The sequence below is a fragment of the Metarhizium robertsii genome (assembly GCF_000187425.2).
Source record: "Metarhizium robertsii ARSEF 23 chromosome Unknown MAA_Scf_28, whole genome shotgun sequence".
NCBI classification, from domain to species: Eukaryota; Fungi; Ascomycota; class Sordariomycetes; order Hypocreales; family Clavicipitaceae; genus Metarhizium; species Metarhizium robertsii.
The window spans coordinates 1-57,655 of record NW_011942169.1 but is presented as its reverse complement, the minus strand read 5'-3'; the positions used below and the strand labels follow the sequence as shown (position 1 = coordinate 57,655).

The following is a 57,655-nucleotide window of genomic DNA, read 5'->3' as shown; positions in this document are numbered from 1 at the left end:
ATATATAATATTAAGTAAAAAAAAGGATTTTAAGTAAATATACTTAACTTATTATAATCTTAAAATTATTAAGGTAAACCTAGAAGTAATAGCTAAATATAAAAAACTAGAAGCTAAAGCAGAATAACTTAATATATTATATTCTTACTAACCTTACTTCTACTCACTAACTCCCTAGTCTCCCTTTCCTTCTAGTTACTAACACTATATATCACAAAGTGATCTTGTGAACCCTAAAACAATAACGCAGGTGTAACTTCTAAAGCATACCCATTACATCTAATCTTGTCTTTTCACCCGTAACAGCCGCCACAACTGGCGCTAAATCTAGCACACCTATAGTTCGCTCTGAACGCTTCCACCCCAACTCTTCAGGTAATCTCTCCTCTGTTAACCATACTTTTACGCGGTCCTTAGGTGCTTTCCAAGTCTGTACAGAGGGCATGCTGAGAGCAGATGGCACTTGACCCTCCTTCATCATCATTAGCAACAGGCCAGCCTCCGTCAACGCTAGTACTTCATGTTGGGTTGGTATTTTCTGTGGCGCGGATAATGCCTCCACACGGGCGCGACTTTTTGCGAGAGACGCAGCGTTAAGGTAGTCTGTTGGACTATCGTCTAGGAGGGCAGATACCCGTGCGGGGACCACGGCAATGTTCTTCTCTGTAGGCGTCACATCATTGCGTGTTAGGGAGGCAATATGCTGTATAATACCGGGTGTATTAAGGTCCTCAAGGTTAAAGGTATTTTTGCCCCAGGCAAGCATAAACGCGCTCGCAGGCCCCATGCCGTATAAGGGTTCTAAATTGAGGCCTTGGGCCATAGCGGTGCCAAACTGTTGTGCCGTGAGGTTTCGGCCGTCATGTGGTCTTTTTGGTTAGCTTTGCTAGTATATCTGTAACGTTATAGGACTTGGAACGTACAGGTAGCCATGATTAGCCAGTGTGTTTAACATTGGGCAGGGACCGCGAGAATCATCTGGGCCTGGGGCTTGCCATGGTCTTATGCCCTGTGCTGTAGCGACAGCCAAGGCAGCCAAATTAATGAGAATAGATGTGTATAACATAGTAGTAGGAAGTTGTTTTTCATAATACCAAGCAACATTGGAGATTTCTATCAACTTTACTAGAGTGGCTAAAGTTAGTTATATATAATCCCTTTCGCTATAGGTTATTCCGAGATCCCGGCAATTAGTGGATCGCAACGCATTGACAATGTAGAGGTTTGAAACATGTTAGATTAGGACGAGGCCGTGCGACAAGCATCACGATAAAACTAGCGACTATTAGCTTTGGTCATAGCTAAAGGTACAACATTAAATTTCCAGGGGATAGTGCAAGGTGCCTTGAGGAACGCAAGGCTCTTTTCCTGACCCACCCCATTAGTTGAAGTTTGTCGTCTTGTCTTGTTATTGTTCGTCTTAGGGTTAAGGTTTGGCTTACTTGAAACTTTGATATGCTCGGCTACTGGTCAAATTATAGCACCTGCAGAACGTGTTTCTCGTTGAGCGGCTGCTCTTGAGGCGTGGCCGTCGGGACGAAGGTGAGCTTCTGACAAGAAACTTTGAGGTGGTATCACGCCATGGAGCTTCTGAAGCCAAGTCTTAGTGGATGATATGCGCGGAATCAAAAAATAACACGGTCCAGCAGAATTCAACAATTGAGCGTCCTGATTGGGTTCTTGGATTGGATTGGTCCGAGTGACCCAAACGGTGAACTGACGGGCCAGAGGATGAAAGCTGGCCGCCTATGAGCTTGGATACAATGTAACTTGACTGTGATTGTGAGCTACTGTTGGACCGGGGCTTGTTATACGGAGTAAAGTACTAAGATACTACAGCTGTACTGTACCAAGTTTTGCTCCATCTGGGCACGAGAGCTTCCATAACGGCGTGAATTGCTTGGGGCACGGCTGACCCACATTTTCTCCGCCTGGGCGAGAGGTAGGGCCACCGACCCGGTGCCTCTACTTCCCACCGGCTTTCTGAAGCTGGCCAATAGCGCCGCGAGCCTCCAAATTGGGCGTGAGTAATACACCACCGTGTCGCATACGAGGGACCTACGGCCCCCCGTGCCCCCCGATATCCCTTTTGTCAACACTAGGCAAACTAATGGAAGCAGTTATCGCAGAACGGATCTCCTACGCGGTTGAGGCTTGTGGACTCTTGCCCGCAAACCACTTCAGAGCGAGAAAGAGACGGTCAGCTGAGCAAGCGCTATTGCTTCTAAGGCATAGAGGGCCGGAAAAGTGCTCAGCTTAATAAGCTTTGACATGAAAGGCGCTTATAACGGCGTGTGCAAAGAGCGCCTGCTAGAAAGGATGAAGGTAAGGGGCATACCAGACAGGCTGGGCCGTTAGGTAGGCGCCTTCTGTTTGGATAGGACGGCCTCTATGGTAGTAAATGGACACGCGTCTGAAAGTTAGGTGTTGGCCCAGGCCGGCCTGCCGTAAGGGTTACTGTTATTGCTAATATTATTCCTGTTCTTTAATGCAGACTTAATGCAAAGAAAAATCAACGTTAATAGTGGTTTAATTGCCTTTATAGACAACTATACGGCTTAGGTAACGGGATTAACCGTAGAGGAAAACTGAGCGGGCATTTAGGCAATTATTAAAGATACGCTTAAGTGGGAGGCACGTAATAGCGTAACATTTAAAGCAAACAAAATGGTAGTAATCCACTTTACGAGGACTGCTTTGCGGTCTAATAATAATGTATACTTAATTAAAGGAAAAGAGGTTAAGCTAAAAAGTAGTGTAAAGGTCCTAGGAGTAGTTATAGATATAAACCTACAGTACAAGGAACATATAACCAGAGCAGCTACTAAAGGCCTTACTGCTGCCTTATACCTAAGGAGATTAAGGATTCTTTTACCTTAAATAGCTAGATAACTCTTTATGTTAAATATTGCTCCTGTTATAAACTACGCGTTAAGTATATAAATATATACTTGTGGTGCACAGGAACTGGCGTGGCTAAAAAGAGTATAGATGGTGGGTGCACAGGCGATCACAGGGGCCTTTAGCAAGGTGGCTATAGCAGTGGCCGAAGCAGAGGCCAGTATCCAAATGGTTTAGGAACCAGACGACACACTTAAGCGGCAACAAGGCTCTGGGTCAACGTTTGCACACTCCCGCAGACACACCCACTGGCGAGATCAAAATACAAAGCGAAACGGCGATTTGTGTTGCTAATACAGAAAATCGCCATGTTAATAGCAAAGACTAACACGGAACGCTTAGAGATAATCCACGAGTATACAATACCACCCTAGAGCGATCGTATGTGTCGGTTCACAGGCGGTAATCACTAGCTACTGCAGTAGTCATATGATCATTGTTCTTCTTGTTCGTAGGAATCATGTTATCGCACGTATTTCAATGTTATCAAATGTTAGGGTTTAACACGTATTGGACAGAAGACTTACTCCGAAAGTTAATTTCCACTCAACAAGCGCACCACTCGGCAGTTTTCGCTGGCTACGTCTCTATTGACGGGTGGTTAGGTCGGCATGCCATTTATCCCTGCGCGTTGCTGCAGCCTTGATTGGCACGGGAAAATTGCCTGTTGAACTTCTCCCTGCGCTCCTCGTAATCTCACGAGATGCGGGGTTCCCAACTTGCTGACATCCCCTGGGTTCCCACGCGATGTCGTTGGGCCGCTATTTGACTTGGACCAGAAATTTGGAGGAGCACGGACAGTGTTAGTACTAGAAATGGTCCCGTCATGGTAGGCTTAGCCACGTTGCAAAGCCAAGTTTCCGTTGGCACAGATCACAGACTGGGCTTCTCCACAAGCTAACATATATTTTCTGGTACAGTTCTCGCGGAAGCTCTTTACGTCCTCGAAGAACCGGCGGCTTAGTGATGCGACACATGTTGCTAGGCCTCCAACGCCGACCCGCCATCCATCCGAAGGATCCCAGAGTGAATATGTAGAAGTTGACGCTCGCGGAGGGACGACACGCCAATATGACTCAGCCAGCACATCTCCTGCCCACAGGTCCATGTCGACTCCTGATGCTGGGTCTGATATTGCCTTGCATGCGGGAGCGGGAACGAACACGACGGACCGCAGTTCAGATCCTTTAGGGTTATCTATTGTATATACACCCGAGGAGAATCGAACTGCGGACATTATATTTATCCACGGCCTCGGAGGCTCTAGCAGGATGACATGGTGTAAGAGCCGGAGGTTGGACACATTTTGGCCACGTGAGTGGTTACCAAAGGACGAAGACTTGCATCACGCCCGGATATTCACCTTCGGATATAACTCTCAGTTTCGCTCGTCAAGCCAGAGCTCAGCACTGGGTATCAGCGATTTCTCCAAGAATCTTCTTTATGATATGATCTTTGCCAGAGATCTTCAAGGGGGACACCTGCACATGGGCGAGGTAGGCTCGATCAATTGGTTGTCTTATGTGTCTTGCTATCATGCTCATGAGAATTTCGGCGCAGGTTCCTATAATCTTCGTCGTTCATTCCATGGGAGGCCTTGTGTTTAAAAAGGTAACCGCTCTCTGCGTAGCCCAGAACGGTCTTACGCGTCTGATTCTTGCACTAATAGACGTTTCTATTTAGGCGTATCTAGACGCGCGGCTAGATGCGCGATATGCGACAGTCATGAACTCCACCAAAGCCGTCGTGTTTCTCTCCACTCCTCATCGTGGCTCCGACTTGGCCCCGTATTTAAACCGAGTCCTTTCCGCTAGTTTCGGGTCCACGCCGAAACAATACGTTGCCGAGCTGACCAAGTCTTCATCTTTTCTGCATACCGTAAATGAGCAGTTCCGCCATGTCGCCAATGAACTCCAGATATTTTCCTTTTTTGAAACTTTACGATCATCGATTGGGGTATCTTCCGCAGTATGTCATCACTCCGACTTTCTACGTCGTTGCCAACTCAAACTGATTTGAGAGCGTCTCCAGTTAATTCTAGACCCCGAATCGGCAAAGTTGGGGTACCCTGGTGAGGTCTCAAGATCGCTTAATGCAAACCACTATCATGTGTGCAAATTTGAGACTCCGCAAGATACCAACTATCGTGTCGTCGTCGGTGCCCTGAAATCCATTGTTTCATCAATTCATTCGACTGGTAGGTGTGCGGCGAGACTGTCCATATTACATCATCATTATTCTGGTTCGCGCTAATGTAATCTTGTTCCAGGAACCGAACTCGATGCGCAACATGGCGAAAGGCTCCGCTCCTTTCTATCTATTTCAGCGGCCATTGATCATGACTTTGATCTTTTTTGCGGCCGTCGAGCCGAGGGAACATGTCAGTGGCTTCTCGAGCAGGCCCCTATTCGCGAGTGGCTTTCCACTCCATCACAGTCAGAGGTTCTTATGATTCATGGACGACCCGGGCGTGGGAAGTCCGTCGTAGCGTCCTTCTTAGCACAGCATCTCAATGGGTTTGGCGCTGTGGTGCAGTATTTCTTCTTTCGGGCTGGCGATGAAACCAAAACGACCATGGCCGCGCTGATCCGGACCATCGCGTTTCAAATTGCACAACAGCTTCCTTCTTTCCGCAAGACTTTGTTGGACATGGTAGATGGCGGGTATAAGCCCAAAGACGCTGAATGGAGATCGACATGGAAGAGACTGTTTGTGAATCTGCTTTTTGAGATGGAGTTCCATCCACCTCTCTATTGGATCATAGATGGTGTTGACGAAGCCGCGTCTCCTCATCACCTCTTTGAGCTTTTATCGGACCTTAAACTTTCCAAAATTCCTATCAGGGTCTTGGTAACAAGTCGATGGAGCCAAACTCTGGTATCTGCTTTGGAGCGAGCTAGTTCCAGGGTGCCGTCTTCCATGTTCAGCATTGATAGCGACTTGACTGACATGAGGCTCTACGTGGAAGAGGAACTCAAATATAATAACTGGGAGGAAAAGATTACTGACAAGGTCGTTCGACAAGTTCTCGAAAGAGCAAACGACAACTTTCTATGGGTCCATTTGATTTTGGAGGAGCTCAAGGACTGCAACACAGAAGAGGACATTGAAGACCGCCTTATTGAACTTCCTCGCGGCATGGACGGACTGTATCAGCGCATGGAAGAGACCATATGCCGCATCCAACGGCCCTCGGACCGGAATCTCGCCCGTAGGCTCCTCATCTGGTCCATGTATACGCGCCGAACACTTGCAATGGATGAGCTTTCCGATGCCCTGGCGCCCGATTTTGGCCGGATTCTCGACATTTCTCAAACCGCGGGCAGGCTCTGTGGTCACTTTATAACAATTGAAGGTGAAGACAAGATTGGATTGATTCACCAGACAGCCCGCGAGTATCTTACAACGACTTCGTCCCTACCTTTTTCTCTGGACGGCCCCGCTGCACATGGGGAACTGTTCAGGGCCTCCATAACATCCTTCTTAGACAAAGGCCTGCGGTCCAAGCTTCAGCGTGCTTCGCCAAAATTGCTTGAGTACCGTGCGACATCATGGCCTTACCACTTATGCGCCACTGACTTGCAGAAAAATGGAGATGAGCACCTGGATCTTTTGACGCAGTTCTTCACACAGCCCTCGGTTCTAATCTGGACCCATGTGCTGGCTTTACTTGGTCAACTCAGAGTGCTCATTGAAGCGTCCCAGTCTTTGTATACCTTCGTCAGGAGAAAGAGAAAGGCCGAAGCTGTCAGTGACCCTGCTTTCAGAAGATTTGATGAGCTCGAGGTCTTGGAAAGCTGGTCTCGGGACTTGCTGAAGTTACTCGGCAAGTTTGGGAGCTGTCTAACCCAAGAGCCGACCATCATTTACACCAGCGTGGCGTCGTTTTGTCCTACAAGCTCTTCGATTTTCAAGACCTTTGGAAGGCAACAAACCAGTAATGTTGCAGTACAGGGGCTCCCGGAAGACTGGGATGATTGCCTCGCCAGGGTTTCCGTTGGCGCCGAAAGCGTGGCAACGCTCATATGCTGTTCTGGACGATATCTTGCCGTGGGGACTTCAGGAAAGACGGCAGTCGTTTGGGATTGCACAACCTTTCACCAGGTTGCTGAATTGGAGCATGGCGAAGCAGTTTCAGCGCTCTGTTTCAGCTCCAAGGGAGATCGTCTGGCGACCTATGGACTCCGTCACACCAAGATCTGGACCCCCCAAACCGGGAAGCTCTTGTTATCCATCCCAAACTACGCCAATATGCAGGCTCTTTGTCTGCGATTCGTCGATGACGACACCGCAATCACCATGGGATCTGACCATCGATGTGTCCTGCGTGTCTCTCTCTCCCCGAAAGCAGCCTGTGAATGGAGCAATATGAACCCGCAACTCCTCAACGATACCGAATCGCTCGAAGGCACCTATCTCAATTCCCCCGTTGCATTGTCTATCACACCGGATGGATCCAAGATTGCGGCGACTTACAGAAGGTTCCCACTCACAATCTGGTCCTTCGACTCAGCTACACCCTTAGTACGTCTGGCGCGACCAGACAAGGCCGGCCAACCCTCGAAGCCACTCCCGTTTGTCTCCAAGATCTCGTGGCACCCCGGAGGAGATGAGATTCTTGGAATTTTCATGGACGGGCATAGTTTTAGATGGAACATTGTGGATGGGGCCTACCAAGAACATGCACCTACACCGGGACAGATGCCGTCCGATATCATCTGCAGTCCAGACGGGCTGGTCTATGCAATCTGCGGAGTTCGCGGGACAATAAGGCTTTTCGACTACCAAAGTTCCATGTTGATATACCAACTAAACTCGGATGACTTGATCACTGCTTTTTGCTTCAGCCACGATGGAAGAAAATTTTATGATATTCGCGGCAGCTACTGCACCGTTTGGGAGCCAAATGCTCTTATGCGTCTGACAATGGTGGACGACGACGCCGCTCATAGCCAGGCTGCCGAGCAAAGCGTCCGGCAGTCTCAAGTGGCTTCCGAAACGGCGGTTGATAGCTCTGCTCCAGTACTCCTCATGTCTCCTGCGCCGCAGAACCATGCGGTGTGCTTTGGAAATGAGGAAGGGGCCGTGGAGCTGTTTGACTACGAAGCGTCGGAGAAATTGCGCCTTGGACAGACTGCGTCTCAAATGAGTATTGAGCATCTCGCCTGGAGCGAAGACGGCGATCGTGTCTGCTACGCGGAGCTAGGTGGTCGTCTCACCGTCGTGCAGCTCGATCATGGGAAGGAGGGCCGTCGAGCACGCCGAGTCGAAAGGTTCAAGCCCAAGTTTGACACTGTGGGTGTCGCACAAATACTTTTCTTGCCAGGGTCTCGCAACTCTCTACTTGTGTCGTCATCGTCTTCCGTACAACGTTGGTCTCTTGAACCAGCCCAACTTGAGACAACCTGGGACTATGGACAATCACCAACATCCCGGCAGTGGATTCCCCATCCTCGATATTCTCGGAATCTCCTGTCCATCACACCTGACGGTGTGTCTGTTCACCTGCGATGTAGTCTGGAAAAGATCTCTACAGTCCTCTGGGATGCTATCAGTACCGGAGACCGCCCGGATGACTCTTTGCCAGGGTCATCTAGCACACATCAAAACCCTAATGATGCAGTAGATGATGTACCTGTCAACGAAGAAGTTGAGAGCGTGAAAAATACATTTGTGGACGGTCACCTTTTGGTTAAAATATCCAGGACTTCATCGTCTAGCAAACTACGGCCCCGATTCTTGATTTTTGATGCGAATCACAACTTGGAAAATTCGATTTCGCTCGTGCATATCCCAGAAAAAGTTTCGCAGATGGTTGAGATGCCACTGAACGTTCTCCCCAACGGTAAACTAGTCTTCATAGATCAGTCGTTTCGAGTTTGTTCATGGCACATAGGACCTACAAGCAGGGCAGATAACGTGCAACGGTACTTCTTCATACCCCGGGACTGGTTACCACTGCAGAGTCTCGGGCTTTTGCAAATCACATCGACTGGCGCAATTTTGTGTCCCCGAAAAGGTGGAGTTTCTGTTATTCATAGCTCAATCGGCGCGGCCTTTTAGGAACATGCTTGAGCAATAATGCTTTGCCTTGCAATAGGACATTCCATACATTATCTACCTGCTTCACGCATGATGGAGTCACTAATATTGGGGGATCAACTAATTCTAGGACTGTGCAATTGACTGTGTGTGTGTGGTTGTGGCATTGGTCTAACAAGCACCAGCCCATCAGAACAATCCCGATGATCGTCATGATCTTTGATCTTATTCTATTTCTTTATATAATGCTGGATAGAACTCTGATAATAGTGACTGCGAAATATAATGCAGGTCAAGACAGAAAGAAATCGTAGAATGGCAATAATACCTACGCGCAAGTGCGCGCCCCGGCCCCGGCGCATTGGTGTAAATCGCCTACCTTGTCGCAGACCGACTTGCCGCGAGGACTCACTATTCAATCTTTTTTCGTTCTGTTTATCATATGCCCACTCTGCATGCCAGTATCAATGGGCTTGACCCGAACAGACCCGGACGCTTTCCGGCCCTCTCCGTTTCCGGCTGCTTGCTGCGAAATGTCTAGTAAGTGGTCTGGAGACTGAGATTTAGGGTTAGGGTTAGTCTCACTAAACCCCTGGTGGGGCCTTCATGATAAGATAAGAGATAGTTTGACCCGGGGAAATCAACCCCCCACTTCATCCCCCGTTTGCGACCGCCGAGCGACATTTCAACAAGGCGTCATATATATCTCTCGCGACACCATTTCTCCATTTCTGGGCGGAGCGGCAGTCTTGAGTCTAAATACTCCATTGTTTGCCGACCGAATACCATCCCCGCCAAGCCCGGCCTGATCCTAACGGCATAAGGCGCCCAGCGGCGACTGGTACGACGTCTTGTCGCATTCGGCTAGCCCCAACTTCCACATTGACGGAATACCGTTTTGCACGGCCGTCTGCTGCCACTTCATCTAAACATGGCTGTATCGGAACTTACTGCTTCAGCGGTAGCTAGGGGTGCAATGGCAGTTGATTCGTCAGACGTTGTCCAGGGAGCAGCATCTACTCGACCGACTGCATTACAGAATAGGGCGGCCTTCAGCAAGAGTCCCTTTGTTAGAGCGGCAGAAAACAGCCTGGTTAAATGGCAGATTTTGGACGCCGATTCAGTCGACCGAGCGAAGCGGGAGAACAAGCTTCTCTTTCTTCATATTGGATACAAGGCTTGTCACTGTATGTTCTCGAGTCGCGGAAACCATCCTGGACCTGAATGAGCAAGCTGACAGTTGACAGTCTGTCGTCTCATGACTCAAGAGTCATTTTCAAACCCAGAATGCGCTGCCATATTAAACGAATCATTTGTTCCCGTCATCATTGACCGAGAAGAGCGCCCCGATGTCGACACTATTTATATGAATTATGTACAGGCCGTGAGCAATGTAGGAGGCTGGCCGCTGAACGTCTTTGTTACCCCCAATTTGGAACCCGTCTTTGGCGGAACATACTGGCCAGGACCTGGCACGTCGCGACGAGTTACGACCGAGAGCGAGGACGAGTCGCCCGACTGTCTAACAATCTTCAGAAAGGTGCGCGACATTTGGCATGACCAGGAGACACGATGTCGCAAGGAGGCTTCAGAAGTTCTGGCGCAGCTTAGAGAGTTTGCCGCCGAGGGCACCTTGGGCACTCGAGGACTTACCGGTACACATCCCATCGCCACACCAAGCTGGAATATCCCCAGCAACCCGACTACCCCAATTCGCGCCAGGGACAAGGATGCCCAGGTTTCCAGCGAGCTGGATCTGGACCAGCTGGAGGAGGCATACACGCATATTGCCGGAACGTTTGATCCCGTATACGGCGGATTTGGCCTGGCGCCAAAATTCTTAACGCCCCCAAAGCTGGCCTTCTTATTACATCTAAACACATTCCCCAGCGCTGTGCAGGATGTTGTCGGCGAAGCAGAGTGCAAGCACGCGACAGAAATGGCCGTCGACACCCTTCGAAAGATCCGCGATGGCGCCCTGCACGACCATATCGGCGCAACTGGATTTGCCCGCTGTTCAGTCACGCCCGACTGGAGCATCCCCAACTTTGAGAAGCTGGTTGTCGACAATGCTTTACTGTTGGCCTTGTACGTCGATGCCTGGAGGATAGCTGGCGGCAAGGCGGACAGCGAATTTTACGACATTGTGCTCGAACTCGCCGACTATCTGAGCTCGCCCCCAATCGCCTTGCCCAGCGGCGGCCTGGCCACCAGCGAAGCCGCCGACTCTTTCATGCGACGCGGCGACAGGGAAATGAGAGAAGGCGCCTATTACCTATGGACCAGACGCGAGTTCGACTCCGTCGTAGACGCCTCTGGCCACGACAAGCAGATCAGCCAAGTCGCCGCCGCCCACTGGGACGTCCAAGAAGGCGGCAACGTAGACGAGGACCACGACCCCAACGACGACTTCATCAACCACAACATCCTGCGCGTCGTCAAGACCCAAGACGAGCTCAGCCGGCAGTTCAACATTTCTCCCGACACAGTACGCCAGCACATCCAGGCCGCCCGGAAGGAACTCAAAGCAAGACGGGAAAGGGAGCGAGTCCGGCCCGAGCTCGACGATAAGGTCATCACCGCGTGGAACGGCCTCGCCATCTCCGCCCTCGCACAAGCCTCCTCCGCCCTGAAGCCCGTAGACTCCGCCCGCAGCGACAAGTACCTCCACGCCGCGGAATCAGCCGCCGCCTTCATCAAGGCCTCTCTCTGGGACGAGTCGTCAAAGCTCCTCTACAGGATATACCGCGAGGGCAGGGAGACCAAAGGCTTCGCCGACGACTACACCTACCTCATCCACGGGCTGCTGGACCTTTTCGCCGCGACAAGCGACGAGGGCCACCTCGCATTTGCCGACGCTCTCCAAAGTAAGCCGCCTCACCTCCCCCCCCCTCCGCGCCAAACACACAAAACTAATGTGGCCTAGAAACCCAAAACTCGCTCTTCCACGACTCAGACTCTGGCGCCTTCTTCTCAACGACAGCCTCCTCGCCACAGGCTATTCTCCGCCTCAAAGACGGCATGGACACCTCGCTGCCGTCGGTCAACGCCGTCGCTGCGTCGAATCTGTTCCGTCTCGGCGCGCTGCTAGACGACGAGCGGTACTCAGCGTTGGCAAGGGGGACAGTCAATGCCTTCGAGGCAGAGATGCTGCAGCACCCGTGGCTGTTTCCAGGCCTATTGAGTGGCGTTGTGACTGCGAGACTGGGGCCGCGAGAATCCGTTAGCGACGTCAAGTACAAGGTTGGACGGGAGAAAGCTGTTTAGCGTAGCGAGGTATCCTCTGGCTGTTCAATGTTGGCACGGCGGCTGCGAACGCTCGTTCACGTGAGCTTATTACAGGCCGGTCAACCAACGTATTAATCTAGGCGCAAAGCGTATAATGCCGTGCGCCACGTATGAATGAATGCATTTATCGAGTGCATTTCGCATCTCGGACTTGGATATCAGTAGCGCAGAATGTTAGCAACCACTCTGAAGGCGCCTGTCGCGTTACTTGAGCCCAGAACCGTTCTGTCTGGGGCTCCTTCTGTGCCTCGTCAACCATGTGCCTTGCTTATTTATTTATTTTTGATTTTTTTCAGCTTCAATGTTCACATACAGTAATCAGTTGAATTTTATTTCCAGGGTATCTATTCTACAATAGTTGCCGTTGTTCACTAGTGAGCTTCGCCTTCATGACCGGGGGCTGTCGGCCGCCCCGGAAGTCCTGTTCATCAACCCGCTAAAGAAATTCTGTAGTTGCTCATTGTCAAATTCTTTTGCCATGTTGCCCACCGGCAGCTCGTCCTGTTCTTCCTCGTCGTCTGGCGCAGCATGCGCATTGCGATCCTGTTGTCATTAGCATCGCCTTCCCGCCTTGATTGCACTTGGACTCAATGAGCAATTTGAATGGTAGACTCACCTTAAGGCGCTGCAGCATGTCATCTGCATCGACTTGAATGCCCCCCATGTTGAACTGCACCGGACCAATGTGATCGTGCACGCTCTTCTCCTCCGGAAACTCGACCCTTCTCCCTGCCGGTAGGGGACTGCCCCCCTTCTCAGGAGCCTTGGCCTTGAATGCCTCCAGGATCTTGAGCTGTCGCTCCAGAAAGTCCTGCGGGTCGTCGCTCTCCACGCCGACGGCTTGGCCGTCTGACATTGCGCTTTCAACGACGGCAAGACCGCCGCTGTTAGGGTCACGACACCATTGTTCGTATTGAGCTATGGCGCTGGGTTCCTGTGTCGGCGTGGGGGATTCGTCGTCGGTGTTGCTGGCGCCGGGATCGGATCCTGGAGGGAGCTTGATATCAGCTTCCCAGCCCTGAGAGATCAATTCGGTATCAAAAGTGCCACCCAGAATGCGAATCTTGCCCCATGAGTCCCAGTTTGGTGCGACGACAATCTTGTCTCGGTCTATTACATTGTGTTTGAGCGGTTGGCGCTTGAGAAGGGATGTGATGCCGAGAGTGGAATGGATGAGGAGAGGGAGTTGAGACGGTGTGTTTTGGGACGTATATATTAGAGATGCGCCATCTAAAAGAAGCGTCAGTGGCGTTAGGTTTGTGATTGGGGATAGAGCATACGTCGGAGGAGGACGGTTCGGAGATACTGCAAGACTGTGTCAAAGTCGGGCTCTTTCCAGCTCTTGTTTTTTTCAAGAAACTCCATTTTTTGCGCCTGCAGCTCGTTAGATTAGCTATACACAAACAAGTCCTGCGCGAAGAGAAGGGGGCGGCTTACATTCTGGCATACTACGCAGAGTGGTAATCCCAATGGCTCTGACCACTCTCCTGGACCCAGCGGCAGCAGTCCGTCGCCATCGCCACTCGTTGCTGTTGCCGTCGGCGTTCCGTCCAAGTTCGTCGACGCGCCCACACGGCCGCGCTCCTTCCAAGAAGTCATAACATCCTCCATTTCGTTGCGCGCCTCGGTGTTCACCCCGCCCATGACCTCTTCCAGCACTTGGATCCAGCTCCAGATTTGTCGCAGCCATTTATGTGGTTGGGACCAGTCAAGGAGGATGACGATAGCTGTGTGGGACACTGTCTCCGCGGTTAATAGCGGCGAGACGAGTGTTGCGAATTCGCTGGAGGGCTGTGAGAGCAGATATAGTGATACTCGAGCAAGCGTATCTAGTTGTGTCAGTCAGGTCTGCACCACACCTATCAACAGCGTTTCAAATGCGAACCGTCTTGATCTGCGTCCAAAACATCGTAGTATGTGTATCCTAAAGCGAAATTGTTCGCGACAGGTGGCGTCTTTTGTCTATCAAAATTTCGTCTCGCCTCGGTACCAGATAGTGACTCGATAAACTCTCGCTGGGTCTCAGGGGTACCGCCTGTTAAATCATTAGTCGGTTGAAGAGCATAGAATAACATAGCTACGCAGGGAGCACACTGAAGACGCGCGTACCCAACACCAGGAGATTCTTTTCTGGGAGGCGCTTCCCGCTAGCGACCGATTCCAGCATGGATGTCCAGAGGTTCTTCTTTTGTTCGCCATTTCGACCATCTGTTTCGCCAGAGCCAGAGGTGTATGTTGACACTCGTTCGTTTCTGCCCGCCATGGCAGCCGTTATTTGCACAGGCGAGGTTTTTGCGTCCACAAAAGTTTCAAAACTAATATACGGCTGCGGTCGATTATTTCGTACGAGAGGCGTGTCATCAAACGTGCTTCCCGGAGCTTGGTGGTGGAAGAAACCGCGTCTCGAGGTCGTCAGGGGTGCAGGAGCTCAAACGCACTGCTCGAGCATCTTGGATCGCGTGAAGGGTACAAAGCAACCTGAAAAATCATAAACCCGCGCCCAAGGTTCAACGAGGTGTCTCTCTTCCAGACAAATGCGCACGAGACGAGACTGCTTCCAATGGCGTGGGTATACCTCCTTCATCAAAAGGCCTGGAGCTCTGTTACGTGCGGTGCGGAAATTGACCCACAGGCACAGGAGCGTGGCTTTCGATTGATCCCTGGCCAAACGCCAAGCAGTTGCGCCTGTTGGTGCCTGTGCCCCACCAAGCCCACTGGAACACCCAAGGCTCCACTGTCACGCCTCCAATGTCAGCCTTGCAGATGTTTTGCCCAGCATCAGAGCTTTCGGCAGCCTTGCCAAGCTCTCAACTCTTCGCCATCAGCAACAGCTAAGCGCAGCATCATGAATAAAATCCGGGCCATCCAGGAGCTAAACAGGAGAGAAATCGAAAATGGAATGTGAGTCTTGCCACCCATTTTCCCCCCTTCCTCGCTCAAATCAGCTAACATGCCCAGAACACCCGAGGGCTCCTGGCACGTCGACTACCGCGACACGGCATTTATTTATTTTGGCGGCTTGCCCTACGACCTGACTGAAGGCGACATTATCACCATTTTCTCGCAATTCGGCGAGCCCGTCTTCCTGAAGCTCGCGCGGGACAAGGAGACGGGCAAATCCAAAGGCTTCGGATGGCTCAAGTACGAAGACCAGCGCAGCACAGATCTGGCGGTAGATAACCTGGGCGGCGCCGACATCAGCGGACGAATGATCAGCGTCGATCATGCGCGATACAAGCCCCGGGATGACGAGGACCCTGAAGAGTTCAATGTTAGCTGGGAAGCCATGATGCGGAGGGAGGGCAAGCTCAAGGATGAGGACGAGGAGAGCGAGGAAGAAGAAGTAGCCAGGCCAATGTTGCCAGAAGAGAGGGAGTTGGCGATTTTAATGAGGGACCACGACGACGATGATCCGATGAAGGGGTTTTTGGTGGAAGAGAAGAAGCGAGAGGTTGAGGAGGCGAGGAGCAAGGCGGACAGGAAGGAGAGACATGGGGATAAACACAGACGCAGACACAGGAGGAGGGATAAGTCTCCAGAGGGGGGAGATAGGCGACACAGAGAAAGGAGTAGAGAGAGGGAGTCGAAGCGGCAAAGAGACGACTCGAGGGACAGGGAGAGGCGGCGTCGACGAGACCATGATGAAGACAGGGATAAGAGAAGGAGCAGGCGGGATCGCGATGATGATGATGAAAGAGAGTGGCGGAGGGATAGAGAACGCGATCGGCCAAAACATGATCGGAACAGATCTCAAGAACGAACCGAACGCCACAGGGACGATGAGAAGAGACGGAGACGGAGCAGGAGCCGTTCGCCACGACGTCATGAAGATTGATACCACAATAGCACTTAATTTGCGTATTGGAAACGTAAAAGACCAAAAGTAGTGATGTTATTCGAGGCCTACACCGCCTAGATCCAATTGATAACGCCCAACGTCCCATTGTATGCAACAGAATCTTGTAGCCCCAAACATTGTGGCTGCATACAGGGAATCACGTATTCCCCAAATATCGTTTCCAACCCTCTCTCATGCACAATCGTTTCCCATTCTCGCCATCTACCAAGACGAACTTCTCCCATCGAGCATCCTTGCCGGCACCCACAACCGCAAGACTATCCTCGCTAATCCAGCCAATAATGCCCTTCGCGGGGCGCATCGTTCCCAGGACCGTTCCTTCGGAGAAGGGAATGCCCCCAATCATAGTTTCGTCACCAGCTTCAAACGGCGCAGAAGCGAATGAGTACACGTCTGAAAATACGCGGGGCATGAGCGGCAACTTGCCCAAAATGCCCCATTTTCCAGGCTCGGCGTCTGATGTACCGAGCTGTTGGCTTCTCTGTATTGATTGTCTCCTTGTATTGGGTATATCGAATATGTGCAGAGTTGATTTGTCTGATGTGCAGGCAAGCATGGCTCCGGATGGCGAGAAAGCCAAAGAGAAAATGGTTGCGGGGTCAATCCCCCTTCGAAGCTCTGCGACCTTGGCGCAATTTGCTGTAGAGTAGACACGGATAAGAGTTCCAGTCTCACTTGCAGTAGCCAGTAGCTCTCCGTTGGGACTTAATTGGATGGCCTTGAGAGCTGATGAGTGAGCCGGAATGATGCTAACGTTGCCTGTAGCAAGTTCGATAAGTTGAATCTGGCCGGGAGTTCGTCCTGGGAAAGCGAGTGTCTTGCTGGATAAGGAACAGAGGCCGAGTATGTTGTCTGCTGTTTCATAGACATGCAGTAGGTTCGGAGGTTTGGAAAACGAGTAGATGCGAATGCTGTTTTGTAAAACGACCACAATGCGCTCACGGCCTAGCTGGACTCCACGAACGGAGCTGAGGGCTGAAATTTCGAGTGCTACTCTTCCCTTCATGTCATCCCATATAATAGTCTGCGGTGAAGGGGTTAGCAGGCATATTTTGAAGTGTGCTCTACCTTGACTGACCTTGTTCATTGCAAATTTAGGAGACCTTCCACCACCGACGAGAGCCAAATAGTTGGTCATGCCCATCATTTGAACAAGGCCAATTCCGGCGTTAAAATCTTATGGTACGTTAGCTCGTCGTATGGAGATTGTGTGGATTCCTTGGAAAGAGTACCTCTTGATGCTTTTAATAAACATGACTTTGTGTGAAAGACTGAGCAGGTTAGAGCAAATACCGTGACCAAAAATTCCGTGAAACATACTGCAAATGCCAGATTCAAGACCAACAGCAAAGCAGCTGCTATCATTATTAAATGCGACAGATAAAACGGCCGTCGGATTCGACGCCTCGATAGGCGGCCGCACATTCATGGTGGCGTGGCGTGGGTAGTATGTGAGACAAGATGTCGATGAGATGCGGAGTCAAAAAACAGGAATATCAGTCGCATGAACAGAAGTAAAAGCACTACTGAGAAATAGAAGGAGTCATATCGGCGCTGGCCCTTGGGTTAGAGATATCGAAGAGTTGCAGGCGCTGCACAGCGGCGGCCACGAGCAGTCGTTCTGCCAGCGTATCAATTAGGAGGCAACGCTGGCTCTTCAAAGTTATTTCCAGGATGCCACTGTTTGAGTCCGCGATGGCACCTCTCGGCAGGTGGGCAGGGGACTACGCCCGCACCGGTATGTGGATATGGATGCGAGTTGTGAACCTCGAATCTCGAGTTCGCAGCCCCCTTCGTGATGAGATGGCGATGATGAGTGCTGGGCTGATGGAGCGGGCAGCTGGGCCAAATAAAGCGAGGATGTCGACTGGTTCCTGATGTCGCACTGAAGGCGACTTAAGGTCGGCTGGAGGGTCTCCGCCTCGCATGACTTGACAGTACCCAGGTACTACCCAGTTGTCTGGGCATCTGGGCAGTCACTGGCCCTTCGCCCAGCACAAGTTCCAGAACCAGCCTAGTTTAGTTCAAGCCAAGACTTGTTTGGGGAAGGAGCGGGTAATCCATTGTTTGTAGATGGACCAGACATTCAATTACTAATGCAATTCTTATGCCGTGGTGCTTGCAGCTTTTTCAATGGGCCAAAGTTTAATAATACCAAACTTCCAGAAGTTCTCACTCTGTCGGCCGAAAAGCCACAACATTAGGGCCCTGAAATCGAGATCATGTCGAGCCAAGTGCTATATCGCAGATTGCCCCACCAACAAATCGACGAGCTAATACTCGCTCGCGCTCGCCTTCAGGGGAAAGATATCAAGGTAAGGCTCGCTTGTGAATTGTGCTGCAGGTGGTGTTTTCTCATCATGCGCGGCAGTAGATGGGGTAATAAAAAAAAAGATAGACAATCAAAGCAAAAGAAATGAAAAAACCGGGAAGGAAAATGGTTATGTTTGGAAATCACAGACTTCATCAGGGTGGGAATTCGGAAGTGTAGCGCCTAGGTTTACGCTTGAATGATACGGAGTACCTCCGAGGCGATGATGATGCCCCAGCATGATTCGACAAAAGCGCGATTCCACGATTACAATCTCCAAAGGCTACATCGTACCGCGCAAGAGCATAGCCAGGCTAAATTTATTTGTAATGAGCAAATTGTGACTGGCACGCTGAAGACCTCGGCACCTAGAGACAAGACCAGGGTATGGCAAAGGCGCGCCTCTATTCAATGATGAACCGGCGGCTTGCCTTTTCTCTTCGTACTTCCCACAACCAGCGCTGCGCACATCTCTAATCCGCGTGCTTAAACCTGTGGCCAAACTTGCGAGCAAACAAGTCTCGGCAAGAAAGGGCAAGTGGTCTGCCAAAAGAATAAAATGCAAATGTCGCAATTCAGCCCCTCAGGACGCGAAAACGCCAATCCATTGTCCAGGCACCGGGGCCTGACACATTACGAAGGCGGCTGGAATCAATAGTGATGCCGATCAGCCGGGTCAATTCAGCTCCTGAAGCTAGCACACGCACACAAACAAACAAGGCCGATACCCCAGCCGTTAAGGAGACTGAAAATGATCAGCAGTCCTCGCCTCGGGGTCGTACTCCAAGACACGATGAACTGCAGATTTTGCTCTTGCACGACGTTAACGCCCAACCATGGCGGCGACATACAGCTCACCGCCGCCTTTCTCGACCTCGACTAATCTTGGTCCAATCACCACCACGCTGTCTTTTCCTCAAGACTGCTATACAGATCATCATGATTTCCAGACCGAAGGCTTAGGCTTTCCTTGGAAATACACTACCGCGGGCATGTTGAAAATTCCCTCAGATCAGTAGACTCGGCATTTTGCTTATACATGGAGAGGTAGGGTGTGCGATAAGTTCATGCTGCCCGTCTGGGAATATATACTCCCAGCCATTCGCATGGATGACAAGTTACTACTCGCCCGGACTCCATTGCCCTTCGAACTATCATTCCTGCGCTCCGCCGCCCTCTCCGTATGCGCTATCTTCGTCAAGCGGAGAAAACATCGCCTTCTGCTGTCCGAGTAGTGAGTAACAAATGATCCCTCCTTGGAACTGGGAATTGATAGAAACTCTTGTGTAGACTATGTGTGTCCTGCGTGGCAGACCCAATCAGGAGGAGGCGGTATTGTGTACGACGGCTGCAACAGTGGTCTCGTATCGGGGACACAGGTTGTGACTGTCGATAACAACATATATGACCAAAGATCTATGACGCAATATACATATACAGCTACGGGTGCGACTACATGGTGGCAGATTGCGTGGCCAATTCAAATTCGCTGGAAGGAAAGAGACCTTCTTGCGACCGCAACGACTTCCACGACAGCTACTAGTTCCATTACTCCGACAGCCGGTTCCAACGCGACCCAAATAAGCTCGGGGCTGTCAACGGGAGCAATAGTCGGAATCGTACTGGGGTGTCTTGCTGCTCTCGCATTGGTCCTCGGGACTCTGTGTTTTCTTTGCCTTCAGCGACGGAGGCAAAGACGACTGCAACCACAGCCAACTGTTGGAATATCCGCAGGATACGGAACCGGCCCTGGAGAACTGCCATCGGACCCTTCCAAACAACATGTCTTCCAGAATAGTGTCTCGCAGCCTGTTTTCAACGAGCTTGATGCTGCGCCTAGGCAACATGTTGCTGAGATGCAAGGGGTCAACTCCTTAGAACAGACGGTTGGTAAAGTGATCCCTCACCACTCTGGCTATAGGACTAACTGGAGCTGGTCAATCAGAATCGTCCCAACGTGTCAGAACTTCCACACGCCCCATATTTGTAAAGTAGCTACTCGAAAGAGGATTGTTGGTGTTTCGTCAGATTTCGAGGGGTCGTCCGGGGGAACTGATCCTTTTTAGTGCGTTTTCATCGCTTCCTCATACAAATGTGCGGAGATTTTGTCCCAGTAGTATTACGTATCACAGACAGGGTCGCAAGCAGAACTTAGAGAGCCTGTCACAGATGTGCATTTGTTTGTTGGGGAATCCGTTGTAATCACAGCGGTGGTATGCCTTTGTAGTGTCGATATCAACAACGGTACGGAGTAAATGGATGGGCAATACTAAAAAGAGACTCTGGGCAGAGCGATTGATTGGCAGCCGTGAACTAAATCGAACATAATCACCCAATACTGCCGGGTCTCATATTCCTGAAGTCCATGATGTGACAAAGATCATCCAGCCAAACGAGTCCCTTGGTGCTCCGCAGTAAGATGGCCCTTAGCCAAGAGAAGCCCCGAACTCTTGGCTATGCCTAATGAGGGTGTCGCATGCGCACGGGCCGTGAAGCAACGAGATGGCGGTTAACTGTTGACTACAACGGCCACGATGAGGTCCAGGGGTTGAAGATGAGATGCATTTGGCTGGGTTCTGGTTTCAATGCCAGTGATCAGGTGATGAAGGCAGACGAATTGGAAGGCTCCTTTCTTCAACATCATGAAATAGGCTCCTTGTCTCTGACACCCTCTCCTCTGCTGTTGCTGGTGGCCGGAGAAAAAGGCGGTGGGCAGCTCTAGGTCAATTCTGCCGGTTCGTCGAAAGCTCTCAGGGGTCGAACGTGGTGCGTACCTCATCACCAAAACCAAGCTGAAAGGTACCTACACCGAATGCCCCTGAAAGCGCAAGTGACGAGCTGTCTTGCTCAGGGCCCAAGGGACCCCTCCCCGCTATTGCTGAGATTGACCCGCGACCGCCCTGGTGATTCTGAGGTCGAAGCAAAAGAAGAAAAGATAAATCAATCCAAATCAGCGGTCCGTACTTGATGCTCATGACAATGGCTGCGGCGGAAAAAAGTGTGTTAGCCGTGTGCCTCGGCGTGGATCAGCTGCTTCAATCTCGATATCCATCCATCTCAACATTGATTGATGAGCAGTCCGGATGAAATTAGCCTCCCAATGCCCACTGCACGCCAGCGGTCCCCATTGGCAGCCGTGTCCTAGTTCCGCCCCACTTTGACATATAGAGCCCACCAATCGACTAGACCCCTGGTTCCCCTTTCCTGAGGCCTCGAAGTACCTGGCGCTGTCCAGGTCTGCCCGATGCTCGTGCCTGCTAATTGGGTCATTGATCTGCTCGAGTCCTGAAGTGGCTCCTCACCCCCCCAAAACCACCCTGGCCAGCACTTGTGGCCTGTAGGAGACGGCGCAACCACTTGCTCGACCACCATCTCCAAAGTTGACTCCTCTAGTCTGCGGTTACCTCTCCCCGACTTCTCGTCTCCATCCTAGCGAGCTGCTCCCAACTCCATCTCCCACGCAGCGTCATCGTGTCCGTCTTGTCGTCTCTTACAACTGACGCATCTCCTCGTCGTCGGTCTTCTTTTACTCCCCAATTCTCAACTCCTCGACTCCAGCCAAGATGTCGTCCGCCGCTACTGTACGTGCTTCGCAGCTTCCCACCGCCCACACCCACCCCCTGGACGCATATAGCCCCAACTAGCAAACTTGTCGACGATAGCGTTTGGAGACTGCTTTAGATGCCGTTCAAACCACAATAATGGGATATGCTGACTTGTCTCGATGTTTATAGAAGATGATCCGGAGAAAGAAGAACGTCAAGAAGGGTATTCAGTTCTGCTTGATGGTCTGTGGTGCCTCTGGAACTGGTAAGTCACTCTCCATCTCCCCTCTCACGCAGCTCTAGCCAAGTCACCTACGTAATGCTGCGACCTATGTAATTTTCTACCAGCGATAACTGACATCGCTCCCTCCAGGCCGAACCACCTTCGTCAACACACTCTGCAACAAGGATGTGCTCACGCATAAGAATGCCGACGATCCCACCGATGCTCACGTTGAGGATGGTGTCAAGATTAAGCCCGTCACCGTTGGTACGTAGTTTTTTCAACCATCTGCAGACAATGAATGGGTCAAACATGGCTTTACTGACGGAATATGGTGATACAGAGCTCGAGCTCGACGAAGAGGGTACCCGTATTTCTCTGACGATTGTCGATACCCCTGGATTTGGTGACCAGATCGACAACGAAGCTAGGTAGGGCCCCAAACAGGCGCAACGGCGCATGGAAATACCCGTCTGCTCACTTTTCAATAGTTTCTCAGAGATTGTTGGATACCTTGAGAGGCAATATGATGACATCTTGGCCGAGGAGTCACGTATCAAGCGTAACCCCCGATTCAGGGACAACCGTGTCCACGCTATGCTCTACTTCATCACTCCCACGGGCCATGGGTAAGTCCCTCGCCCAAGGAGAAATTGCTTGTTCAATATTGGAGCCTTCCTGACCCGCTGCCAGTCTACGAGAACTCGACATTGAGCTCATGAAGCGCCTTGCTCCCCGATGCAACGTCATTCCCGTCATTGGCCGCGCTGATTCCCTGACCCCCGCCGAACTGGCCGAGTCGAAAAAATTGGTTATGGAGGATATCGAGCACTACCGTATCCCTGTCTACAACTTCCCCTACGATATCGAGGAAGACGACGAAGACACCGTCGAGGAGAACGCTGAGCTCCGAGGGCTCATGCCCTTCGCCATTGTCGGCTCTGAGGATGTTGTTGAGATTGGTGGCCGCAAGGTTCGCGCTCGCCAGTACCCATGGGGTGTAGTCGAGGTTGACAACCCTCGCCACTCTGACTTCCTCGCTATTCGATCCGCTCTCCTTCACAGTCACCTGGCAGACCTCAAGGAAATTACCCACGACTTCTTGTACGAGAATTATCGTACCGAGAAGCTGTCCAAGAGCGTGGATGGTGCTGCCGGAAAGTAAGTGTTTCGCCACATGTTGCACCTGGCGCCGAGGTCTATTCTGCTAACACTCGAAACAGCATTGATAGTTCCATGAACCCTGAGGATCTTGCCTCACAGTCTGTCCGTCTCAAGGAAGAGCAGCTTCGAAGGGAAGAGGAGAAACTGCGTGAAATCGAGCTCAAGGTCCAGCGCGAAATTAACGAGAAGCGACAGGAGCTTTTGGCTCGTGAGTCGCAGCTCCGAGAAATCGAGGCCCGTATGGCAAGGGAAGCCTCGGCTACTTCTGTGAGCGCGCCTACCGAGGCCAACGGCGACAACGAAGCCTAAGTCTTGTCCAGCGATACGCTAGGCCTTTCTGCGATACCCTGAGAATAAAAAAGGAAGACATGCGACGTTGGTTTATATATCTATGTCGGCGTTGGTTTTTTTTTCATCTCTATCATGACTAAAAAGCAGAAGAAGCAGAGGACTCCCCCGGGATTCGCAATGCAACATAAATTCGATTTATCCCTTTTTCTACACCACGCCACTGAGCTTGTTCGCATTTCAATATAAAAGGCTGGCTATGATTGAGATGACAGGAGGAACCAATATAAGAATGGAGTGGGGCAGTAGTGGCAGTAGTGACAGTGTAGTGAGTACACGGTTTTACACAAATAACCCCCTTGTACTTGCGACTTGGCAATGGTTTCTCGATGATCGGAGTCGTGAGCGGGAACGGCAATGGCAAGCAACCAATGCAATTAATATTGTGGCGGGGGTGGATGAGCAAGAAGGACATGATGTGCGGTCGACATTCTCAGGTATATGGCCCGCATTTGCGGGTATGATATCCCCTTTTAGCTGTATTGGTAACCCATTTGTTTGTAGCCTAGCCTTGCCGCGTCGCCCGGCCGATTTTTCTATTTGTTCTGTTCTTTAGTTCTCTTAGTGAGCTTCTAATGCAAATATCGAATCCTTTAACAATTTATATTACATACTTACACACATTCACATAAATTTGGGGGGTACGTAGAATCAATAATGCGTGCGACGAGTGGTGAATTCTAAGGACTGTATCATATCCATGGCACTACCTGGGCGGCATAAACTAGTATTCGTGGAAAGGAATTTTGTGAAGGAAAGCAAACCTAGGAAAACAAATGACAAACAAGCGCCAAACCCAATCTGAATTCAGTTTCTCATTCCGAACCAATTAATAACCCTCCGCTCGGCCATGGGGCTTGTCCCACCAGCTCAAAGAGCCAACAACTTCTCAATCTGGTTCTCCTCATAGCTCCGTCATGCCCGCTCATTTGGCAACTTGGGACCCATCTAGTTGTTGGACTGGCTGTTCAAAATGCGCAAAATGGCAAGGAACAAGTTGATAATGTCCAAATACAAGCTGATTGCGGCGGCAATCTCCTCCTCGACATGGTGATGGCGCATGACAAGCTGCGTATCGACAAGGATGTACCCGCTGAAAATGAGGGCGGCGACGCCTCCATAGATGAGCTCGGCGGTAGAGTTGTACGGGAAGAACATGGCCATGAAGCCGAAGAGGACCAGGGCCCAGAGAGCGCCGAATAGGTAGGGCATCCATGAGGTGAAGTCGTATTTGGTCTGGCATGCAAAGAGCGTGAGGAAGACGAAGATGCCGGCCGTTAGGATGACGGCGTTGAGAACAATGGACGTCTTGTAGAAGGAGACGATGACGGAGATGGAGTACGCCTCGGCCAGGGTGAAGAGCGAGAGGAAGAGCAGGTTCGTGGGGTAGGACTTGCGCTTCCAGTAGGTCAGGCCCATGAAGACCAGGGCACCGATGAGCTGTGGTTTGGTATGTTAGTAGGGGTGCGAGGACGCGCGGGGGCGAGGGGGGCTTTGTGCGTACAGATACCCAGACGACGCCGGGGTGGGACTGGATCCATGTCCGGTAGGCGTCGCTGAAGAAGGTGAGGCCGCTGACGGCGGCGGTGACGGCCAGCTGCACCGTCAGGATGGTGTATACCTTGCGGACGAACTGGTTGCGGATGTCGACGGTCGCTTCGGCCACGGAGCCTCCGAACTAGACGGCGTTAGTGTGTGTAGCGGAGGGAGAAGTTTGGGGGGACGGACTTTGAAGTCATCGGGCAGGTTGTCTTCGCTGCTGCGAGGTGGTCCGAAGAGACCTTGGCTTTCGTCGCGCGATGAGGAGCCCTCTGCGTAGGCGGGTGGCGCTTGCGTGTAGTCGTCCGGGTCTTGCTGCGGCGCAGGCTGGTACTTGGTGTTGGTGGCCATGGCGGCGGTTTCAATCGTCTTTGGTGGTTGACGATGCGGTGATGAGCGTGTGGGAGGTGGCAGCGACGAATATACGATGGTTTGGAGATGTCGTGGTTCTAGGTGGTAGACGGGAGGGAGTGAAGCTCAGAGGTCGAATGGAGGACTATCGGGTGTGGGTTGGTTGACGTCGGTGACACGATGTCATGTGGCGGCAGCCTATTGTGGCGGTGCAGGGGATTGTGTATAGGGTAGGCAGTTTGGAGCCGATGACAGGCGTCGTATTGCCACAGACTCCTCAGCCACACCACAAGACTTCATGTAGCCGTTAACCTGCAGCCTGGGCAAGTTATATTTATTTTTACCGAACGCTAGCAAATTACAGCATATGTTAGTATAGGAAGATGCGAGAATGGTTCAGAAGATGCATACTTGAGGCATCCGGGTGCCAAGGCAAGGGGCGCGATGGATGAATGCATCCAATGCAGCGCAGGTCATGCACTGGCCATATGAGCATTGTTCGGGCGGGGAGCTATTCAGCAGTACAAGCATCACATCGCCTCATCTTCTGTCCAGAATAAGGCTACGCCCACGGTGTGGCTCCGTTTCTGAAAGCAATCATGTCGGGGTCACCGTGGAAGCGCGTTGCCTGGCAGAAAAACATGGCCACGCTCGCCAAGATTCCACTGGTTGGTATGTGGCCAAGGTGACTCTGCTCTTGATATTGGCCTTTTTTACTTGACAGAACAATTGCCTGCACGAGATATTCTTTCAAGACGCAATAGAGCAAGCGGAGAACCTTGATAGACAATTGAAGGAGACTGGAGAATTCGCGGGTCCCATGCACGGTGTTCCCGTGAGTTTGAAAGATCAATTCCATGTCAAGTATGCCGAAACCACCATTGGGTACGTAAGTTGGGTAGGCACCTTTGAAGGAGCTCAAGGGACAGGAAGGGAGTTTCACGACCAGAGCCAGCTAGTGGAAGAGTTGCACAGCCTCGGTGCCGTTCTGTATTGCAAGGTACGCTCTCTCGTTCTCTTCCCTCTATATATACCTACTGACTTGGCCAAAGACTAGCTACCTATAAACTCTCCTCTTGGGAGAGACAGTCAATAATCTCATCGGCCGTACCATGAATCCCGTAAATCAGCTGCTGTCGTGCGGTGGCTCAAGCGGCGGCGAGGGTGCATTGCTCGCACTTGGAGCAAGCAATGTCGGAGTCGGCACTGATATTGGCAAGCATATTCCAGCCAAGATCCCCCCCTCTTAGGCTTGCAAGAATGCCTCTGACTATTGTTGGCGTGGAATAGGCGGATCTGTTCGCATTCCGGCCGCATTTTTGTGGAACGTGCTCTATCAAGCCATCCTGCGGGCGATTCTCCTATCGAACCGTCGCAAATTCTGTGAGTCCATGAGAACTCGCACTCCTGGAAGGGACTGTTGTTCACAGTAAATAGTTGTTGATGCTGTGAAACGTTCCGGCCACACAGTACGTATTCTTGTTCCGTGCAGTACCAAAGTTTCTAATATCAATCAGGTTATCGAGTGGGAGCCACCGTCGCATGAAGAAGCTTTGGCCTTGCATGTGAGAACAACTTCAATTCTTGGCCGATGACGCTGGTTAATTGTTGGAAAAAAGGACATCATTCTGGACATTGACGGCGGCGACGATGTCTGGCGCCAGCTGAACATTTTGCATGAACCTGTGATTCCCCAGGTTTCGGAGCGCTTTGGAAACGGGCCAAAAGACCCTGTTCCAACTCTTGAGCTTCTCGACATTGTTTTGAAGCACAAGGCGTATGTAGCCAGATATCTAGAGTACTGGGCTTCGACCGTCAAGCACACGGGAACCGGACGAGCCGTCGATGCTGTAATTTTGCCCGTCGCTCCACATGCGGCCGTCATTCCTGGCGAGTAATTTCATTACGGTCAGTACTCTTATAGATGCACTGCGCGTTTTCGAATCTCGCTACTTGCACAGGCTACACAGAGTTTGTGAACATACTCGACTTTACCAGTGCGGTGCTGCCAGTCACCAAAGCAGACAAGAATGTCGACGTAGCTCACGGTGACTTCAAGCCTTTGACCCCTAAGGATGAGGTCAATTGGAGAGCGTGTAAGTAGTTGGGTTTCACTGTTGTGGGTGTCACGTTTCTTGCTAACATCAGCATGGCAAAGACAACGCAGACACATATGACGGTGCCCCGGTTTGCGTTCAATTGATGGGTCGAAAGTTCGAAGAGGAGCGAATCTTGGGTATTGCAATGAGGGTGGAGGAGCTCTTCAGGAAGTTGACCAAGTGGGTTGTATCCGCATTGATTGTAGATAATTGAGATAAAGCGAGGACAAGCTGAAACTTGAAGAGAAGATGAACTATGGCATCTTGAGATTTTTTTTAGTTTCTCACTTTTGCTTATTTATTTGGAAGGATTCACAGAGGGAGTCATGACTGGACACACTCACAACATTCATAATGGGAGACATTCATTGAAGAGAGAGGTGACATTGCTGCTTCACAACCACACTGCCCTATGACGATTGCTGAAGTCTTTGCTATTCCTGATGTGCCAAAGCAACATGACCAGCCGACTTCCGCCCATGAAAGACCTGGTGTTACACGGAAATCGCCTGTTAGACGAGGGCTATGGTCACGAGACCTAGGGCAAAGTCCCTCGCCAACTTCTTGTACTTGTAGACGCCTTTGGCCCCTCAAAGCCTTGAGGAAAACCAAGGACCTTTGTGACCAAAGACTGTTATTAGCTGAATTGAGCCAAATTGCTCCAAGCCCTCTATCGAGCCCTTGTCACACCTGGTCCTTGTTTTTCCACTAATGTGTTGGTATTAAACCCTGAGTAACCACGCAGAAAAACGTTGCAAGAAAGCCCCGAGCCCCCGTCATCCCGAGACATCCTCGTCGACTCATCGTGCCTGTTCGTATTTAGCTGTTAAATAAAACTAGAGTCATTGCTGTATATTATAGAGCCCTGCAAGTGGGAGTCAATCACATGGCTTTTGTCAGGCGACCGACTTCTGTCAAGTAAACGCCTTGAAACAGGCAGCCAAACGACTTCGGTCAACCAAATCGCACCTACAATCAATTATCAGAGAACCCCCCATCACAAAGCTAGATAAAATCAACCAAGGGCCAGCCCACTGCTCAGTTCGATCCATAGCTGCCAATCATGACACATCCAACCTTTAACATAGGTGTAATCCTCTCCTTTGGCAACATGAAATTCATTCGCCGAGACACGGCGGGGCATGGCATGCTATATCAAGATGTCTATTAGAGGAGAGTCGCATGCATGACCCCTTGGTTGCTGAGTCGGAAACACACTGTCTCATCGAGCAGTTCTGTTGGTGTTGGTGCGTATGAGGTTTTTCACCCTTCTGCGGTTATTAATATATTTATGAATTTGTCGAAATCAGAAGATGATGATATGCGGAGAGAAATTCCAAGAAGAAAGAAAAGAAGCCCCGGTGTCGGATACTGGGCGAGCCAACAGACTAAGCAAATCCCGAGGGCGCGTAGAGAAGTATATTTTGGACTACGGGATTTGTATAAATGTGCTAGCCTTTCTCTCCAGGTAAAAGAGATCCCAATCATCAGAACACAACTCGGAAATGAAATGGCTGAATTAATCAAAGAGCGAGTTGCCCTTTTGCACTTGGAAATCTGTCCGAGAAATGTGCTACCGACCCGTCAAACCTTGTATAAGATGTCTGATTAAGTCAAATAATACGACACAAGTTCCTTCGCCTGTTTCAACATCTTTTAGCACGACGGAACCCGTCACTCATGCCTTCATGGAGGCCCGAATTAGCGACACACTACATTATACGGCTATTCGTGCCAATCCAATAGTGAACACAAGTTAACAATTCAAGTGCATTCCATCACGGTCGTCGCCTGAAACGTCAAGCACCTGATTCAGGAATCTCCCGTCCTCTCCGCTAGATAGCCTCGTTTGCCCTTGAACCGGCCAAAGATGCTCATAGAATCCCCACCAATCTCAGTATAACAAAACGCTACGGCAAACAACCGAGGCAGGGGTTTTTTTTAGAGCTCGCCAGCCGTTCCGGTGCGACGCGTAGCCTACCATGAGGCGTCGGGCTCGACTCTCAGCCCGACAGGGCTTCGAGCGGTCGCATATCGACAGCACAGGCCTTCCTTCACCTGAATCTATTTCTCCAATCGGACAAAGACGGCATGTAGAATCATGTCCGAGGGGTGTGCGTGCCCATGTTAAGGCTGCAGGAAGGTATCTCGGTATCCTTTAGGGATGGGTGCGAGTACCAGTTTGTATTGGTTGGTACAACTTATCGCCACCAGAACCCTCGTCGGTAGAAGCACCAATAGTTTCGACAGGGTACCTCTCCTGGAAAGGGGTTCATAGCCCTGTGGGGAGAATAGAAACCTGCAGCCTCGTACAACCGTGACGATGCAAACGCAGATCGGTAGGGGAGAGCATTTCCCAAGGACAACTCGGGGAATTTTGGCTATTCACAAGCAAGGAGAGTGAGTTTTCTGGTTTTCTACGGCCGAGCACCTGTGTATTATGCAATAGATGGCATGATACTCATGTTTACAGGATTTTGCGTGCCCAATGACGATTCCAAGTCAAGGCTAACAATCACTTATACAGGGAAGGCCATAGTAAACCGACTTTGGAATGTTGACTTGTATTGATGATAAGTGATAATCACAGTTATTCCGCCTCGCCCCCAGGGTTTCCCACTTGCCATTGATCCCAACTCAATGGCTGTACAGGCCCTTGTCCCTCGCCCTCATATTCCTCCGTCCTGTGACCAGACCCAGATTGCCTAGTGAAAGGCTGCATGCCCACTTGAGGGGCTCCTGTAGACGAACTTGCAGCAAAAGGCGTCATACTTGTTTCTGCAGGGTATCGCAACTCTTGTCTTCTTGTACCTGGACCACTTTCCTCGCCGTACTGGCGGTACTGAGCAGTGGGCCTAGACAAATTTGGTGGGCTCCTTGGAAAATCGATTCTTGGGTATTGATTAGGCATTGTATAGTTGACAAGATTTTGATTCGTCCCAGAAGCTTCACCAAAGTTATCCGTCACCGAGGACGAGGAAAGGGTCATCAAAGATGCCATTGGATTTCCATCATCAACAGGCGGTATGCCTTCAGACAAATATGTTGACGGTGCCTCGGTATTTAGAGGCTCTCCTGGGTTTGGGGCATTTACTCTGCCGGCGACAGGGATCCCACAATGGCTGGGATTAGTAGAAAGGGGAGAAACACTCGTTGAGCGAAGCCGTATTAGCTCTATCTCTAATTCTTGGTTACGTCTAATCAGCTCTTGAATGACAGCGCTTTCATCCTCGCCATCCTCAGGACGTATATGTCTGAGGCTCTCCAGTTCTCTTTCTAGATGCTGAATGTGCTGTCTGGTCCTTGCGCGACTGGCTCTCTGGCTCCTGCGATCGTTTGCCCTCTTGCGTTCACGCTGGGCCACTGTCATGCCAGAAACAGATCGATTGCCTACATGACGGATATCGTGGGTTAGGAAATGTGGACCTTAATTTGTGTAAAAGGGAGGGCTTCTTAGTGCACCAACGGGTTCTCCTGGAGCTTTCTCCAATTTCTGATTGCAGTTCATCATCTAGCGGCAGTGGTTCTGACATATTTGATTCCCGGTTCTCAATAAATGTTCGGTCTTGGGAACAAAAGTAACTAAAAGGATCCAATAAAAGGATACTCAAGGTTCCCCGGCTTCGTGAGGCTTGTCGGATGCCAAACTGTCCCAAATGCATTATTGCGCATACGCTTACTTACAATGGGAATAGAAAAAAGCTGACGATGAGTAATGTATATAGACGATGACTTCGTGTATTCTGTTTTTTTTTCGTACTCAGATATCTGCCCGACACCGAACCGTCGCTAGGTGAGCCTCCGGTTCGGGCACATCGGCGATACCAGAAATACACATGGGGTGGACAGAGTACGCATGATGGAAAACCATGGATGGGTAACACGACCTGCCAAACCCTTGGCCCTGTTGCAGGCTCAGGCCCGCTTCAGCAATCGCCTGCTCCTCGTCGAGCTGAACAAAAGTTATTATCGAATGGCGGAACCCGATTCAAGAACAGGTGTGTGTTCGCTCGTTTGTACCCTGGGCCTTTGTACTACCCAACAACAGAGAGCCGAGGCATGGGTAGGTGATCGGCGTGGCCGTAGGCTGTCTAGGAGTCTGGCATATCTCTTTCAGATCCATCTTGTAAGTCCGGGAATTGGCCAATAGGATGGTGCTATCGTTGGAAGGGCTAAAGAAGGGTGCCTGGGTGCGTCGAGAGCACAGCAGTAGTGCATCTAGCTAGATATCGCCATGGAGTTTATCTCTTGGCGCGTAGCGAGTACATCCGAACACGACAACCAACAACTTTGGAAGGCAGTTGCATCTAACGATCTCCTATGCGTGTCAGAAAGTGGAGATGGTGGCTGAGGAGCTGGGTGCTGAAAAGCTTACTTTTGACGCAACCGCGCATGAGGCAGGGTCGCTGCAAAAGATGCAACGCCCGACAAAACGTCGACGGTGCTATTGGTCATCCCATCCTTCCTGGACCCTATATGTAGTTGTCTACCTAGGTCGTCGGCGCGGAAATAGCGCCACGGCCACCTCGTGGGTGGCGGCAGCATTGCAGCCTGGATCTCCATCTTCGGTGCATCTCGATTGAACGATGAACGACGTCAGAAGCATCGTGTTCATCAGGTGGGCCCTGGGGAGAAAATGGACATTGAAAAAACTCTGAAGCAGAGCCCCAGTCCGTGGTTTATGCCCGAGGTTTAACTCTGTGGTACGCGGACGTTGCCGATATTAAGCAACGTCAACGTGCAGTTGGCATGTCTGTGGTGGTGGTGCAAGACGAGATGAGATGCGCTTTGCTTCAACTCCGTACTTGATACAGAGTAAATGTGCTCTGGCGCCGCCCCACGTGCAATAGATTGCTCCTGCCTCGACCTGCCAAGGCCAGTCCTTCCCTGTCTGGCGGCTCCGAATTACCGGCGCGTGCAAGGTGTGAGATGGTAAAAAACTTGACCGTTGCGAAATGGGCAGGTACGATCAAGCCGTTTTTGGAAGATATCCACCCCAAATCAACACAACATCAGGCGTGCAGAAAACCGACCCCGACTTTTTCACCGCGACAAACCCTGATGATCCGACGTTGAACACCTGCGATGCACAGGCAATCTGACACTCGACGCCTATTCCTTGGCGTAAATATTCTCCGACACAACCAGACCAATGCCTGCTTCGGCCCTCTTCGCCGTTCCTTGCGAGAGAAGCAAGGTGGGACGACGGTTCAACCCGCTCCGCTGCCAGGCGATGTCCGGGTCGGCAACACCGACTCGTCGGATGTGATGACTGCCAGAGTACATACAGCACTCGTCGGCAAATGCTGGCCATCAAGGGTCAAGGTCCAACGCCGTTCACCTGCGATTTAGCGGCCGTTTGCGTCCACTTGGCTATCACGTTGCGCACGAATTAAGATCATGCAAATCATCTTTGCATGGCGAAATGAAGAGGGAGGAGAGGACGTCCCGCCATGAGCTCATGCTGCTTCCCTCAGATGGACTCAGCGGGTGATGTTCTGGTTGTGGTGGACGCTATGCACTGAGTAGACCAGACCATTCTGCTACGCATTTGCTCGGCAATCTCAAGCTGGGTCCCCGACAAAAGGCTCAAGATGATTCTTGGTTCATGAGCGCGAGATTTGATGCGGTTCTTTGCCAGTGGTCTAGTTGGTAGGAGATGGATTCAATTCCGCTGCCTACATACCAGACGAAGGATGTCTGCGTGTTTGAGGCAGCCAATCCGCCAACCGCATGCATCTATGAATCTACGATAGCATCGTCCGAAGCAAAGTCTTTCACCAGGAGACGCCAACGTGCTAACGCCTATCCCCGCCAACCCATGTTGTCTGCACCGTGCTGAGTGGCGTGTACCCATGACGGCAGGCAAGTCCCGGGCTGCAGCCACGGGGAAAGTTGACCTAGTGGATGCCGCCATGTGCTCTTCCTGGATCCTGAAGTACGTATGGTTGATGCATCTCAAGTTCACGACAATAGGCCTCGGCGCCCGCCGAAACTGGCGGAACGGGCACAGTTTAGTATGCTGAATGCACGCGAAATGCTCTCCACAACAAAGAACGATGCCCTCGGCCGCTGACCCGTTTCTTTTCTCCAAAACACACCGTATCCAATCATCTCTTGGATAATTGTGCCATAGATGCCAATGCATGCGGTGAGAAGGGAGTCGGCCTGCTAGCTTCCTGTCGTGTACCATGACCATGACAACTGTGGCATGTATGAGACTCTGGGAGGTGGCTCTTTTCAGTGACTGGTCACCTGGTCAACCTTGATCAATCAAAGCCGCACCCGCTACTCCGTAGTCTTGAAAGAAAGGGTGAAGGATCTAACTGGTCATTTTGATGAGCGAAAGAACGAGGCGGAGATGGAGCGCCTCGAACCTGACAATGAGGGGTTGTCGCAACCGCCACACAATATGGGCATTCAGCTGAAGTTGAAAGGCTTGGAGTCAAACAAAACAAGAAGCTAGGCCGTCTCTCACCGCGAGTCAAAACAGCAAGGAGACAACCGAAAACCCTGCCAAAGAGCAATGCACGGATTGCAAGCACAGAAAGGTTGGGCAGAGTGACGGAGTGACGGACACTTCAACGTTCCATGTGGAACCCCACCGTTTTCCCCACGAGAAACCTTCAACGGGCTTCATCCATGTCGCTGCTGCAGACATGGAGGAGCAGAGGGTGGTTGGGTGGCCCCTTGACTCGGACACGGAGTACGGTAGTGGTAGGGGTAAAATTCCCGCCCCTGCCCGACCAGGACATGCTGGAGCTGAGGCCGCAACAAAGTCACAGTAGACGCGATTAAGCGCGGACAGGTCTCTGGGCTCTGGAGTTCTGGTACTTCTTGTCTGCGATGGCAGGGCTCAGGAGCGACCCCAACGCCTTGGAGTGGAGGAGGAGGGTCTGGCCCACCATGACGAGATCTATTTCTTCACTCGGACCTTGAGATTGGATAGCCATTCTCAATTGGGCGTTATGACAGCACGTTAGCTGCATCCCGCCCTGGATTTGCACAGGGGTATGGCGACCGTCGTGGTCAAGTTGCTACTTGTACGGAGTATGCTCTCCTAATTGTCTTGAGCTCAATGTCGACTTCGACTTGATGAATGGGATTTGTTCGGGTGTCTCGGATATAACAAATTCCTTGCGCTTTCGCTCAAACCCGGCAGCATGTGTGCTGGAAATTGACCATATCGACATCTGGACACTTTTACCACTTTGCCCTCCCCCACGGGAGCTTACCGCTGCCCTTGCAGCCTTACTGGTAACAGGTGGCCAAGGTTGTGTGTATCCACTCTCAGTGTTGGGCCGGGGTGCCTTTGGCACTTCACCTTCACCATGTTCGGGCTTCTAATTCAGGGCAGGCAGGAGATGGAAGCCTGCCAGACGGGACACTCGCGACACCCACATAGTCAGTGCGTTATCACCAGAAGTACCTTATCCTTGCCTTTGCTTCGCCTTTGTTTCTTACGAGCTCTTTGGTTCTTCGCGGATCTATCCAGATTTGAGTACAATCGGCCGAGGTGAGGTTGAAGAGCAAGCCCAGATGTAACCCTCCACCAGTTGGGCAAGAGGTGAATCTACCCGACAAAGTACTCACTCCCTTGTGGGAAAGCGCAGGCCATGTCGTGTAACCAGTAATGGCGTGCGCCAGGAGTGATGAGTTGCTGTTGGGGGCGCCCAGTCTTTCCCTATTCAGAGCCAGAAGTACCGGAACGGTAGGGCTCGCAACAATCATCTCGACGTATTGGGAGTGGCACGACAAGGAATAACTTTTTGTGATGCTGTGGATGCCTCCCCATCTGCATACCACGGAGGCGGTGTTTTGGTCAGAAATGACGGCGACCATCCAAGGATCAGTGGCGGAAAGACGCCGAACCACGTCGCCTTGCCGTCTCCGCCTCCCTAATAAACCCTCCCAATTCATTACGTGAACGAGGCATACATAAGCCCAGACATTGACTTCTTGGATAAAAGAGGCGCCCGTGGATACTAATGCTATTATACCCCAACCTCACTTACTCTGCTATCTAGCATCGTCTTGGATACTCAACACCCACTTTCTCATATTATTATGTCCTCTGCTTTGAGGCAGAACACGCCTGAGCAGGTGAACATTAACATGACCAGATCAAGGAGTAAGTCCACTAGCAGAACTTTGTTTGTTCGTCCTAGCTGAGCACAACTGACTTATACTGCTCTTTTTGGGTTAAAACAGAAACCCTATCCCCGTCGCAGCTCGAGCACAAGCGGGCCCACGATCGTGAGGCTCAAAGAGCCAACCGCAGGAGAGTCAAGGACAGAATTGCTCGACTGGAGCAAGAACTAGAGGAGAAGCGGGGTCAGTTAGGCTCTAACAGGGTCTATCAAGAGCTCCTCCGGCGAAACCGACTTCTCGAGGAGGAGGTAGCGAGGCTCAAGAGCACTCTTACTACCTCCTCAACAGCGGGTTTGTCACCTGCGGGTTCATCTTCGGGCTCTGTTCCGGAAGGAGGTGGATTTGTCGACTACGGTAGCTCAACAGACTATTCCCCCAACGACATGTATCGCCATCTCATTCCACACTCCGACTTCCCTAGCATGGCATCCCAGGTTCAGCATTGCGACGCCCTAATGGCCAAAGGTAGTCATTCACTGCCTGTCGCCCTGGATGGCATCGATATCGGCAGTCCGACAGCCCTCTACAAGCCCTCTTCTATTACCTATAATACACCAGAAACTCCGGCCACCAACATATTCCATCACGTCGACAACTACGCGATCCCCGCCTATGGTGTGGATACCCCGACGGCCAAACTCGGCGGTTTACAGAACGGGATGCATGTCAGAAGTGGACTATGGAATAATACGAGGCGACATCGTGATGAGGGTCGCAGCGACAGTCGTTGCGGACTGCAAGCGCAAGTTGTTGCTGGCGGTTGGGATAACAATCCAACCCACAAAATAAATATGCGGTACTACCAAGGTGACGCCTGCTTTTTGGCGAGTTCACCTACATTGCAGCATTTTCCGACGTGCTATCCTGGATACGGCATGAACAGCCACTAGATGGCATGTCTCCATGGTTCTAATTCGGCATTACAACTAATGATATTACAAGGCAGCATCGATGTCATTTCCTCCTCATGTTTCTTGTGTCTTCGCAACTGGAATAGTCTTGCCTATGTGCAAGCACCTGTGATCCAACAAGCCAATGCCAGCACGAACGTACGACACTCGGCCCTGGCATCATGCGTGAGTTCCTCTGGGAAAAGAGCATGCCTAGCCGCCCTTATACGCAAATTCGCCTCAGTAAGCGACATGGTAGCGGTGTTTCCCATCGCCAAGCAACTCTAGCGCATGGTCAAGATACAATCCTTGCAGGGAAATAACTAGTCAATACGAAGCATTGCGCGAGGCCGGGACCACGGCTCTCACCAAGGCAAACGCGATGGAGTTATAATAATAAGGAGCATTCCACGTCATGAAATCCCTCAGGAAATGTGAGGCAGTCCGCCCAACGTCTCATGGACCCAACCTACACCTGTTCTGCCCACGCTGCCACTTACACCAGGATTAGACGACAAGACGGCCCTCAACAGCCGCTTCGGCTGGCTATTTGATGGTATAGACTACGACGCTGGAACTCTTGATGTGTCTCATATATATGGAGTGTTTTGAGTGATGCAGAGCAATGGCATGTCTTCAGGCATGGAACCGGCTAGGTGTTCTATGTGGCTTGCTCACTCATGAACCTACAACTCCATCTAGCTAGTAAGCTCTCAACTGTGGAAGGTGTAGCGCCTCAGGGAGATTCACGCAGTGCGCGAGTTTGGCCGAAAAGCAAGCCAGCCGATTGTCGGTTCTCGTATTGTGGATATCAACGATTGGTGGCTATTTTACGGAGTTGCTTCTCATTGATGTGTATCGGAGTAGCATTGGTGTTTGCTCTGCAGCTCTGGTTTATTGATTGAGGCTGACAGGGGTAAATGTGGTGACGCCTGGTCGGCAGACCGTACGCTAGTTAGCCTCGTGGCTTTGTTGATCCCTGATAGGGCCGACTCTATTGAATGATGGCACATGGCCAAGATACATCTTATGAGATACGAATACATAACACACCAGACACCACCAGTCGGGTCCTTGATACAGTGTGCGGCGTGACCCAAGGGCAAGACGCTGCAGGAGCTATGTTTAGCACAGCAAAATACATCAAGAACGAGCACACTTAGACGCAAGTCATGCCGGTGACGTTACTCGAACGCGGTCTCAACAGGTAGTACCAACCACCGGCGACATCCCGTTTCGCAGCCGGCCGTCAGCCCCAGGTAGAAGGATGGAGCACAGGCGCGGCAGTAGAGTAGCCGTCGGATCAAAGGCCCAAAAAGGACGGTCATTTAAATAAGAGACCAGTCGGAGACGTCGGTGTCAGGGAGCCTCTTGGCCCACCTGCCGAATCAGTCAAAGGTTTGATGATGGTTACCTGGTGGCAAAAGCCGCAACAGCCCCTTTGGTGGACGGCAATAGAGGCCATATGCCGATTGCTGGACCGGGGGTCCGGTCAGCGTCCGGGGAGGGTTGCAGTCCGTCATGTCGCAGCATTGGGGGCAGACAGCTCAGCCCCGTTCCAGGCGTTGTCGGGGCTCGTGGCAAGATTCAGCCTGGTGGTTGAAACCTTGACACATGTCTGTACTCCGTAGGGCGGCCGGGGCGGAAGGTTCATGATTGGTCAGCGTCGTCGGGTGGCGTGGAGCCCCATGAGACGGGAGGGTTGATAAATCAAATTAAGGCTCAGTCTGGTGGAGTTGGACCTTCCAAACGCACTAATTTCTTGCCTTTTACCAGAGATTACCGTGGAATGGCCAAACACACTCCGTTGCAATAATCTTTGGAACCTTCAGGATTCGATTCCCATCGATATTCTTTTTACTTTTTTTTTTTTTTCCCGCCTCTTCATTTAATAGTTATAGGCTGCGTGGGGATGCGATACATTTTACTTTTTTAAAACGAAAAAATTCTTGAGTGCATTACGATGCCATCATAATTTTCATTCAATCAACTTGTGCGGCTATGTTTCATTGTGTCGAAGCTCCTGACTGCCACAGCGATGAAATACTGCATACCGAGCATCTGAGGGCGGGTAAATCTTAACGCACCACGTTTGTCAATTTCTTTTCCACATTTTTCTTCTAACTTGTCATCTGATATTTCCAAGCTCAGCCTCAACTGTGATGTTGGAAGACGTCAAGTTATAATGTTGCGCCGTCGTGCCCAACAGGGTAGGCAGATTGTGAGGGCTACTTCGGTCAGGCTGCTTTGGCGCATTTGGCAGGGTGCATTTTGGGAGATTCAAGTCCAAAGTATGATTCATCATGCCAAATAAGTTGCACTGGAATGAACCGGTGGTTGGAATGTCTTTCAGCTTTCCCACCCGTGAGAACCAGTCCCAAAAGCACCAGACACGTCTAACCCTAGTGCGACGCAGCAATGAGGCGACGCGCTTTAAACACTTCAAATGTTTAGCAAGCACAAACGCGCATCGCCAACTAAGTCGGCGAATATAAAAGTTTTAAATTCGCGGCCAGTGACGGGTCATTTATTGGGCCAACGTCACAGATCATGCTTCGTAAATGTCTTGCAAGTATGGGCTTTGCATTCGCACCTCCGTCATCGGCACATGTACACATGGGCCACTTATGGACTGAGGTGGGATGGCGGGGGTACCTCCAATGTTGGTCCAAGGTCATCGTCAACGGTGCCTGATCTTTCTCCAGACGCCACCATCTGAAGCACGCTCAGTTCCCCAACGCCAGCCATGTCTGCCGCGGATGCCAAAGTTCTATCCACGGGCCCTCTGGTACGGCAGTGACCCTGAAACGACGTCCAATTTGTAAACGCCGACTCACCAGTGCGCCCGCAGCCCGACAACGAGGCACGATGGATCAAGTTGATCAAGTACGAAAAAATGTCATGCCCAATTCAGCCATTCACGCAAGTCCGGCTAACCTGTTTCCTACGCAGAATCAACTACCAAGATGCCAACGGCACCCCGCGGACGTGGGAATCCGCCGAGCGAAGCACGCGCCCTGCCAACACGGATATCGACGGCGTCGGCATAGTGGCCATCCTCGACAAACCTTCCGGCAAAGAAATCATTCTCCAGAAACAGTACCGCCCTCCCATAGGCATGGTCACCGTCGAGGTGCCCGCCGGCCTCGTTGACGCGGGCGAGTCGGCGGAACAGGCTGCTGTGCGGGAACTGCGCGAAGAAACGGGCTACGTCGGCGTGCCCACGGAGACGTCGCCCGTCATGTACAACGACCCGGGCTTCTGCAATACCAACCTGCGCATGGTCCACATGAGCGTGGACATGAGCCTGGCGGAGAACCAGAACCCCAAGCCGCAGCTGGAGGACGACGAGTTCATCGAGGTGTTTACCGTCAGGCTGGCCGACTTGTGGGACGAATGCAAGAAGCTGGAAGGGCAGGGGTGCGCGATTGACGCGCGCGTCGGCACCCTGGCGGAGGGAATCTTGCTGGCCAAGAAGTTGGCGCTGTGAACATGACGATTGGGCCTCGCATCCCGTTAGACTCGGTAGACTTGTGTGTGAGATGACGGAACTACATTATAGAGAGACGTGACTAGTTTTCCTGCTCCTGCCTTGTGTGCTTCAGCTTCTTCTCTCGCCGCAGTGCCTCCCATAGAGCCAGCGCACCCAGACACTTTGCATCCCGGGCGCCTTCCATCCAGAGATTCTTCATGGGGACAAGCTTCAGCGTGATCTTCTCCCCCTCTGACCGCAGCCCCGTCAGCCGTCCGTTCCACTCGCTCAGCTGCGATCGGGGAATCCTCCGCTCGCAGCTGAATATCGTAATGTGCTCGTCGCAGCCGCCCGCGCTGGGGAACATGGCTGTGGGAAGACCTTCGCCGTCGTCCTCCTCCCTATGGCCTGCAGCCTCGGCCGCCAGGTCGTTGAGGGACACTAGTTCGTCCTCGTGGATGGTGATGCCCAGTTCTTCCTCAATCTCCTTTGCCGCGGCGCCCCTGAAGCTCCCCGCGTCGTCGACCATGCCGGCGGGGAGCTCGACGAAGCTCAAGCTGCCGGCTGGCACGCGCGGCTGCACCGTGAGCACGACGTAGCGCTCGTCCGCGTTGTCCGGCGCGTCGTCCGGTATGAGCATCACCAGCATGGCGACGCTGGGCCCGCGGAGGAACGCGCTGGCCGGCAGCGCCTCGCCTGCAGAGTTGGACACCGACGCGAGTACCTTGATGAAACCGATGCGTTCATGGCCCCAGAGATCAAAGGACTGGACGGTGATGGAGCGCAGGCTGTAGGGGTCCTTGTGGAAGGGGTGGCCAGGGGCGGATTGCCGGGTGAGCGACTTGTCGAGCGTCGTGGTCCATTGCTGCCAGAGTGTCAGCGACTGCTCCTTGTAGAGTTTGCCGTGCGATGGATTTGGAAAGGGGGGGGGGGCCTCACCTGAAATGGTCGGAAGGACAGCAACTGCTTCTCGCTCAAGCCTTCGGGCAGGTGAACGGGCACGTTGTTAAGGACGCGGATCGTAGACATGCTCTTGGCTTGCGGGGAGCCGACGGATCTTGCGGGTGGTGCTTTTGAGGCTCGATGGAGACGCCAGTGTTTTCTGAGTGCAATAGTGGTGGTGCTGCAGCTTTTCATCATCAAGAGGTGAGAGTGAAGTGAGAGTGAAGTGAGATTGTGAATTGCGACGTTGGCTGCGCTCCACATGGATCATGGATGGACCAGACTGTATATGTCATCGATGCTGGCATGCGCTCGAGGACAACAAAGAAAACATTCAAGGGACACGCACAGTATACGCAAAGCACACATGAAGCACAGATGCTGCGCACACTGAATTACTAGGAGATGTGTCATTTTGTGCAGGTTCATTCATGTCAAACAGGTGATTTGTGCAGCTGTGGTTCATTGCCCACATCGCAGACCTGGTTGTTTCGAGGTCTTTCAACCACTCTGCAAAAGTGGACGTCTAAGTTTGGTAGATGTTCTTTTTCCCCTTACAACACCTCCCCTCAGGCTAGCATCTTTGGCGATACTAGACTGAAATAAATTATTGACCGACCCTAGCATTTTTAGCTTGAAGCCTACGTTGGCTTTGCCGTGGCATTCATTCTTGTTTCACCAATTTCGCGGTGAAGAGGCTATCCTTTTTGGGACCAAGTCGGCATGCATATTTCATCTCTTGGGGTTACTGACTATCCCTGCCCTTTTATTTAAACATGTGCATGAATCAATGGCTTTTTTATTCAACCTACTTGCAAGAGGGGTGTGAAAATGGGAACCTTGACCAGTACGCGCGCGGTGTGATTGTCTGGGCAACCGCGGTCAACGTCACCTTCCCCGACCGCCTGCATTGTCGACTCTTCATATAAACCAGCAGGATGCCTTCGCTAGCCAGCCACGCGACCTCCCAAAACTCGGACCTCGAGACAGAAGAGACTTCGAAAATTAATCTGTGTCAACCATGTCCAGAAGAAACCCGCAAACGCAAAGCCTTCGTCTCCCAGTTCCTGAAGGCCAACTTTGCCCCCCTCGCCAAGTCAAACCGATCATACATCGACACAGGTGCGCTCGAGCATATGGCCATGAAGTGCCTACACGCTGACTTCAACACCGGAAGACTCAGCAATGGCGTTGCGAAATTTATCGATCCGATTCCCCCGAGCAAGATTGGTGAATGGCTGGCTGTTACGAAGCCGTGGCTAGGGCGAGACGGCTTCTTCCATGACCAAGAGGATGACGGCGACGATGAGGACAATCCACTGGAAAACCTGGGCCCCGCCAGCCCCCAATGGGAAGCTGCCAGTTTATACCGATTGATGAATTTCTATCTCGTCCACGATGGGCAATGGAACCCAGGTATCCTGCAGACTCAAACACTGTGGAGGAAATACCCGTATGGCTGATACTTTGCTTGTTTCGTCTTTAGGCCCGGGCTGATGGAAATACATGTTGCAGTATTCCACGTGGCAGGACGCTTTGCCAGCTTTCTCATACACGAAGCCCTCGAAATTGGCGCGTCTGGTCCATCTTTCGTCGGTTCCAATACTACGAGGACATAATCTCTGAAATGGGCGAATCCCCTCTAGACCCAGAAAAGCCACATGTCATGGCTTTTCTAGCAGACGGCGCGCTTATCAGAGAAGATGTGCTTTCGACCGGCGAGTTGACTTGCATTACGTATTTAGTTGCAGATGGCGCTCTGAAATATAAGCACCATCGCTTTATACCGGTAACGTGATTCCTGCCTAAGTGTCAATTCTGGCTAACAAAAACATAAACAATAGGCGACGCTGATATCCGCGTCACTTCGGACTGTCCGAATCGTGCAGGGTGTTCTTGATTGCCAGAAAGGGACCCTCGAAATACCCAAGTCGCAACCTGTTACTTTTTCCGATAGCAGGATAGCCAATTGGGTTAAATGGTTGACTTTACTGGGATGGATGATTGGGAACCCTGTGGGGCAGGCGAAATAATATATATATTGATATATTTATTTGCGCTTGCACAAACCTCTTTGAGGCCGACGGTCTTAAGTCGAGCGACAACCCGCTCATTCTGCACCTTGGATCCGGAGACAGCGTCCGTTGCCTTATCGTGTATTCCCTAGCTTGCCTCGTTGTGCTGCTAACCAGCCATCGCTCCAGGTCATTCCGGTCGAACTTGCGTCTCAGGGCTACAAACGACAGCTCTGCATCGACTTCTCTCCCACCGTCGTCGACCTCATGACCGAACGCCACGCCGAGGTAAAAGGATTAGAATGGAAGCTTATGAACGTACGTGACATGGCCGGCGTTGCTGACAAATCTGTCGACTTTGCCTTCGACAAGGGGACATTGGATGCCATGATACACGGTAGCCCTTGGAACCCTCCAGAAACAGTCAAGGAGAATTCTAGCGGATACCCGACCGAAGCATGCTTTGCAATGAATGCCACGGAGTCTTTTTTTCCTGACCAATCCCCAAGATTCATCGAGTACTGAAAGACGCCGCCGTCTTTCTGTATGTCACTTTCAGACAACCACATTTCATGAAACCGCTTTTAAACCCAGGGGGTGTATGGGATATGAATATACAGGTCCTCAACGATTCTGGCTCCTTTGATTACTACTGATATATGCTTCACAAGGAAGGGACACGGTAGACCAAACGCCTTAGGTAAATGGCATTGTCCGATATTAGAATAAAAGAATGCATGGTTAATAGTAGGATACTTATTCCCCCCTTTCGTGGAGGCTGAAAGCGTGCTCTCATATGAGAAATGACACGCCCTGACTGGTTGTTATACAGTTATGAACCGTGCATAACGCATCACCAAACATAAACCACCTATTAGAACAAGTACTGAACTGACACGGCAAGTGGCAGCAGACTACATAGTTCCTTAAGCATCTTTTCTTGGTCCTCGACCCTCTCCATGGTATTGGCGGGCTTGGTCAGAAAGGCTTCCCATCCGTTTGGGTAACCCCAACTGCGCAGGTCACGTCTGCTGATCCCTCAACGAGAACCCTACATAGCGCTGTGCTGTCTCCTCGAATGGCGGTGCGAAGCGGCGAGTATCTGGCGTCGTCGTTTCAGCCGGCGGCGTCAGCATTGCCTCGACTCAAGAGGAGGCAGACGAGCTTCGCCATCTCGGCCTCGCCCCCGGGGCTCCTGTATATGAGATCGACCAGAGCGGTGTAGTGTGCATGGTTCCGAAGGTGAACCCTTTGGGCCTCCGCTGGATGGAGATTCAGAAAACTTTAGCGTTACCGCCCCTCGCGGCAAGGTGGAAGACCGTGTTGCCAGCTTGGCTTGTATATAGTAGGGGCGGCTCGATGTCGGTCTGCTGGCACAGAAAGCGAACAATATCGGCGTGACCCTTATAGGCTGCCTCGCCAATACATTGGTGGGTGCCCAAGAGCTGGTTTCCGTAGCTCAAGTTCCGATGCACCGCTAGGATTGATCTTCGCAGATCTCCATCTCTGTCGGCCGCAACAAAGAGTGTTTTAACCAGCACGAGGCATCCACTGCGAGCTGCGAGGCACAAGATGTCGTTGCCGTGGTCTTAGAGGTCCTCGCGCAGCTCTCGGATCAGGAAATCGAACACATCTCCATATTCCCTTAGCGCGTTGCCTTGTGTTTCGATCGACCAAGAGCATCTGCGTACCACCTCGTAGAAACATGCAGTGCAGCACAAGCTTAACCGGAGGGCCTTGTGCCCGAGGAGGTCTTTGATGGTCGAGATGTGATCTCGCGTGACAAGATGTGTAATGGTAGCCCGTGCCGAGTCTTTGGCAAAGTCAGGGCCGTGGAGGTCAAGCCTGAGCAGGTCGGCCAGGGATGCTGCCGGGCCAGACATCGCGGTAACGACCAGAGCATCAAGATTTGGCATAGCATCGGGGAAGTCGTATTCGGCAATATAAGAACAGTTCGGGCGTCGCTGCTGTTCCACCCAGTTCTCGAGCCGTCGAGGATCCTTTCGGCTAGAGCAATCAAGTCTAGAGGATCTGGGCGCCGTTCCGACAACACGTTGGAGAAGTGACATGTCCAGTACGAGGCAGCACAGGCTAAAAGGTTCCCAAACCCGATCTCAAACGGATTACAGTCTTGACTCGGCTTTGAGCCAGTCAATGCGGAGGCCGTCAGACCTTGGTCGTCTTCGTTGAACACACTTCCAATGGTGAAAAGGTCAGTGTCGTCAGAACTGGTCCTAAAACCTGATGTGAGGCTCGCCTTCTCATATTCCTCAAAGATAAGGGATCTGATACAACCTCGTAATAGAAATCCGTTCAGCTCCATCATGTGCTGCCCGCTTTGCTGTCGCCTGCTCGGCTGCTCTTCAGAGCACCAACTCAACGGCGGAGCCTGTGATATGAGCTCTTTGCTACCTCCCACGTTTGTGGCGCTGACAAAAGGCCGCGCGAGGTCAAGCAAACCCACGCTATGAGAAAGTTCTTCTAGCTCAGACAGTGTCGTAATGCTACTGTCTCGAGGGCCCGTTGGAGAAGTTCTTGTTGTTTGCAATGTCCGAGCAGGTCTTGTCGAATAGCTTTGAGTACGACTATGCTAGAGCCTTGGAAGAAGAAAGCTGTTCTAGAACGCCCTCCAGGCGTATATAGTTTTTAATACAAACATGAGCCTTCTGATATATTCAACACACTAGTAAAGATAGTAAGTTATTATTATACGGGCTTGAAATATTTAGAAGCTAGTTAAAAAGGAATACTAATATTATATATTATACACTCCTTATTATAAAGAGTTATTTTAATATATAAAGGTATTATTTCGAGTAAAGCTTAATAAAATTATACTATATGCCTAGTAGTACTTAAACTAGAAAATTATTATATCTGGTACTATATTAAATATTATAAATGTATATTTTGTTATGCGTTAGAAGCTGTGAGTGATAGGAAAGTAAAGCAGCTAAAAGATAAACACTATCTGGTGGTTTTACCTTACTCCAAGAAACCCAAACGAGCTGTCGTTGCACATTCCGAAGACGAGGAGTAGAGCTGGTGTCCCGCCCGTTTCGTCCTACCGCTTCTTATAGCTCGTCTTCGCGTTTCAAGATACTTCCAGGAGCCGGTAACAGGTCTCTATTCCTGAGCCACATTTCCTGTTTATACTATTTTGGAAGTAGTTCTCGTTTCGTGCGATTTCTATTCTGAGTCTAATTTAGGCCCGCAAATTAGGTTTTGTTTTTCTCCGCGCCTGGTTCCTGTGGGAATGCCGATACCTTGTTACTGTCAAAGCTTTTACACGGATATTTTGACAAGGGCCAAAGGCTTGGAGCTTTATGGCTTAACGTATTTAATAATAATTTTTAATGTTTAAGGTCCTTGGCTTCCCTTTAGGTCTCGTGGTCGTAGCCCTTGGGTAAGCGTGACATATATTGAAGATTAACCTTAGTTCTCCCCGGTAGAAACTCGTAACGAATGGAGAAACCAAGTAAAGCTACGCCTTTTGGGCGGGCTATTCTGCGAGATCTTACGTCTAGTCTGCTATGTTAATAGTAATGTAGACCCCTACCCGAATGTACAGAGAGAGTTGGGACCAAGAACAGCGAGCGATGGATTTGCTACGCTTAGGGAGTCATCCAACTATGTTCATCTCGTATGCTTCACTGTAGTCTTGGAATAGGAAGGGAATTTTAGGTCAAATTATTTACCATATAGGCGATGGCATCGATCGACGGCGTTGTAAAGAGGTGTCTTGCTGGGTCTATACAGGACGTTATGTTAAGAGTTATCAAGGCACGCATATAATCAGGGAAATCGGCGAAATTCGGTCCTTTATAGTATCTTTTCGCTTCGTCTTATCGATCCATGGCCCAAGGGCCGGGTACAATAGCCGTAGTGACGGTCGTGGTGCGTGTCGATAGGAAAGTCATCGTATCCTTCTCGTATCTATAGTCACCGACCGGTTAAAAGATTTCATGGTACATTTGACTTGCATCTGATAATTGATTGGTCAAAATACGAGGGGAGGCAAAAAGTAGATGGCCAGGTCATGTACCTGGCTATCGCGTTCTTTACTGTAGTATACTACAGCGTGTTTGTCTGTGAGCAAACATAATTTGTGGCAGACTGTATCCTTGAGAACCGAGGAAGGTGGGAACGGTCTGGCGCTTGGGTAAAACAAAACAGGATACCTATGTGTCACGGATGAATGAGACTATTGAACGGGTTTTAATTGGTTCCGCCAGATAGGACTACGATCTGCAATACAGGTGGATTTGCAATTAAGGTATAGGGTAGCAAAAGATGATATTATTTTCAGCTTGTTTGTTCTCCGCGGTTTTGTATATTTCGGCGGACAGCAAATTCACGCAAAAGATAAATACAGTCGGGCAGGTAATGAGCTCTGTATTCTCTCATAGTTTTGATAAGAAAGAATGGCTATTGGTTTGAAAGTACATGATTTTTCTGTAATAAAGTGGTTTGTGATGCGATTGTATGCGGCATCAATTCCTCATACTTTTTCTGATAAACGCAAAGCACGAGTGAGACCCTTGGATCACATTAAAAAAAAATGAGTAAACAATGTATTCTCATCATCAATGGATCTTGGCAAAATTAGATTTCCTAGCATTCCCGCTAATCATTCTTCGATTGGCGCACTAGTAGATTCTAGGGACGATTGTCTCAGACTCGGCAGGGTCGGCGCCTTCCGGCTCTGCAAGACTAGTATTGGCTCGGTATTGTCCATGTGAGCATGCTGAGAAGAGGCAATGCATTCCTTAGTGCTGAGTATTGCTGCAGTGGATGCAAGTTACATGGAGGCTCACGTCTTGCCCCTAGCCTTGGCGGCAAAGAGCAGTTCTCGCCACTCCTTGCTGCGACTAGCTTCCAAGATGCATCCCTTCAATGACGAGCGGACTGACACTAGGCGTTGAAAACAGCAACGGGAATGCGGATAAGATTCGAGTCTCAGGGCGCTGCACATGCTCTATCAAACATCGCCCCAACGCTAATATAGTTGCTGTTTGGTTTATGCAGGGGAATTTTCTCTGAATGCCCTTTTCGCGAATTAGCATGGGAAACAAAACACTGGAATTGCGGGTTGGAAAATTTGTATTTCCGCCAACGGCGCTGGTGGACGTTGTAGCATGATCGGCAGCAACATTGAAGTCTAAACGGTAGGGTTGCACGCCGGCGGTCAAATGCTCAGAGCTTGCCGTAGTGCGTCTGCTCGTATTCACAAGCCCTCATTCTCACGGTACAGACGGCATTGCGACAGCGGCGGCACGAGGTCATCAGTGGTGTCTTATTGGCGCGGTCAGGCAGACGTCACGGATTCGTAGCCGGGGTCGCGGTGGTTTAGCTACACGATTTCCCATTCCGGCCGGTTGGACAGCAAACGCATTCAGGTCAACGGGGGCAAATGCAATGACATCGATGCTACTAACTAGGTAGTTAGTACCTGTCCTAATGTCGGCGCCAAAGTCTATTCGCGCCACAAACGATTAATCACCATGGAGGGTCGAGGTAGACCCCTTTTGTCCGCCCTGCGGTTGTAATTTTTTTGTTTGTCATTGTGACATATTATTTTCTTTTCCGTGTACATGCTACTAGTTAGGCCGGCCTAGCTAGTACCGAGCGTCTCCCAGTCCGTCAGGAACGAGGGAGTCGAGCCGAGTGAGACAGACTCCTCTGCCGATCTCTCTCGATGCCCCACGTGAAGGCATCAAATGAACCAGTGACATTCCACCTTGGATTCCCAAAGGGCAGCCGGCGCGGCGTTTGACTTGGCCTACTCTGCCCGACACATACCGGCAATGGTTTGATGTCAAAACAAAGTTTCACACGTAGAGCGTTGCCCTACTCTGGCCGTGGGGTCGACCAAGACGACTCCTGGCGCGACTACGACTGTTCGCGGAGCTTCCATCCCGCCCTTGCTCCAGAGGAATGCAGACAAATCACGATGGGAATGTCTGACAGAGCCACCGACGTTTCGGTCCGATGCTCTGCCTGTGTGTTTGCCCTTGGTTCGTCTCGTTAGGGCTCGCAAGGGGCGGCCAAGGGGCATGGGCATGCGTGAGATGGATGGGCCATGGTGGCGAGATGCTGCCTGCATTTGTGGCCGCGAGGCACGAAAGCGATGGGCCGAAAGCCTTGGATCAGGGCAAAAAACGTCGTCGGACGAAATCTATAAAGTGCTTGCCTTCCCGCCGTCCAATCCATCATCTCACTCTCACTCACAACAGCAACATTCTCTCAGCTTTCAAACATCTCCCCCATCTAATTACTTAATTACCTTTTTGGTTCTACCAAGCTTACTTTCACTCAAACAACTTTCACTTTCAACAACATTTTCAAAATGTCTCTCTTCAAGATCCTCGTTGCTGCTGCCACCGTTGCCACCGCCCTGGCTGCTCCCCATGAGCACAAGAAGCCTCACCCTTCTTACGGTGATGCCAACGCCCAGTGCGGTAACCACCAGAAGCTCTCTTGCTGCAACCGCGGCGACAGCGGCGGTGTCCTCGACGGCCTTCTGGGTGGCAACTGCCAACCTATCAACATTCTTGGTGAGTCGGACCACGAGCACGCAACAGTCTGCCTGTTGACTAACACGATGATACAGCTCTGCTCCCCATCCAGAACCAGTGCACCAACCAGGTTGCCTGCTGCACTGGAAACTCCAACGTAAGTCGGCTACCAGATTCGGTATACAGTCACAGCTTCTAACCTCCTCTACAGGGTCTCATCAACATCCCCTGCACCAACGTCAACCTTTAAATGCAACCCATGGTTGTACAGAAAAGGCGCCATACGCATCGGATGGGCAACGGGGAGATGTAGCCATCTTAATATTGGCCCTTTTCGGCAGTGGAATTGTTGGAGAAGCTAGTCAGGTGGTTTGGTTCGCATAAAACCTTCACGACGGTGCGCTGCAATAGTTTGATAGAAAATCCGGGAAGCTACTAGTGTTCACAAGTCAATACATCTCTAGTTTTCCCAATCCTTATTTGCCATGCTTTCGTGACCTCGACTCTCTTTTCCAGTATTAAAAATCGACTTGGATTAACCAGCAGATGACAGCAAAGTATTTGCTCGCCAAGTCTCCTCACTTCCTGTGGAATGCCTGCCATTTGGGGCAGCGCTGTTTTCCCATCTATCCAAGCCGGCGAATCATTACAAGAGTCAAAATCCAGTGATTCTCTTGGCAGAGCCATTATCAGCCACATGTCTCATATCAAATCACCTGCCCGTTCGCGACGTCGTCTGGCAAACACTCGTGGGCTTTTTCATGGTGCCATGCGTGTTTTCCTGTGTCGACGAGTTCAATCACAATGGCTGGCCATCTATCCAATCTAAACACGCATCTGTAGCCAGAGCGATTATGCATGCCCTGCTTCTGACCGGCGGCTACCAAGGACGATGAGGACTAGCTTACGGAGTAGAGCTAACAGATATCAGATGGCCTCGTCGGCCGAAGCGGAAGCCCGTGCATGATTCTCCACAGCCATCAAATGTCAGATTACCCCGTCTCGGTCCACCCTATGTAGGGCGGGGTTCCGGAAATTGGCGTCATGGAAGAAGCCCTATTTCCGTTTGCTACAAGAGATTGGTGTTGGTGCCGTCGTGGTCCAATCAAGCGGTCACACTGGATGTGCATGGTTGATGACACTTTTCAATTCAAACAAGGCACATGTATTTTAGTATATCTAAATATGTTTTTCTTCTCTTGTTTTTTACAAAAGCTACGACGCATAGCATCTTGGTATCTGAATCTCGAGTCTTGATATACTACGCCAGAGTCGAGGTGTAATGTAATAACTACATTAGGAAATTAGTGGGGACAGAGGCACGAACAGCTACACGCTGCTCCAATTCTCAACACGATTCCACACAAGCGATGTCACTTCAACATCCACTCCTTATTTTAATATCCACCCGTGGCAAATCAAGGGCAGGTACTCCCTACAGCCATTATAAAATAGTAATCGCCGGACAAGGCTAGGGCCTCGAAAGTCTCGGATTTCCATCGCTTCAAGTGCGCCAAGGTGCAGGCCAAGTTGACCAAGAGATAAAGGTGTATCTATTATGAATCATGATACAAGAACTGCTAGCCGTCCCAACTTCCCAAGTACACCAACCAGCAGCTTTCTAAACCAAAAAAAAAGGTGGAAATAGTATGTGAACAAGGGCACTGGACTAGATACAAGAGATCAATTGCACCTTACCGTACTCAAGAGGTACCCGCGTTATTCCAAATCTCTTCCAGAAGGCCACTGCTCCCTTCCCAACTCTGCTACATGCTCTACACACATAACTTGCAACATTGAATAGTATGCCAGTACTGGGCCTATCAATGGCTTCCTTGCCATGCTGCAAGTGCATCAGTTCCTCCAGCGCATCCGTCAATTGTCGGAGCCACTGTTAGATCCATACTCATCGTAGCATACTACATGTGATTATCCTACATGTACGGTAAAAATATGCTCCCCGTCTGGGATGCCGCCCGTTCCGTGACCACACTGCCACGGAGGATGTACACTCATCGGATAATGACGAACCCGCGACACCTAGCCTCAAATACAAATGGTGTAAACAATCTAGCCAGATGCAAATAATTACACTACGGCGTGTCTCGGCAGCAAGGCGCTTGCGTGGTCCACCTCCTCAGCCAAGATTACCCTTGTACAATAATGCCCTTGCGTCTTCTTTCCTCAATCTACTTACCAATGCTACGACATCAAGACCAAATATGCCAGGTGCACAGCGACTGTCTTGAAAGCTGAAGCGCAGTGGCAGAGGGCCTTAAGACCAGAATCTCGAGTGCCTAGTCAAGACATCACGCACCAGGTTCAGCACAGATGTTGAACAGAAATCCCAGTACAGCATCGTTACCAGTATCCCTCATTGTAGTTTCCAAACGGGAATCACGGGCATCACCTGTATAGCTTGGCAGCCATCCCACAATGCGTACCTCTGTTATCACATACTCATACCATCTTCAAGTAATACAAGGTAATTGTATAAAAAGCCCATCAATGATGATAAATATCCTTCCCTGCCAAATTTCCCATCAGGCACCTGATATCACAACAAACCATCTTGCCCCCGCACACCATAAAGCACCTCGACTCTCCTACGTCGAAGCAAAAAATACAAACTATTACTCCCACCTGTACACGCCATCATTATACGCCACCTTTCTCCGACGTTGACTTGCCGGTTCTACCATCGCCCGCCTCCTAGGCATCATGCGCTCCATCAGTCGCCTCCGCTGTGCCTCCTCCTCCGTGCCTTGCCCCCCGAGAGGCCTATGCCTATACCAGTTCGCTTGAGGCGGAACCACTACGGATCCTGCCGCCATCTCTCGGTTCGCGCCATGTCCCTGGTCCCGGAGAGTTGCGCTCCCCTCACCCATGTCCGTCGTCCGCGTGTGCGTCACCTCCGCAAGTCTCCTCCGCCGGCTGTTCTTCTCCCCCCGAGGCTCCTGGACTCTGTAAACGTCCCGGTTACGACTGCCTGCGTCTCCGTGGCCTGGCAGAGGTGCGCTGCCAGTAGCCACAGGCCGTTCACGAAGCCGGGTCTGCCTCGCTGCGGCAGTGGCATGGCGTTTTTGACCATCAACACATACACCATTGATGTATACGGCAGACCCGCGAGAGCGAGACTTTCGGGGCAGGCTACTGCTCCGCGGCAAGGAGAGGTCGGACACATCGGCGTCGAAGCCTGCGGAAGACATGCTCTGTGCCGACGGGACTGAGCAAGGCATCGGACCAGGCGTTACCGGGTAGAAAGGCCGGTCGGGCGTAGGCGGCGCAGAATAATGAGCCGGGAGAGGCGGCGGAGGCGGAGCCGTTCCCGGCGGGCATACGCCATAAGGGATGTAAAGCGGCGGGTGCTGAAAGATGACGTTCCTGCGGCAGGGCAAGCCGTGGCGGGATTGGGGACAGAGAGATGGCCTGGCTATGGTCTCTGAGTGGCCATCCGGGTATACGTAGGTGAACATGTCTGTGGTGCACCCGCAGTGTTTGTTCTTGTGGCCCGCACCAGCGCGAGCAAAAGTGTTGGAGGAGACGAGGCCCGTATCAGCTCGCTTTGAGCGATGCTTCGACCCTCCTGCCGGGACTGAGGCTTCCGATTCAGAAAGTTCTGATCTCATCGGCTCCGTATCCGAAGAATCTGCGAGCTCATTGCTCGGAGTACTTGGAGCCGGCGGCGGAGCCAGCTCGGCATCAACGACTTGGGCATTGGGCCGTGGTGGCACTTCGTATTGACGCAGGAGCCGTACCCTTTGGAAGTCTCCCGGTTCGACGGGTATGCTCGTCACGGCCGTCACTTCTCCTCCAGCAAGCGTCTCGGAAGAAGCGCCGTCGCCTTCCTCAGTGGTAGAGGCCAGACCACACGCCTTGACAACCTGCTTCTGCATACGGAACCACATGCCGCAGTCGTCGATTTGGCTAGTGCCCATGAGTGTATGCTCTCAAAGTGCCCCAGTGATGGTAAACATGCACGTACCATTGAACATTTACATCTTCCGGTGCGTCTGTCACCGTGTGACAACGAGGACAAGCCCCCACCACGACTTCTGTGCCGTAAAAAATCATGCTCATATTGATCTTCATGCCTCTTCTCAAGCTGCGGCGTAACGGCAAGGACGTGTTGAGATCTCGACCAGTCGTGCTCTCTTCCAGAGCGTAGTCCTGCCTTTGAACCATGTCATGGCCCTTGTGGCCTTTGAAGTAGCCGGCAAGCAGGCCATTCAGCACCTAGATCATGATCAGTTAGCCGGTAAAGAAGAACACACCATCCATCTGGTTCACTTGGCTCACCTCCCACTCCAGAGTATCTATCCACTGAGCTCGGATCTCAAGCGATCGTCCCAAGGCGTCCTCCAGAATGACGGGCACCCCCCTAGTGGGATCAAGCGGGCGGATGAATATGGAATTGGAGGCTACGACCTGCAAGTCAATGACATTCTGGGACACCTGTGCCAGAAGCTTCTTGACCTCGATAATGCCACGAAACGCATCCCTAGCCACCGCCAGAATAGCGCGGCCCCCCTTCTCCTGCACGTCGAGCTGGCGACAGACCTCGCCAAGCTTCTGTATCTGCTTGTGTCCCTGGTCCTCATTAGCAGCGCGATGCTTCTTCAGAAACGCGAGTATTTCCCCCTGGCCGCTTCGCGCCTGTGACGCCAGCCGCTGAACCTCATCGATCCGCGCCAACACGGTGGCGTTGTCGACTCGAGCGGATTTCCTTTCACGGCAGCCGTGTCAACACTCTTGCCAAGACGAAACGGAACGGTACGGTACATATGTACGGGGAAGGGATGCTCACTCCGCAGCCAGGCCCGTCAGCAGCGACAGCCTCTGCACCCCCCTCGTGCAACTTCTCCCGCAGCTTTTCAAGCCTCTGCGTCTCTCTCACGCTCCACTCGATGCGCTTGACTATATCCCTGATCTTCTTCCCGGATCCTTCTGCGCCGAGACTGCCCCCGTAGCGCGAGCGCAGGTGTTGGAGTATGTCTTGGATGAGGCTCGCACACTCGTCGACGACCGACTTGGACACATCGTCGAGGACTTGGAGACACGGCGAGAGCTCGTGCTGCTGGTACGTGGCCACGACCTACGGCGCATACACGGTGAGCAAAAAGGGAGCTCAGCCCTGCCCGGACAAAGGGGGCCAACCTGCCTGCATCAACACCCGCACCAGGACGTCGAGGTCGTGCCGGAGATGCTGGTATTCCCGGGTGCTTGCGCCGCCGGCGGCCCCGCATCCCACGCCGACTGCGCGGCCGAGCTGGATGGCGAGCTGGCAGAGCTGGATGATGTCGCCGAGGCTGCCGAATGTCAGAGCCACTTCCATGGAGAGGGAGAGGGAGAGGGAGCCGCGGCGGTGCACAGTCCGTAGATGGCGTTGGCATTGTCGAGCGTCTCAACATGCGCGGGAAGAGGAAGAGGGACGAGGCACGGTTTTAAGCGCATCTGAGTGTCAGCACTTCAGGTGATGCAGGCGTGTGTCCGTTGGGGGCAAGGCGAGTATGCATGCCAGCCACTGCACAGCCGCGGCTGGCCTGGAACAGGACCATGCAGGGTGATGAAGTGGTTGATGAGCTGGTCCAGCGACTCATTGCAAAGGCTGAGCCTCTTGGCTCTATCTTTCGAGCGAACAGCCGTGGAGTTGCTCCTGCTCTTGGTGGATGGTGAGCTCTCCCCCTATTTCGAATTGTCCACTGGGAACTCTGGTCGCATGCAATCGTGGTGATAAATCGATGCTGTAACCCCTCAAACGATTGGACCTCAAGTATTCAGGCTACGATCAGACGTAGATTTTTGTTGCCTTTGACTTCGTATCAAGATGCTAGAGACAATGTCCTATATCCTCGTTCGAGTCCTTGGCCCCTTTCTCAAGCAGTAATTGGATGATCCCCGCATTTCTTCTTCAAAGAGCTTGAAGCGAGATACTCTACTCTTCGTCTTGCGCTTGGCAATCAGTAGTCTATTCTGTGGTTGGAACGAAACGGCACAACGGCACAATGGCACGGAGGTCGTAGAGTAACCGGCGGGCTCCCCTCCTCGGGCTCGGAATCGGCGCAGTGGGGCTTCCCCGGGACCCGACCGGAACATTGAATAGGTGCGGGCGATATATCGGCCAAGGTCTCGGCACCTGCACAAGCGTCCGCGGTCTAGTCTTCCCCGAGAAAGTTAGCCTCCAAAGCCGTGGTCTCAAATATCTGCCATTCTCAAAACTTGACTTCTCTTTTCAGGCTTGATGAGTCGACGACCTAGACGAGGCTGAACGTGGAAGCTGTCTAACCATGACTGCTTGCATGTGACCGGCATGAGCAGTTCAATTTGAATAAAATGGGGCCTGTCCTTGAATGTTTCGTGAAAGATACGTATTAAAGGCTACTTGGTGTATCAAGCCCGCTCAAATCCATGGCCGCATCTCAAACAGCCCAGTAAACTTCAACTTTCACGGTTTCCCCACAGTTCACCCATCCTGGAAATCTCGCCTTGCCCCAGACGGTAATGACATCGCCCAAGACTAAGCTTCGAACAAATGATCCGTCACCAGTTGCCCGGCCACGTCCCTGATCGTCGAGCACCTTGCCGGCATCTGATTCCGCCTTGATATCATCCAAATATGACCAGGTGACGACGTGTTCTTGGATATCACCTACTGCCCTCAAGTTCCGGTGGATTTCCCATTCAGGCTGGGCCTTAAGAGGATGTACATATTTATATTTCGCTTCGGCTTCACTTTCATTCTCATCCTCGTCCTCCTTGTTTTCGTCGTCGTCACTCTTTGGCAATCGCTCAATTTTTGGATAAACCGGTCGGAGTGCGCGCACAGGGAGAGCGGAACTTTCTGATTCGGGCGTTTTCTGCGCATCGCCTAGCAGGTAAATGTTGGCAACGGTTCGGCAGTTATCAAGTCAACAGATTGGGGGCCTTACTTGTTTGTGCCGCGTCAAACTTTTCTAATCCAGCTTCAAACCAAGTCCATGCATCCTTGTACGTTCCCTTCCCTTCGTTGCCACTCACCCACCCTTGATCATGACTTTTAATCTTAAAGACAACTTTGCGCGCTGGGTTGAGCAGTCGAGGGGTTGGGTATTTTGCTAATTTTGCAAAATATTTGGCATCGCAATCCGTCCCTCTGGGAAGGGGCGTCGCCTCTTGAGTATCATAGGCCAGCTTTTCGGACAGGGTGTACTGGCCTTCGATTCCTGTCAACCCTACTGGGTACGAACGAAGCTGAACAAGATGGGGTCAATTAGTTCTGCAATGTAGCCATGATATAACGCAACGGAGTGGCTAACCAGAAATTCATCTTCAACCTTAGTAGAACCACAAATCCGCAGAAGTTCTTGATGTTCTGCCCGGTAGTCGATTGCGTTGGTAGAACGAGCCCAGTATTCAGCATAGTCGAAAATGGCATCGACCAAGTCAGGTGGCAATTTCACAGAGCGGATGAGCATGGTACGCACGACAAAAATGTCAATGGGGCTCGGATGGTAGGTTCCATCGTCTGCATCGGTCTTGTCGGACGGTCGAATTACTGGTGGAAAGGGCATTTGACGAAATCGGGTGAGCAAAAGATTTGGTACAATGTGCGCCATGATGAAGCTCAGTAAGACTAGAGACACTAATAAGTCGAGCATACGTACCCGCAAGGGTTGCGAAAAGTGAAGGATGAGTTACGTGTGTTTAGTGTTGAATGAGGATGACGATGATTCTCGCAGGCAGCAAGCTGGTTTCGAAACGTCAAGTGGACCGACTGAGCTAGCATGTGCTGACGTCACGTCGATACATGTAAGGAGGCTTTGTGTTAAACTGCTCTGGGCCTAAGCTTTCTCCAATCACTGGAAGGTAGACCTTCCCGCTCTGCGCACCAGATACTAGCGTAAACTTACTATAAAGGGTAAGTATAATATTTATAGTATAAATTACTTAGCTACTTATAATTTTTATTAAGTATATATATACTTTAATATTTAAAAATTTAAGTAATTTATAATAAA

At 51.3% G+C, this 57,655-nt stretch overlaps 17 protein-coding genes across 17 annotated transcripts; 9 read left to right on the top strand and 8 right to left on the bottom strand.

Annotated features, from left to right (window-relative positions):
- Nucleotides 1-259: 259 nt before the first annotated feature.
- On the bottom strand, nt 260-823 carry MAA_10311 (Chloroperoxidase; the record flags this gene model as incomplete). The annotated part of the gene is made up of 1 exon (XM_007828309.1): nt 260-823. The coding sequence occupies one exon, from the start codon at nt 821-823 to the stop codon at nt 260-262; it is 564 nt and encodes a 187-aa protein (XP_007826500.1).
- Nucleotides 824-4,007: 3,184 nt separating this feature from the next.
- On the top strand, nt 4,008-8,964 carry MAA_10310 (vegetative incompatibility protein 4; the record flags this gene model as incomplete). The annotated part of the gene is made up of 5 exons (XM_007828308.2): nt 4,008-4,397; nt 4,462-4,512; nt 4,585-4,869; nt 4,933-5,098; nt 5,171-8,964. The coding sequence occupies 5 exons, from the start codon at nt 4,008-4,010 to the stop codon at nt 8,962-8,964; spliced, it is 4,686 nt and encodes a 1,561-aa protein (XP_007826499.2).
- Nucleotides 8,965-9,874: 910 nt separating this feature from the next.
- MAA_10309 (DUF255 domain protein) lies at nt 9,875-12,210 on the top strand (the record flags this gene model as incomplete). Its single annotated transcript, XM_007828307.1, has 3 exons — nt 9,875-10,130; nt 10,191-11,810; nt 11,870-12,210. 3 exons carry the CDS (start codon nt 9,875-9,877, stop codon nt 12,208-12,210), a joined length of 2,217 nt encoding a protein of 738 aa, XP_007826498.1.
- A 408-nt stretch (nt 12,211-12,618) lies between these two features.
- Nucleotides 12,619-14,494, bottom strand: MAA_10308 (dynein light intermediate chain; the record flags this gene model as incomplete). Its single annotated transcript, XM_007828306.1, has 6 exons — nt 12,619-12,774; nt 12,848-13,461; nt 13,512-13,605; nt 13,669-14,060; nt 14,117-14,266; nt 14,341-14,494. 6 exons carry the CDS (start codon nt 14,492-14,494, stop codon nt 12,619-12,621), a joined length of 1,560 nt encoding a protein of 519 aa, XP_007826497.1.
- Nucleotides 14,495-15,076: 582 nt separating this feature from the next.
- MAA_10307 (RNA recognition domain-containing protein) lies at nt 15,077-16,066 on the top strand (the record flags this gene model as incomplete). The annotated part of the gene is made up of 2 exons (XM_007828305.2): nt 15,077-15,132; nt 15,190-16,066. 2 exons carry the CDS (start codon nt 15,077-15,079, stop codon nt 16,064-16,066), a joined length of 933 nt encoding a protein of 310 aa, XP_007826496.2.
- Nucleotides 16,067-16,226: 160 nt separating this feature from the next.
- On the bottom strand, nt 16,227-17,519 carry MAA_10306 (WD40 repeat-like-containing domain protein; the record flags this gene model as incomplete). Its single annotated transcript, XM_007828304.1, has 3 exons — nt 16,227-17,114; nt 17,169-17,266; nt 17,411-17,519. The coding sequence occupies 3 exons, from the start codon at nt 17,517-17,519 to the stop codon at nt 16,227-16,229; spliced, it is 1,095 nt and encodes a 364-aa protein (XP_007826495.1).
- Nucleotides 17,520-21,964: 4,445 nt separating this feature from the next.
- Nucleotides 21,965-23,642, top strand: MAA_10305 (Cell division protein GTP binding protein; the record flags this gene model as incomplete). The annotated part of the gene is made up of 7 exons (XM_007828303.2): nt 21,965-21,982; nt 22,136-22,211; nt 22,320-22,436; nt 22,513-22,600; nt 22,661-22,798; nt 22,863-23,330; nt 23,393-23,642. 7 exons carry the CDS (start codon nt 21,965-21,967, stop codon nt 23,640-23,642), a joined length of 1,155 nt encoding a protein of 384 aa, XP_007826494.2.
- Nucleotides 23,643-24,629: 987 nt separating this feature from the next.
- On the bottom strand, nt 24,630-25,571 carry MAA_10304 (Inhibitor of apoptosis-promoting Bax1-related protein; the record flags this gene model as incomplete). The annotated part of the gene is made up of 3 exons (XM_007828302.1): nt 24,630-25,121; nt 25,186-25,359; nt 25,410-25,571. The coding sequence occupies 3 exons, from the start codon at nt 25,569-25,571 to the stop codon at nt 24,630-24,632; spliced, it is 828 nt and encodes a 275-aa protein (XP_007826493.1).
- Nucleotides 25,572-26,170: 599 nt separating this feature from the next.
- MAA_10303 (general amidase GmdA) lies at nt 26,171-27,884 on the top strand (the record flags this gene model as incomplete). The annotated part of the gene is made up of 6 exons (XM_007828301.2): nt 26,171-26,243; nt 26,327-26,571; nt 27,089-27,136; nt 27,191-27,465; nt 27,570-27,667; nt 27,739-27,884. 6 exons carry the CDS (start codon nt 26,171-26,173, stop codon nt 27,882-27,884), a joined length of 885 nt encoding a protein of 294 aa, XP_007826492.2.
- A 7,853-nt stretch (nt 27,885-35,737) lies between these two features.
- Nucleotides 35,738-36,711, top strand: MAA_10302 (uncharacterized protein; the record flags this gene model as incomplete). The annotated part of the gene is made up of 2 exons (XM_007828300.1): nt 35,738-35,801; nt 35,882-36,711. 2 exons carry the CDS (start codon nt 35,738-35,740, stop codon nt 36,709-36,711), a joined length of 894 nt encoding a protein of 297 aa, XP_007826491.1.
- A 2,746-nt stretch (nt 36,712-39,457) lies between these two features.
- On the top strand, nt 39,458-40,201 carry MAA_10301 (ADP-ribose pyrophosphatase; the record flags this gene model as incomplete). The annotated part of the gene is made up of 3 exons (XM_007828299.2): nt 39,458-39,499; nt 39,563-39,597; nt 39,664-40,201. 3 exons carry the CDS (start codon nt 39,458-39,460, stop codon nt 40,199-40,201), a joined length of 615 nt encoding a protein of 204 aa, XP_007826490.2.
- Nucleotides 40,202-40,283: 82 nt separating this feature from the next.
- MAA_10300 (NUDIX family hydrolase) lies at nt 40,284-41,320 on the bottom strand (the record flags this gene model as incomplete). Its single annotated transcript, XM_007828298.2, has 2 exons — nt 40,284-41,048; nt 41,123-41,320. The coding sequence occupies 2 exons, from the start codon at nt 41,318-41,320 to the stop codon at nt 40,284-40,286; spliced, it is 963 nt and encodes a 320-aa protein (XP_007826489.2).
- Nucleotides 41,321-42,063: 743 nt separating this feature from the next.
- Nucleotides 42,064-43,665, top strand: MAA_10299 (endothelin-converting enzyme; the record flags this gene model as incomplete). Its single annotated transcript, XM_007828297.2, has 5 exons — nt 42,064-42,578; nt 42,641-42,914; nt 42,970-43,140; nt 43,205-43,264; nt 43,330-43,665. The coding sequence occupies 5 exons, from the start codon at nt 42,064-42,066 to the stop codon at nt 43,663-43,665; spliced, it is 1,356 nt and encodes a 451-aa protein (XP_007826488.2).
- A 1,064-nt stretch (nt 43,666-44,729) lies between these two features.
- On the bottom strand, nt 44,730-45,209 carry MAA_11789 (uncharacterized protein; the record flags this gene model as incomplete). The annotated part of the gene is made up of 1 exon (XM_011412827.1): nt 44,730-45,209. The coding sequence occupies one exon, from the start codon at nt 45,207-45,209 to the stop codon at nt 44,730-44,732; it is 480 nt and encodes a 159-aa protein (XP_011411129.1).
- Nucleotides 45,210-49,489: 4,280 nt separating this feature from the next.
- MAA_10298 (hydrophobin) lies at nt 49,490-49,908 on the top strand (the record flags this gene model as incomplete). Its single annotated transcript, XM_007828296.1, has 3 exons — nt 49,490-49,697; nt 49,754-49,815; nt 49,870-49,908. 3 exons carry the CDS (start codon nt 49,490-49,492, stop codon nt 49,906-49,908), a joined length of 309 nt encoding a protein of 102 aa, XP_007826487.1.
- A 2,383-nt stretch (nt 49,909-52,291) lies between these two features.
- On the bottom strand, nt 52,292-54,993 carry MAA_10297 (uncharacterized protein; the record flags this gene model as incomplete). The annotated part of the gene is made up of 5 exons (XM_007828295.1): nt 52,292-53,585; nt 53,644-53,894; nt 53,958-54,248; nt 54,466-54,753; nt 54,838-54,993. The coding sequence occupies 5 exons, from the start codon at nt 54,991-54,993 to the stop codon at nt 52,292-52,294; spliced, it is 2,280 nt and encodes a 759-aa protein (XP_007826486.1).
- A 1,084-nt stretch (nt 54,994-56,077) lies between these two features.
- Nucleotides 56,078-57,253, bottom strand: MAA_10296 (uncharacterized protein; the record flags this gene model as incomplete). Its single annotated transcript, XM_007828294.1, has 3 exons — nt 56,078-56,526; nt 56,588-56,888; nt 56,954-57,253. The coding sequence occupies 3 exons, from the start codon at nt 57,251-57,253 to the stop codon at nt 56,078-56,080; spliced, it is 1,050 nt and encodes a 349-aa protein (XP_007826485.1).
- Between the last annotated feature and the right edge of the window lie 402 nt (nt 57,254-57,655).